Source organism: Gigantopelta aegis, chromosome 1 (assembly GCF_016097555.1).
Source record: "Gigantopelta aegis isolate Gae_Host chromosome 1, Gae_host_genome, whole genome shotgun sequence".
NCBI classification, from domain to species: Eukaryota; Metazoa; Mollusca; class Gastropoda; order Neomphalida; family Peltospiridae; genus Gigantopelta; species Gigantopelta aegis.
This window is the reverse complement of record NC_054699.1, coordinates 29,317,884-29,389,972: the sequence shown is the minus strand read 5'-3', so window position 1 is coordinate 29,389,972 and position 72,089 is coordinate 29,317,884. Positions and strand designations below refer to the sequence as shown.

The 72,089-nt window shown below is 40.1% G+C and overlaps 3 protein-coding genes across 3 annotated transcripts in view; 1 reads left to right on the top strand and 2 right to left on the bottom strand.

Moving 5' to 3' along the window:
• Window positions 1–1,280, bottom strand: part of LOC121373415 (transcription intermediary factor 1-alpha-like) — a 15,895-nt gene extending 14,615 nt beyond the window's left edge. The window contains exon 1 of the mRNA XM_041500063.1: window positions 863–1,280. The gene's annotated coding sequence lies outside the window, so the exon portion shown is untranslated. The remainder of the gene's footprint in view (window positions 1–862) is intronic.
• Window positions 1,281–31,703: 30,423 nt separating this feature from the next.
• On the top strand, window positions 31,704–32,391 carry LOC121375084. Its single transcript, XM_041502355.1, has 2 exons — window positions 31,704–32,057; window positions 32,294–32,391. The coding sequence occupies exons 1-2, from the start codon at window positions 31,796–31,798 to the stop codon at window positions 32,389–32,391; spliced, it is 360 nt and encodes a 119-aa protein (XP_041358289.1). The 5' UTR covers window positions 31,704–31,795.
• A 14,116-nt stretch (window positions 32,392–46,507) lies between these two features.
• On the bottom strand, window positions 46,508–60,595 carry LOC121375003 (E3 ubiquitin/ISG15 ligase TRIM25-like). Its single transcript, XM_041502236.1, has 3 exons — window positions 59,203–60,595; window positions 48,239–48,307; window positions 46,508–47,160 (listed from the first exon to the last, which is right to left on the bottom strand). The coding sequence occupies exons 1-3, from the start codon at window positions 60,593–60,595 to the stop codon at window positions 46,508–46,510; spliced, it is 2,115 nt and encodes a 704-aa protein (XP_041358170.1).
• Between the last annotated feature and the right edge of the window lie 11,494 nt (window positions 60,596–72,089).

The window sequence follows — 72,089 nt, the reverse complement described above, 5'->3', positions numbered from 1 at the left end:
TGTAATGCCACATGGATATTTGCCACATGTAGTGAAAATTGTAGATCCATAGCATAGGTCAAATATTATTAAAATAGGAATAAATTCAAAATTGTATGTAAAGAAATGCGATTCCAAAAGCTAAATTAAATTCCGTCTACTTTTGTTTATTTGAAACTGCGGTCAATGTGTCCAATGCGAGTGCGAATCATTTTTACATGCTCATATACCACTAGAGTTTCGAGCATGTCCGTCCCTGAGCCTACCTTTGGATAGCCAAGGGCTTGTCCCGGGACAAAAAAAAATTAAAGGGGACAATTTTGAAATTTACATTCAAAAATTAAATAGTGGGCCTTTAAAATTTTGATGCGCATCTCTAATTAATATAATTAATAAAGGAAATTCTACTCATTAAATTTGGTCACTAGATTAGATCGGGTGGTCAAAAAGAAATTAGATAAGATCGGTGGCCTGATTCGGGATTGGGGGGGGGGGGGGGGGATAGAGTTGAAAATGGGCAGAATTTTGAAAATAGCAATTAGTAAAAAAGTTAATAGAATTTTTTTTTTAAATAAAAAAAGTTACAAGCCAAAAATAAAAAGAATTGACTGCTCGGTCGAATATTTATATAATTTGGAGCATTTTAGAAGGACAGTCCAAAAATAAATAAGAGAAACAAGAGAGGATCGGACTATTTAATAATATTTTAAAAATACAGATCTTGTGAAGCCGGATCCGTCTGAACGAGAGAGAGAATCAGACTAGGGTATAGTCCAGTCGTCATGGGTTGGTATAGTGGTGCGGACGGGCCCGACTCCGGAGGATACGACATGGTATCACAATAAAACAAAGTAAAGTCTAGAAAAGAGTAGTAGGGGCCTACCCCGCTTCCTATTTCTTCTTAGAGTGGGGCGGTCACTCTTCCAGTGCTGCTAGCACAGGCTCGGACATGTAGAGACTAAACGCGAACAATCGTGGCGTTCTGCAGAATGGCCGTCATACGAGTCACGGAAAAAATAAGTCAACATAGTTAAACGAAGAAATGACGTGGAGGCAAGGAATCTCGCTAAAAAAGAATCCAACCTGGTGGTGCAAACTGTCGAAACGAGAAGCGTCCCAGCATTCAATCAGTTCCAATGACCGCATACATCCCAGTAGAAAACTTCACTTCGCTATCCATAGCATAGGTCAAATATTGGTAAAATAGCAACAAAAGAAAGAAATGTTTTATTTAACGACGCACTCAACACATTTTATTTACGGTTATATGGCGTCAGACATATGGTTAAGGACCACACAGATTTTGAGAAGAAACACTCTGTCGCCACTACATGGGCTACTCTTCCGATTAGCAGCAAGGGATCTTTTATTTGCGCTTCCCACAGGCAGGATAGCACAAACCATGGCCTTTGTTGAACCAGTTATGGATCACTGGTCGGTGCAAGTGGTTTACACCTACCCATTGAGCCTTGCGGAGCACTCACTCAGGGTTTGGATCGGTATCTGGATTAAAAATCCCATGCCTCGACTGGGATCCGAACCCAGTACACACCAGCCTGTAGACCGATGGCCTACCACGACGCCACCGAGGCCGGTAAATAGCAACAAATTCAAAATTGTATGTAAAGAAATGCGATGCCAAAAGCTAATTTAAATTTCGTCTACTTTTGTTTATTTGAAACTGCGGTGAATGTGTCCAGCGTATTAACTCGTAGACTGACCTCAAACGGTTTATTTCCAGGAGGAAATTTATTTTTCTCTTATTTTTTCCTTTCGTTCATTCTCCGTGAATACTGTCACAGACAAAGGTAGATACAATTTCATTTGGCTTTTGGCGTTGCATTTGTTTACTTACAATTTCGAATCTGTTGCTATTTTAACTATACTTTTTAGCTAATTGCATAATCAGACAGGTTGTCTTTTGTGTTCGTGGGGTAGGGATGGGGTGGGGTGGACGGTTGGGGTACCCGGTATACACGCGCGTCTCCCTCTCTCTCTCTCTCTCTCTCTCTCTCTCTCTCTCTCTCTCTCTCTCTCTCTCTCTCTCTCTCTCTCTCTCTGTGTGTGTGTGTCTGTGTGTGTGTGTTACTCCCGTTGCATTTGCTGGATATAAATACTAAAATGTTACATTAGGTGGAAACGAGTGTTTGACAGTACATATTCTTAATTACCGATTGAAATGCTTCTATGTTTGTAGAGTTAATAAGACGTCAAATGTTATAAGAGTAGGTGCAATAGGTTCGAAACCTGCCAGTTGACACTTGGTGTTTTTAAATATTTTGTGAAATGATATTTTATCATTAATTTAAATACTTTTTGAGTTGTTCTTTGTTTTACTGAGTCAATTCACTTAATTGTATTTGTTTTTTTCTACAGTTGTAGCACACATATTATGACACATAATATAGCACACACGCGCGCGCACACACACACACACACACGCACACACACGCACACACACAGGTATACAAAGACGACACACACACACGTGTACAAACACACAACACACAAATGTACGTAAGTATATATATATATATATATATATATATATATATATATATATATATATATAGAGAGAGAGAGAGAGAGAGAGAGAGAGAGAGAGAGAGAGAGAGAGAGAGAGAGATTTTACATATTAAAAAACATGAGTAGCGAATTCTACTTATCCTATACCACTTTTAAAATAACATTTTAATGCAATTTTTAGTAAATCATAGTACCAAAGTAGCCGCCATCGGTAATATGACATCATCACGATTAGCACAAATCTTTGAAAACGTTACGCTCAGGTACACAGGTCTTGTTGGCTTGTAAGCAAATGACCAATCCACTGCAACACATTACCTAGAGACTTTGCAAATTTGCATACCATTATTAACCGGGTAAATACACTAAATTTATCACATGGGTTTATGACATGGATATCATGTATATATATATATATATATATATATATATATATATATATATATATATATATATATATATCAAAAAACCCCACGTAATTCTTGTTTAATAAACAGGGACAACAATCGAACAATGTTAGTAAATATTAAAAAACACGTCTCTTTACCCATTATTTAAAATTCCCCGACATTTTATAATATAAACCACACGTGGAATAAACAAAAGACGTTAATTCCCATATATTCCACATTTGACAGTGTATGTGTGTGATTACATCTGCGTGTGTACGTGCATGCATGTGTACACGACGCCTTTAGTACTGGCCTCGTATGGAACTGTCACGCCCACATGTAACACACTGACTGATCCATCCAACATAAAAAAACGGGTGTTACAATTTTTTTTTTTTTTTTTATGTTATACTACCTGATGAAGAAGTGAGGAAAAACAACGGCATCTTCTTTCGTAATAACGAACACAAGTAAAATCTCACACCAACATCGTTATCATGGGACTTTCATAGTAAAAATAAGCGAAACCTTCACACCAACATTATTGTCATGTTTTGTGATAGTGATTACAAGTGAAATCTTCACACCAACATCGTTATCATGTTTTGTGATAGTCAATACAAGTAAAATCTTCACGCAGAAGCAAAGTCATCCGTCAGTGTCCTCTATCTCCTGAATGTTAAATAGTTCAGTTAGTTTTTCCTGGAAATACCAGTACCTTACATAGTATACAAACGTGTTTGTGTATCACCCGTTAATATCATTGCGCCATTACCCTACATATTCACACCAACATCGTTATCATGTTTCGTAATAGTGAATACAAGTAAAACTTCCACACGAACAACGTCACTATTCCTCTTGGCAATGAGTAGACATGAATTGTTCACAACAACATCTTCATTTGTTACTTGGTGCAAATAAGTAAAACCTTTACAACGACAACGTCGTCGTATTACTTGGTGAATATAGGTGAAACGTTTGCATCAACACCATCATCATCGTGTGTATTGGAGAATTCAAATAAATTGTCCACGCAGTAGCAAAGTCATCCGTCAATGTCCTCTAACTATCTCCTGAATGTGAAATAGTCCCGTTAGCTTTTCCCGGAATCACTGCGCCATAACCGTACATGGTGTGTCGAACATGTGTGTGCACCACCCGTTAATATTACTACGCAGTGATAAGTGTTTCGACAGCTTAGCCTAAAATAAATAATTACTTAATGTTTTTATTTTACTCAATATGTACTATATATGAGTTATATACTAATACAAATAATAGCTTAATGCCTTTTTACTCAATACGTACAATATATGAGCTATATACTAATGTCTTGTGGAACCTATGTATGTCATTAGCTGTTGTGCGTTACGACATACAAACATCATAGTGTATTGTGTGAGATGGATGGAATTTGAATTTCTTTTAAAATAGCCACAGCGTGAGAGACATGGAGTCTGCCAACCTTCTTTTGAAACGCCAGCAAGTTTACCTTTCAGTTGGGACCTTAACAATTACACCGGTGGTTCGGGATGGAGAATGGGCGTATACAATGTGTTTATCGCTCTATCAAATGTGGACAAATTATACGATTTATTTTTTTATCGCATATATGTGTTTATGAAACATCGTTTTATCATTGCTCTCAACATCTTTCTTGTTTATTGTTACTTGTATTAAGATAATTATCTTAAATATATTTGTGTGTTGTTACTGTTGTTGTAGCATACACATTATAACACACGACAACAAATATAAAAACTTAAAACTTAAGCGCTATTTTGGTCATGATGTTCGTAAATCTGTGTGCTGCCCCAAATCTATGGCATAGAAACCAGAACATGTCCCATTTACTGTTAAAAAGTAAATATTTGTTTTAAATAAATAAGGACAGTAATCCAACAATATTTAGTAAGTGGTATTCACAATACTGGAGGACATTTTGTTGTGTTTATTATTTCCAAAACAGGTGCGTGACAAAACTATGGTGCTGCAGGTCGTCCCAGACCAGAGTAGCTGGTCAGTTGTTTCTACACGAAACGTGACATAAGTATGGTGTACCAGACAGGAGTAGCCGGTCAGTTATTTCTACACGAAACGTGACATAAGTATGGTGCTGCAGGTATTCGCAGACGTGAGTAGCTGGTCAGTTGTTTCTACACAAAACGTGACATAAGTATGGTGTACCAGACAGGAGTAGCCGGTCAGTTGTTTCTACACGAAACGTGACATAAGTATGGTGTACCAGACAGGAGTAGCCGGTCAGTTGTTTCTACACGAAACGTGACATAAGTATGGTGTACCAGACAGGAGTAGCCACTCAGTTGTTTCTACAAGAAACGTGACATAAGTATGGTGTACCAGACAGGAATAGCTGGTCAGTTGTTTCTACACGACACGTGACATAAGTGTGGTGTACCAGACAGGAGTAGCTGGCCAGTTGTTTCTGCACGAAACGTGACATAAGTGTGGTGTACCAGACAGGAGTAGCTGGTCAGTTGTTTCTACATGAAACGTGACATAAGTATGGTGCTGCAGGTATTCACAGACAGTAGTAGCTGGTCAGTTGTTTCTACACGAATCGTGACATAAGTATGGTGTACCAGACAGGAATAGCCACTCAGTTGTTTCTACAAGAAAAGTGACATAAGTATGGTGTACCAGACAGGAATAGCTGGTCAGTTGTTTCTACACGACACGTGACATAAGTATGGTGTACCAGACAGGAGCAGATGGCCAGTTGTTTCTGCACGAAACGTGACATAAGTGTGGTGTACAAGACAGGAGTAGCTGGTCAGTTGTTTCTAAATGAAACGTGACATAAGTATGGTGCTGCAGGTATTCCCAGACAAGAGTAGCTGGTCAGTTGTGTCTACACGAAACGTGACATAAGTATGGTGTACCAGACAGGAGTAGCTGGTCAGTTGTTTCTACACGAAACGTGACATAAGTATGGTGTTGCAAGTCGTACGAGACAGGAGTAGCTGGTCAGTTGTTTCTACACGAAACGTGACATAAGTATGGTGTATCAGACAGGAGTAGCTGGTCAGTTGTTTCTACACGAAACGTGACATAAGTATGGTGTACCAGACAGGAGTAGCTGGTCAGTTGTTTCTACACGAAACGTGACATAAGTATGGTGTACCAGACAGGAGTAGCTGGTCAGTTGTTTCTATACGAAACGTGACATAAGTATAGTGTACCAGACAGGAGTAGCTGGTCAGTTGTTTCTACACGAAACGTGACATAAGTATGGTTTCTACACGAAACGTGACATAAGTATGGTGTATCAGACAGGATTAGGTGGTCATTTGTTTCTACATGAAACGTGACATAAGTATAGTGTACCAGACAGGAGTAGCTGGTCAGTTGTTTCTACATGGAACGTGACATAAGTATGGTGCTGCAGGTATTCCCAGACAGGAGTAGCTGGTGAGTTGTTTCTACACAAATCGTCACAAAAAATGGTGTACCAGACAGGAGTAGCCGGTCAATTGTTTCTACACGAAACGTGACATAAGTATGGTGCTGCAGGTATTCCCAGACAAGAGTAGCTGGTCAGTTGTTTCTACACGAAACGTGACATACGTATGGTGTACCAGACAGGAGTAGCTGGTCAGTTGTTTCTACACGAAACGTGACATAAGTATGGTGCTGCAGGTATTCCCAGACAAGAGTAGCTGGTCAGTTGTTTCTACACGAAACGTGACATAAGTATGGTGTGCCAGACAGGAGTAGCTGGTCAGTTGTTTCTACACGAAACGTGACATAAGTATGGTGTTGCAGGTCGCACGAGACAGAAGTAGCTGGTCAGTTGTTTCTATACGAAACGTTGCATAAGTATAGTGTACAAGACAGGAGTAGCCACTTAGTTGTTTCTACAAGAAACGTGACATAAGTATGGTGCACCAGACAGGAGTAGCTGGTCAGTTGTTTCTACACGACATGTGACATAAGTATGGTGTACCAGACAGGAGTAGCTGGTCAGTTGTTTCTACACGACATGTGACATAAGTGTGGTGTACCAGACAGGAGTAGCTGGTCAGTTGTTTCTGCACGAAACGTGACATAAGTGTGGTGTACCAGACAGGAGTAGCTGGTCAGTTGTTTCTACATGAAACGTGACATAAGTATGGTGCTGCAGGTATTCCCAGACAGGAGTAGCTGGTCAGTTGTTTCTACACGAATCGTGACAAAAGTATGGTGTACCAGACAGGAGTAGCCGGTCAGTTGTTTCTACACGAAACGTGACATAAGTATGGTGTTGCAGGTATTCCCAGACAAGAGTAGCTGGTCAGTTCTTTCTACACGAAACGTGACATAAGTATGGTGTACCAGACAGGAGTAGGCGGTCAGTTGTTTCTACACGAAACGTGACATAAGTATGGTGCTGCAGGTATTCCCAGACAAGAGTAGCTGGTCAGTTCTTTCTACACACAACGTGATATAAGTATGGTGTACCAGACAGGAGTAGCTGGTCATTTGTTTCTATACGAACCGTGACATAAGTATGATGTACCAGACAGGAGTAGCTGGTTAGTTGTTTCTACACGAAACGTGACATAAGTATAGTGTACCAGACAGGAGTAGCTTGTCAGTTGTTTCTACACGAAACGTGACATAAGTATAGTGTACCAGACAGGAGTAGCTGGTCATTTGTTTCTACACGAAACGTGACATAAGTATAGTGTACCAGACAGGAATAGCTTGTCAGTTGTTTCTACACGAAATGTGATATAATTATGGTGTATTAGACAGGAGTAGCTGGTCAGTTTTTTCTACACGACACGTGACATACGTATGGTGTACCAGATAGGAGTAGCTGGCCAGTTGTTTCTACACGAAATGTGACATAAGTGTGGTGTACCAAACAGGAGTAGCTGGTCAGTTGTTTCTACATGAAACGTGACATAAGTATGGTGCTGCAGGTATTCCCAGACAGGAGTATCTGGTCAGTTGTTTCTACAAGAATCGTGACTTAAGTATGGTGTACTAGACAGGAGTAGCCGGTCAGTTGTTTCTGCACGAAACGTGACAGAAGTATGGTGTATCAGACAGGAGTAGCCGCTCAGTTGTTTCTACACGAAACGTGACATAAGTATGGTTTACCAGACAGGAGTAGCTGGTCAGTTGTTTCTACACGAAACGTGAAATAAGTATGGTGTTGCAGGTCGTACGAGACCGGAGTAGCTTGTCAGTTGTTTCTACACGAAACGTGACAAAAGTATAGTGTACCAGAAAGGAGTAGCTGGTCAGTTGTTTCTACACGAAACGTGACATTAGTGTAGTGTATTTGACAGGAGTAGCTGGTCAGTTGTTTCTACACGAAACGTGACATAAGTATAGTGTATCAGACAGGAGTAGCCTCTCAGTTGTTTCTACAAGAAACGTGACATAAGTATGGTGTACCAGACAGGAGTAGCTGGTCAGTTGTTTCTATACGAAACGTGACATAAGTATAGTGTACCAGACAGGAGTAGCTAGTCAGTTGTTTCTATACAAAACGTGACATAAGTATAGTGTACCAGACAGGAGTAGCTGGTCAGTTGTTTCTACACGAAACGTGACATAAGTATGGTGTATCAGACAGGATTAGGTGGTCATTTGTTTCTACATGAAACGTGACATAAGTATAGTGTACCAGACAGGAGTAGCTGGTCAGTTGTTTCTACATGAAACGTGACATAAGTATGGTGCTGCAGGTATTCCCAGACAGGAGTAGCTGGTGAGTTGTTTCTACACAAATCGTGACAAAAAAATGGTGCACCAGACAGGAGTAGCCGGTCAGTTGTTTCTACACGAAACGTGACATAAGTATGGTGCTGCAGGTATTCCCAGACAAGAGTAGCTGGTCAGTTGTTTCTACACGAAACGTGACATACGTATGGTGTACCAGACAGGAGTAGCTGGTCAGTTGTTTCTACACGAAACGTGACATAAGTATGGTGCTGCAGGTATTCCCAGACAAGAGTAGCTGGTCAGTTGTTTCTACACGAAACGTGACATAAGTATGGTGTGCTAGACAGGAGTAGCTGGTCAGTTGTTTCTACACGAAACGTGACATAAGTGTGGTGTTGCAGGTCGTACGAGACAGGAGTAGCTGGTCAGTTGTTTCTATACGAAACGTTGCATAAGTATAGTGTACAAGACAGAGGTAGCCACTTAGTTGTTTCTACAAGAAACGTGACATAAGTATGGTGCACCAGACAGGAGTAGCTGGTCAGTTGTTTCTACACGACATGTGACATAATTATGGTGTACCAGACAGGAGTAGCTGGTCAGTTGTTTCTACACGACATGTGACATAAGTGTGGTGTACCAGACAGGAGTAGCTGGTCAGTTGTTTCTGCACGAAACGTGACATAAGTGTGGTGTACCAGACAGGAGTAGCTGGTCAGTTGTTTCTACATGAAACGTGACATAAGTATGGTGCTGCAGGTATTCCCAGACAGGAGTAGCTGGTCAGTTGTTTCTACACGAATCGTGACAAAAGAATGGTGTACCAGACAGGAGTAGCCGGTCAGTTGTTTCTATAAGAAACGTGACATAAGTATAGTGTACCAGACAGGAGTAGCTGGTCAGTTGTTTCTACACGAAACGTGACATAAGTATAGTGTACCAGACAGGAGTAGCTGGTCAGTTGTTTCTACATGAAACGTGACATAAGTATGGTGCTGCAGGTATTCCCAGACAGGAGTAGCTGGTCAGTTGTTTCTACACGAATCGTGACAAAAGAATGGTGTACCAGACAGGAGTAGCCGGTCAGTTGTTTCTATACGAAACGTGACATAAGTATAGTGTACCAGACAGGAGTAGCTGGTCAGTTGTTTCTACACGAAACGTGACATACGTATGGTGTACCAGTCAGGAGTAGCTGGTCAGTTGTTTCTACACGAAACGTGACATAAGTATGGTGTTGCAGGTCGTACGAGACAGGAGTAGCTGGTCAGTTGTTTCTATACGAAACGTTGCATAAGTATAGTGTACGAGACAGGAGTAGCCACTTAGTTGTTTCTACAAGAAACGTGACATAAGTATGGTGCACCAGACAGGAGTAGCTGGTCAGTTGTTTCTACACGACATGTGACATAAGTGTGGTGTACCAGACAGGAGTAGCTGGTCAGTTGTTTCTACACGAATCGTGACAAAAGTATGGTGTACCAGACAGGAGTAGCCGGTCAGTTGTTTCTACACGAAACGTGACATAAGTATGGTGCTGCAGGTATTCCCAGACGTGAGTAGCTGGTCAGTTGTTTCTACACAAAACGTGACATAAGTATGGTGTACCAGACAGGAGTAGCCGGTCAGTTGTTTCTACACGAAACGTGACATAAGTATGGTGTACCAGACAGGAGTAGCCGATCAGTTGTTTCTACACGAAACGTGACATAAGTATGGTGTACCAGACAGGAGTAGCCACTCAGTTGTTTCTACAAGAAACGTGACATAAGTATGGTGTACCAGACAGGAATAGCTGGTCAGTTGTTTCTACACGACACGTGACATAAGTATGGTGTACCAGACAGGAGTAGCTGGCCAGTTGTTTCTGCACGAAACGTGACATAAGTGTGGTGTACCAGACAGGAGTAGCTGGTCAGTTGTTTCTACATGAAACGTGACATAAGTATGGTGCTGCAGGTATTCACAGACAGTAGTAGCTGGTCAGTTGTTTCTACACGAATCGTGACATAAGTATGGTGTACCAGACAGGAATAGCCACTCAGTTGTTTCTACAAGAAAAGTGACATAAGTATGGTGTACCAGACAGGAATAGCTGGTCAGTTGTTTCTACACGACACGTGACATAAGTATGGTGTACCAGACAGGAGCAGATGGCCAGTTGTTTCTGCACGAAACGTGACATAAGTGTGGTGTACAAGACAGGAGTAGCTGGTCAGTTGTTTCTAAATGAAACGTGACATAAGTATGGTGCTGCAGGTATTCCCAGACAAGAGTAGCTGGTCAGTTGTGTCTACACGAAACGTGACATAAGTATGGTGTACCAGACAGGAGTAGCTGGTCAGTTGTTTCTACACGAAACGTGACATAAGTATGGTGTTGCAAGTCGTACGAGACAGGAGTAGCTGGTCAGTTGTTTCTATACGAACCGTGACATAAGTATGGTGTACCAGACAGGAGTAGCTGGTCAGTTGTTTCTACACGAAACGTGACATAAGTATAGTGTATCAGACAGGAGTAGCCTCTCAGTTGTTTCTACAAGAAACGTGACATAAGTATGGTGTACCAGACAGGAGTAGCTGGTCAGTTGTTTCTATACGAAACGTGACATAAGTATAGTGTACCAGACAGGAGTAGCTAGTCAGTTGTATCTATACGAAACGTGACATAAGTATAGTGTACCAGACAGGAGTAGCTGGTCAGTTGTTTCTACACGAAACGTGACATAAGTATGGTGTATCAGACAGGATTAGGTGGTCATTTGTTTCTACATGAAACGTGACATAAGTATAGTGTACCAGACAGGAGTAGCTGGTCAGTTGTTTCTACATGGAACGTGACATAAGTATGGTGCTGCAGGTATTCCCAGACAGGAGTAGCTGGTGAGTTGTTTCTACACAAATCGTGACAAAAAAATGGTGTACCAGACAGGAGTAGCCGGTCAATTGTTTCTACACGAAACGTGACATAAGTATGGTGCTGCAGGTATTCCCAGACAAGAGTAGCTGGTCAGTTGTTTCTACACGAAACGTGACATACGTATGGTGTACCAGACAGGAGTAGCTGGTCAGTTGTTTCTACACGAAACGTGACATAAGTATGGTGCTGCAGGTATTCCCAGACAAGAGTAGCTGGTCAGTTGTTTCTACACGAAACGTGACATAAGTATGGTGTGCCAGACAGGAGTAGCTGGTCAGTTGTTTCTACACGAAACGTGACATAAGTGTGGTGTTGCAGGTCGTACGAGACAGGAGTAGCTGGTCAGTTGTTTCTATACGAAACGTTGCATAAGTATAGTGTACAAGACAGGAGTAGCCACTTAGTTGTTTCTACAAGAAACGTGACATAAGTATGGTGCACCAGACAGGAGTAGCTGGTCAGTTGTTTCTACACGACATGTGACATAATTATGGTGTACCAGACAGGAGTAGCTGGTCAGTTGTTTCTACACGACATGTGACATAAGTGTGGTGTACCAGACAGGAGTAGCTGGTCAGTTGTTTCTGCACGAAACGTGACATAAGTGTGGTGTACCAGACAGGAGTAGCTGGTCAGTTGTTTCTACATGAAACGTGACATAAGTATGGTGCTGCAGGTATTCCCAGACAGGAGTAGCTGGTCAGTTGTTTCTACACGAATCGTGACAAAAGTATGGTGTACCAGACAGGAGTAGCCGGTCAGTTGTTTCTATACGAAACGTGACATAAGTATAGTGTACCAGACAGGAGTAGCTAGTCAGTTGTTTCTATATGAAACGTGACATAAGTATAGTGTACCAGACAGGAGTAGCTGGTCAGTTGTTTCTACACGAAACGTGACATAAGTATAGTGTACCAGACAGGAGTAGCTGGTCAGTTGTTTCTACATGAAACGTGACATAAGTATGGTGCTGCAGGTATTCCCAGACAGGAGTAGCTGGTGAGTTGTTTCTACACAAATCGTGACAAAAAAATGGTGTACCAGACAGGAGTAGCCGGTCAGTTGTTTCTACACGAAACGTGACATAAGTATGGTGCTGCAGGTATTCCCAGACAAGAGTAGCTGGTCAGTTGTTTCTACACGAAACGTGACATACGTATGGTGTACCAGTCAGGAGTAGCTGGTCAGTTGTTTCTACACGAAACGTGACATAAGTATGGTGTTGCAGGTCGTACGAGACAGGAGTAGCTGGTCAGTTGTTTCTATACGAAACGTTGTATAAGTATAGTGTACGAGACAGGAGTAGCCACTTAGTTGTTTCTACAAGAAACGTGACATAAGTATGGTGCACCAGACAGGAGTAGCTGGTCAGTTGTTTCTACACGACATGTGACATAAGTGTGGTGTACCAGACAGGAGTAGCTGGTCAGTTGTTTCTACACGAATCGTGACAAAAGTATGGTGTACCAGACAGGAGTAGCCGGTCAGTTGTTTCTACACGAAACGTGACATAAGTATGGTGCTGCAGGTATTCCCAGACGTGAGTAGCTGGTCAGTTGTTTCTACACAAAACGTGACATAAGTATTGTGTACCAGACAGGAGTAGCCGGTCAGTTGTTTCTACACGAAACGTGACATAAGTATGGTGTACCAGACAGGAGTAGCCGGTCAGTTGTTTCTACACGAAACGTGACATAAGTATGGTGTACCAGACAGGAGTAGCCACTCAGTTGTTTCTACAAGAAACGTGACATAAGTATGGTGTACCAGACAGGAATAGCTGGTCAGTTGTTTCTACACGACACGTGACATAAGTATGGTGTACCAGACAGGAGTAGCTGGCCAGTTGTTTCTGCACGAAACGTGACATAAGTGTGGTGTACCAGACAGGAGTAGCTGGTCAGTTGTTTCTACATGAAACGTGACATAAGTATGGTGCTGCAGGTATTCACAGACAGTAGTAGCTGGTCAGTTGTTTCTACACGAATCGTGACATAAGTATGGTGTACCAGACAGGAATAGCCACTCAGTTGTTTCTACAAGAAAAGTGACATAAGTATGGTGTACCAGACAGGAATAGCTGGTCAGTTGTTTCTACACGACACGTGACATAAGTATGGTGTACCAGACAGGAGCAGATGGCCAGTTGTTTCTGCACGAAACGTGACATAAGTGTGGTGTACAAGACAGGAGTAGCTGGTCAGTTGTTTCTAAATGAAACGTGACATAAGTATGGTGCTGCAGGTATTCCCAGACAAGAGTAGCTGGTCAGTTGTGTCTACACGAAACGTGACATAAGTATGGTGTACCAGACAGTAGTAGCTGGTCAGTTGTTTCTACACGAAACGTGACATAAGTATGGTGTTGCAAGTCGAACGAGACAGGAGTAGCTGGTCAGTTGTTTCTATACGAACCGTGACATAAGTATGGTGTACCAGACAGGAGTAGCTGGTCAATTGTTTCTACACGAAACGTGACATAAGTATAGTGTATCAGACAGGAGTAGCCTCTCAGTTGTTTCTACAAGAAACGTGACATAAGTATGGTGTACCAGACAGGAGTAGCTGGTCAGTTGTTTCTATACGAAACGTGACATAAGTATAGTGCACCAGACAGGAGTAGCTAGTCAGTTGTTTCTATACGAAACGTGACATAAGTATAGTGTACCAGACAGGAGTAGCTGGTCAGTTGTTTCTACACGAAACGTGACATAAGTATGGTGTATCAGACAGGATTAGGTGGTCATTTGTTTCTACATGAAACGTGACATAAGTATAGTGTACCAGACAGGAGTAGCTGGTCAGTTGTTTCTACATGGAACGTGACATAAGTATGGTGCTGCAGGTATTCCCAGACAGGAGTAGCTGGTGAGTTGTTTCTACACAAATCGTGACAAAAAAATGGTGTACCAGACAGGAGTAGCCGGTCAATTGTTTCTACACGAAACGTGACATAAGTATGGTGCTGCAGGTATTCCCAGACAAGAGTAGCTGGTCAGTTGTTTCTACACGAAACGTGACATACGTATGGTGTACCAGACAGGAGTAGCTGGTCAGTTGTTTCTACACGAAACGTGACATAAGTATGGTGCTGCAGGTATTCCCAGACAAGAGTAGCTGGTCAGTTGTTTCTACACGAAACGTGACATAAGTATGGTGTGCCAGACAGGAGTAGCTGGTCAGTTGTTTCTACACGAAACGTGACATAAGTATGGTGTTGCAGGTCGCACGAAACAGAAGTAGCTGGTCAGTTGTTTCTATACGAAACGTTGCATAAGGATAGTGTACAAGACAGGAGTAGCCACTTAGTTGTTTCTACAAGAAACGTGACATAAGTATGGTGCACCAGACAGGAGTAGCTGGTCAGTTGTTTCTACACGACATGTGACATAAGTATGGTGTACCAGACAGGAGTAGCTGGTCAGTTGTTTCTACACGACATGTGACATAAGTGTGGTGTACCAGACAGGAGTAGCCGGTCAGTTGTTTCTACACGAAACGTGACATAAGTATGGTGCTGCAGGTATTCCCAGACAAGAGTAGCTGGTCAGTTCTTTCTACACGAAACGTGATATAAGTATGGTGTACCAGACAGGAGTAGCTGGTCATTTGTTTCTATACGAACCGTGACATAAGTATGGTGTACCAGACAGGAGTAGCTGGTTAGTTGTTTCTACACGAAACGTGACATAAGTATAGTGTACCAGACAGGAGTAGCTTGTCAGTTGTTTCTACACGAAACGTGACATAAGTATAGTGTACCAGACAGGAGTAGCTGGTCATTTGTTTCTACACGAAACGTGACATAAGTATAGTGTACCAGACAGGAATAGCTTGTCAGTTGTTTCTACACGAAATGTGATATAATTATGGTGTATTAGACAGGAGTAGCTGGTCAGTTTTTTCTACACGACACGTGACATACGTATGGTGTACCAGATAGGAGTAGCTGGCCAGTTGTTTCTACACGAAATGTGACATAAGTGTGGTGTACCAAACAGGAGTAGCTGGTCAGTTGTTTCTACATGAAACGTGACATAAGTATGGTGCTGCAGGTATTCCCAGACAGGAGTATCTGGTCAGTTGTTTCTACAAGAATCGTGACTTAAGTATGGTGTACCAGACAGGAGTAGCCGGTCAGTTGTTTCTACACGAAACGTGACAGAAGTATGGTGTATCAGACAGGAGTAGCCGCTCAGTTGTTTCTACACGAAACGTGACATAAGTATGGTTTACCAGACAGGAGTAGCTGGTCAGTTGTTTCTACACGAAACGTGAAATAAGTATGGTGTTGCAGGTCGTACGAGACCGGAGTAGCTTGTCAGTTGTTTCTACACGAAACGTGACATAAGTATAGTGTACCAGACAGGAGTAGCCGGTCAGTTGTTTCTACACGAAACGTGACATTAGTATAGTGTATTTGACAGGAGTAGCTGGTCAGTTGTTTCTACACGAAACGTGACATAAGTATAGTGTATCAGACAGGAGTAGCCTCTCAGTTGTTTCTACAAGAAACGTGACATAAGTATGGTGTACCAGACAGGAGTAGCTGGTCAGTTGTTTCTATACGAAACGTGACATAAGTATAGTGTACCAGACAGGAGTAGCTAGTCAGTTGTTTCTATACGAAACGTGAGATAAGTATAGTGTACCAGACAGGAGTAGCTGGTCAGTTGTTTCTACACGAAACGTGACATAAGTATGGTGCACCAGACAGGAGTAGCTGGTCAGTTGTTTCTACACGACATGTGACATAATTATGGTGTACCAGACAGGAGTAACTGGTCAGTTGTTTCTACACGACATGTGACATAAGTGTGGTGTACCAGACAGGAGTAGCTGGTCAGTTGTTTCTGCACGAAACGTGACATAAGTGTGGTGTACCAGACAGGAGTTGCTGGTCAGTTGTTTCTACATGAAACGTGACATAAGTATGGTGCTGCAGGTATTCCCAGACAGGAGTAGCTGGTCAGTTGTTTCTACACGAATCGTGACAAAAGTATGGTGTACCAGACAGGAGTAGCCGGTCAGTTGTTTCTATACGAAACGTGACATAAGTATAGTGTACCAGACAGGAGTAGCTAGTCAGTTGTTTCTATATGAAACGTGACATAAGTATAGTGTACCAGACAGGAGTAGCTGGTCAGTTGTTTCTACAAGAAACGTGACATAAGTATAGTGTACCAGACAGGAGTAGCTGGTCAGTTGTTTCTACATGAAACGTGACATAAGTATGGTGCTGCAGGTATTCCCAGACAGGAGTAGCTGGTGAGTTGTTTCTACACAAATCGTGACAAAAAAATGGTGTACCAGACAGGAGTAGCCGGTCAGTTGTTTCTACACGAAACGTGACATAAGTATGGTGCTGCAGGTATTCCCAGACAAGAGTAGCTGGTCAGTTGTTTCTACACGAAACGTGACATACGTATGGTGTACCAGTCAGGAGTAGCTGGTCAGTTGTTTCTACACGAAACGTGACATAAGTATGGTGTTGCAGGTCGTACGAGACAGGAGTAGCTGGTCAGTTGTTTCTATACGAAACGTTGCATAAGTATAGTGTACGAGACAGGAGTAGCCACTTAGTTGTTTCTACAAGAAACGTGACATAAGTATGGTGCACCAGACAGGAGTAGCTGGTCAGTTGTTTCTACACGACATGTGACATAAGTGTGGTGTACCAGACAGGAGTAGCTGGTCAGTTGTTTCTACACGAATCGTGACAAAAGTATGGTGTACCAGACAGGAGTAGCCGGTCAGTTGTTTCTACACGAAACGTGACATAAGTATGGTGCTGCAGGTATTCCCAGACAAGAGTAGCTGGTCAGTTCTTTCTACACGAAACGTGACATAAGTATGGTGTACCAGACAGGAGTAGCTGGTCAGTTGTTTCTACACGAAACGTGACATAAGTATGGTGTTGCAGGTCGTACGAGACAGGAGTAGCTGGTCAGTTGTTTCTATACGAACCGTGACATAAGTATGGTGTACCAGACAGGAGTAGCTGGTTAGTTGTTTCTACACGAAACGTGACATAAGTATAGTGTATCAGACAGGAGTAGCCACTCAGTTGTTTCTACAAGAAACGTGACATAAGTATGGTGCACCAGAGAGGAGTAGCTGGTCAGTGTTTCTACACGAAACGTGACATAAGTATGGTGTACCAGACACGAGTAGCTGGTCAGTTGTTTCTACACGAAACGTGACAAAGTATAGTGTACCAGACAGGAGTAGCTTGTCAGTTGTTTCTACACGAAACGTGACATAAGTATGGTGTATCAGACAGGAGTAGCTGGTCATTTGTTTCTACACGAAACGTGACATAAGTATGGTGTACCAGACACGAGTAGCTGGTCAGTTGTTTCTACACGAAACGTGACATAAGTATGGTGTATCAGACAGGAGTAGCTGGTCATTTGTTTCTACACGAAACGTGACATAAGTATAGTGTACCAGACAGGAATAGCTTGTCAGTTGTTTCTACACGAAACGTGATATAATTATGGTGTATTAGACAGGAGTAGCTGGTCAGTTTTTTCTACACGACACGTGACATACGTATGGTGTACCAGATAGGAGTAGCTGTCCAGTTGTTTCTACACGAAACGTGACATAAGTGTGGTGTACCAAACAGGAGTAGCTGGTCAGTTGTTTCTACATGAAACGTGACATAAGTATGGTGCTGCAGGTATTCCCAGACAGGAGTATCTGGTCAGTTGTTTCTACAAGAATCGTGACTTAAGTATGGTGTACCAGACAGGAGTAGCCGGTCAGTTGTTTCTACACGAAACGTGACAGAAGTATGGTGTATCAGACAGGAGTAGCCGCTCAGTTGTTTCTACACGAAACGTCCTTGAAACGTGTAAAAGGCATATGTCACCAGTTTAACGTTATTATTATTATTATTATTATTATTATTATTATTATTCACTTTCACACGTTTAGGAAAGCACATTCCACGGCCTTTGACCAGATGTGGTGGTCTGGTTGGAACGAGGAAGTGTAAAGATAGCGTGTGTACAAGGCAAGAAATTGTACACACCTTTTCCGCCCCTTATTTTAAACCGACATCCCGTGAATATCGGGGTGTTCTACAACCATAGAGGTACACAGCTTTCAGGTACAGACCATCCTCCGTCTGTTACTGTTCCCGGTCGGACTGCTGGTGCTCATTGGTACCTACCAGTGCAGGCGGTCATCCTCCACCCATTTCGTGTCCTGGACAGAGGAGAGGCCTGAGGCCGACACCTGTGGCCAGGACAGGCGTGCGCTACAACAGCTTGTTCTGAAAGTGCACGTTAAACTCTCTGACCTGACCTGACCAGGTACAGACATGTACATTTCCCGGAATCTTACGAGGTCAAGTTTCACGAAATCCGCGGTTTGAATTATTACTCATCGATACAGGAAGAGCAGAGACGTAGCATGGTCTGTACTGGGGGGTGGGGGTGGTAAATAATGAACCTAGCGAACCGTGTCTACATTTCCCATGGAAACCTATATGAATAGACTGATATAGGTCGAGTGTAGGCGTGCGCTACAACAGCTTGCTCTGAATGTGCACGTTAAACCCTAGGATCACGACCATACTCGAGTGTCCTCTGGAGTTATACTATCATACAACGCTAGAGGACACGCGAGCTAAGTCTAATAATGCATTGTAAAACAAAGTGTTTTAGCCAAATGCCCCAGACCCCACCAACCAACGCCCCTGGGCACAAGTTTACCAGAACGCCACGTGGCGGTTAACGTCTGTTGGACCAAATTATTTCTCATTACCGATGGTGTTAACAATAATTTATTTCTAAGACACCTGATAGAAGTTGTGTATCAACACCCCAAAGCAGTCACTGCATAAAATACAACAAAAACAACAGCATGAAAAAAATAAAAAATAAATAAAAATAAAATAAAATAATTAGACCAAAAAATAAATTGAAAGCCCACAAAAACAAACAAAAACAGAAAAGCAATAAACAAACAAACAAATAACAAAAAACAAATACACACAAAGAAACCACCATTGAACCCTACATTTAATCTACCTGTAAAAACCAATAACGTGTCACGTGGAATTTGAGAGATTTAAAGAATGTTTTATTAATGCCATTTTATTTCTTCAGAACATCACACTGCCATTTTGTTTTTAAATTGTACCCTATACTGGTTTCTGGGCGGGACGTAGCCCAGTGGTAAAGCGCTCGCTTCATGCGCGGTCGGTTTTCAGATCGATCCTCGTTGGTGGATCCACTGGGCTATGTCTCGTTCCAGTCTGTGCATCACGACTGGTATATCAAACGCCAAGGTATGTGCTATCCTGTCTGGGATGATGCATATAAAAGATACCTTGCTTCTAATGAACAAATGCAGCGGGTTTCCTCTCTAAGACTATGATCGCAAAACTACCAAATGTCTGACATCCTATAGCCGATGATTAACGAATCAGTGTGCTCTATATTTTAACTATACTGGTTTCGATCTCTAGTGTATTCTGCGTAGCAATGATATAGTAAATAAAAGGACGTTAGAATCATATATTTCTAACAGCCGCAGTCAAAGGACATGGAATGTGCTGCCCTACCTGTGGTTAAGAGCATATAAATATATCTTACTACTAACGGAAACATTTAGCGGGTTTTCACTAAGATAATATGTCAGAATGATCAAACTTTTGACATTCAATAACAAGTTATTAAGATATTAAGGTGCTATAGCGGTGTCGCTAACTTTAACTGTTATGTCTGCAGTTGTTTTAGCAATATTAGCAACGTGAACATGGAAGTCTCCGATTTGGTACAATGCAACCTTCACAGTTATTAAACCTGCTAGAACAGGGCGACCTTTCAGAGATGTAGTAAACCTGTTAGAACGGACTAGGGTGACTCATCAGATATAATATATTTCTTTGTATAGATTAGTTCTTAGTGTTACTGGGTCAACCAAGCCAGTTACTGTTACAGTGTTTAAGAAATGAAATTTGGGGGTCTGCAATTAGGTTTTATTACCGAGAGAGAGACACACACACACACACACACACACAGAGAGAGAGAGAGAGAGAGAGAGAGAGAGAGAGAGAGAGAGAGAGAGAGAGAGAGAGAGAGAGAGAGAGAGAGAGGAAAAGCGAGTATTAAATGAAAATGAAAAACATATGGTCATGTTAGGGTGTATACTACCAAATCAAATCCCATAGACGACAATAGTAACATATGTGGCTAAAACTGCAGCGTATCAATAGACCTAAACGCCACGGATATAAATACTACCACCCCACCCCCTCCCACCCCCCACCCTTAAGGTGAATAAGAAAATTTCTTGATGGTGCAATAGTCCCGTTTGCTCTTCCTAGAAATAGCACTACCGTACTTGGTATATCAAACATGTTTGTGAAATACCCGATAATATTACTGCGCCAGTATCTTGCATGGTATATCAAACCTGTTTGTGCACCACCCGTTAATATCACTACGCGGTAATAAGGAAGTTTCGACAGAAAGGTTCTTAGCCTAATTATATAATAATTGCTTAATGTGTTTTAATGAATATGTACTATATATGAGCTATATAGTAATGTCCTGTAGAACCTACATGTATCTGTGTTGTTACAGGTGATTTATGTCACTAAAGTATTTGGATTTCTTTTAAGATCGCCAGTGCGTGACAGATCTATTTGCTTGCCGATATCCTTTCGAAACGCCAGCGAGTTTGCCGTTCAGTTAGGTCCGTAACTATTAGTCCGGAGGTAGGGTGTCTGTCTGTCCCACATATAGTTTTCCAGACTTTTCTTTGCAATGACTCAAGATATTGAGCTGAAATTTTGTGTATAGCTTTATGTCCCTTGAATTTAGGAGATACGGAAATCTGTCTGGTTATCTAGTGGACATGTATTGCATCAGCAGTACTCTCAGAATGTTTGATTGATGTGGGATTAGTCCGACCACTAAGTAGAGAGTTTGGTTGCCGTTATTAAAATTAATAACCCACTATTCTCACCCAAGGCTCGAAATACGTACATCTCAACCATACTATTTTACTATTTGGCGATCCGCAATTACCAACCCAGAAACATATTGCGTTATTTTCAAATCAAAAAGTAAAGTTTGTTTTATTTAACGACGCCACTAGAGCACAGTGATTTTTTATCTTATCATTGGCTATTGGACGTCAAACATATGGTCATTCTGACACTGTTTTTTTTAGAGGAAACCCGCTGTCGCCACATAGGCTACTCTTTTTCGACAGGCAGCAAGGGATCTTTTATTTGCGCTTCCCACAGGCAGGATAGCACAAACCATGGCCTTTGTTGAACCAGTTATGGATCACTGGTCGGTGCAAGTGGTTTACACCTACCCATTGAGCCTTGCGGAGCACTCACTCAGGGTTTGGAGTCGGTATCTGGATTAAAAATCCCATGCCTCGACTGGGATCCGAACCCAGTACCTACCAGCCTGTAGACCGATGGCCTAACCACGACGCCACCGAGGCCTGTTTTTCAAATCAGTTCAGGCCTTTATTTCTAGCAGTAAATTTTTTGAATCTTAATTGTTTGTTTCTCTTCACTTCTCTGTCAATCTGTTTCCTTTCTCCCCTCTTCTATGTTTCTCTCTGTAACTTTGTTTTCTGTTTCCCTTTAACTGGCAGTCAATTATCGTCTTCGCTGGTGTCGTTGTTAATCCATCGGACATAAGGCTGGTAGGTACAAGGTTCGCATCCCGGTACAGGCTCCCATACAGAGCGAGTTTATAAGAATCAGTGAGTAGGTGTAAGACCACTACTTCTCTCTCACTAACAACTAACAAGTAAACCACTCTCTATTGTACACACAGCCCAGATAGTTGAGGTGTGTGCCCAGAACAGCGAACTTGAACCTTAATTGGATATAAGCACAAAAATAAGTTGAAATCAAATGAAATGTAGTTAATTTTGTTTTATCACAACTGACTACTTTATGTTCCATTATCCAGTATTGTTATTATTACTTCTATTAGTTATGTGTATTCTGTTATTGTCCATCACCTTACTTTATTTGAATGCATCTGTGTTTAAAGTGTGAAGAAATGTCCTAATATAGGCGTAACCCTTTCGACCAATGTCACCGCCATAAAAAAGACGGAATAAATATTGTTTTAAAACAAGGTTTGAAACAGGCGTGAAGCAGGAGACACTTTCCACTCAAAATAGACCAGACGCTTTCTGCTAATGATGTTCAGATCAGCTTCTGCTTGCCATCTTAAAAGTGTTTTACAACTACACAATGCATACTACAGATTTGGTTTTTAATTTCTAGCTTCTGCTTTAAGATTAAAATTTGAGAACCAAAGATTGTTTCACACTCCACAAAACATGAATTGTGTGTCCCATCCTCCCCCTCTTCTACCAGCGGTCATTGGTTATTGTATATATGTATGAGTGTTTGCGTATATTTCTGTGCATATGCAGTATGATGATTGTTCCACACCATACATAGCTGTGTTAATACCATTGCATATTACATTGTGAATTTATTACATATATGTATTGTACTGTGTACATATATATATATATATATATATATATATATCTCCTGTAAAACCCATCTTGTCACTGTCAAATATTGTTATTTCGTATTCCCCATATGCCGTTGTGTAACGACCTGGGAGAAATAAAGTTCTGTTCTGTTCTGTTCTGTTGTGTCATGAGTCAATCAGGTTTTTCATAGACAGAAACAATTTATTTTGTTTATCGACACCATTAGAGCACATTCATTTAATCATCGGTTATTGGATGTCAAACATCTGGTAATTTTGAAATATACTCTTAGAGAGGAAACCCGTTACATTTTTCAGTTAGTAGCCAGGGATCCTTTATATGCACCATCCAACAGACAGGATAGCACATACCGCGGCCTTTGATATACCCGTTGTGGTGCACTGGCTATTTAGCGACAGAAGACATAGATGCCTTGTGCCGTTAATTTCAAACAGACAATAGACAATCCGTTGGAAGTTGTTACATGCAGTTTTATTATCGAAGCACGTGACCACACGGCTGATAGGGTGCGTACACACTCGGGCTTTACAAAGAACATACATTTCCACTAAACAGTGAATATTTTCCTATAACAACTTTGGAAACAAGTAACTAACATAAACAATATATCTCCTTGGCTACCAATTATAGACTTTTGAACACCCGCAACTATACCAGTATAGAATGGCCAGTATAAACCAGGGTCGTGCCCACTGGCGTAGCCGGGATTTGTTATATTGTGGGAAACCTACACTATTATGTTGTGTTGTTTGTTTGTTTGTGTTTGTTTACTTGTGTTTCTGTTTGGGTGGGTTGTTTTTGGTGGGTTTTTGTTTTTGTTATTGTTTTTTGTTTTTGTTTTCGGGGGGGGGGGGGGGTGTTTCGTTTTGTGGTGTGGGTTTTTTTTTGGGGGGGGGGGGGGGGGGTGAGGGGTTCGATGAGCAAAACAGTCTGAAAAGATGCGTCGCCAAGTCTTCTCCGACAGTCGTAATATTGTGGAAGACTCGCTTCATTTCCAGTTCCAGAAGAACATGCTATTTTAATAAATAAATAAGTGTTTATTTAGTATAATTTTGTTAAGTGGTTTATACTAGAGGTGGATAGCTTAAATCATGTTTGTTAGAAAACTAGACGCAGCCCATGTTTAGCACGTGGATGTTTAGATGGGGGTGGTGGGTTTATATTGGCTTTTCACCCCAAAATATGACCGCCGTGTATATAGCTAGCGTTCATTAGTCGAGGCTATATAGACAACCGCCGTATATATAGCCACTTCTGTGTCGAGTAACAAAGATGGCGCCTCCATTACTGTTGTATTTATGGAAGTCGTCTTTGTACTCAATATTTAGTATGTTGTGTGTAAGTAATCGACTGGATCTGAGCGCAGAAAAGATTCTTGCGAATTGCGGCATCGGGTAAGTACCAAGAAGGCAGTCGGCAGTTCATATCAAAAGAGGTGTGACGGTCAGAATAACCGGAAACTGTCACAAGGCCCTTGGATGTTTATATTATAGACACAAAAGAGATTGGCCGTTGTTGGCTGTCACCATTATGATGTATTTACCTATCATAGTTAAATAAATACATATACTTCATAATGAATAAAGTAAAAATGCATCTAAAAACATGTTCTCAAGTTTTAATCCCATACCAACTCAAATAAAAAAAATTGACAAAAAGAAATCCAGTGTAAATAAATAAAAATCTTTACTAATTGTCATTAAATTATACATGCCGTTTTTAATACAGGGGTGAAGACAATATGCTAGAATAGCCAAGGTATGCAACTTGCATTGTCTCTGAAGTAAAAATAAAAAGATGCAGTACAAAGAGAATAAAGGTAGAACTGCGCGTGCTGTAATATACATGTATAAACTAGTCTGGGGTAGCAATCCTCTTTGTGGCGATGTAAGAGGGATGAAATAAACGTTGTGGCAATGCAAGAGATGGTGAAATCTCCAGTAAAGGCAGTCCTATAGACAAAGCCCGAACACGCGTGCCTTTAAATTGGATATTGTAAATGTTACAGTAGTAGGCTACTAATAAAGTAAATATCGAAAGAAAAACAAATATGTAACAAAACAAACAAGAAGAAAAACTTTTACCAAAATATACGATGTATTTAGTTATCATATTACAAAGCATAAAACACGTACTTATTGTTTATTACAGTAATAGTTATGCCATCATGTAAGTCTTGGTGTCACTTTAGATCTGGGCCCGTGCTTATAAAACTTAAAGTCTAGACTTTAGTAAAGTCCAGACTTTAACGTAATGTTATTTGAATGGCGTTGCCATGACGTTAAAGTCTGGACTTTATTAAAGTCTAGACTTTAAGGTTTATAAGCACGGGGCCAGGTCTGTTCTTATTTCATGTAAATCGCTTAAACTTAAAACAATACCTACAACGACAATTAAGTAACTGACCTTTGGAATAAGTCCTATAGTAATGGACAATTTCATTGTTAATTGTATATGTACGCATGCGCTCACGCTACTATGAGTTAAAACTACGAGATAGATTTTGATTTTGTCCCAGAATAATATACGGTAATTAAATATGATTATTTTTTACCATAACATTGAATAACAACTGTCAAATAGTAGCTCTACTAGATAATTATGGCGTATTCCCATAAGCTGACGACTTCCAGATTTTAAAAATACATGCAATGTCTTCAATACGTTTTGAGCTCTATTTATAGAAAGACCCGGCCCAAAACTATAGAAGCTGAGTCTGGCGCTGTCAAAATATAGAACATGTTCTCTGTCTTCAGTTGCTGTAGTTCGCGCAAACACAGACGTGGTGTGTTTTGTCACATTCGATTCAGCCCCAGTGTCTTTCTTTTTCAGCTGGTACCATACTCGTCAGACCCTAAAAATCGATGGTCGCCCAACGGACTACCTTTGTAAAATTCTTAGTCGCCCTGAGCCAATAAAGGTCGCCACGGGCGACCGGGCGACTGCTAATTTTCAACCCTGCTTTCTTCCTTTTCCCGTTAACCGTAAATGTCTTCCCAATGCTAGAACACAAGAAATCTCTTTAACGTTGTCGGCAGTGGAAATGCATTTGATCCCACACAACTTAAAGGTCTCCAAGTTTCGCATCATCATTTAACTATAACAATCACCGTCCTCAATCACTTTAATAAAATAGATGTTTTTTTTTTGTGTTTCGGGCACACTCGAACATGCCGGGTACCCATAAAATAGATGTTTAACGACACCCCAGCACGCAAAATAAAGTCATTTTAAAGTTGTAGACCCTAGTTTCAACCCGTGAAAATGGATACTAAATTTAGCTTACATGACAGACCTATAAAACATTTGGTTACGTTACAATACACTACAACCAGAGTCTGTGACGGGGAAATACCCTAGAAAAATAGACAAGAGCTCGTCTCCATAACCGTTACTTCTCGGAGATATATGTATATTTTTACAAAAAACATGAAAAATGCATTTCGTGGTATTAGATACACCAGTATGACCAGAAACATCTGGGATGTATGGAAATGAATGGATGTTCGGGGCCCCGTTCCTCGAATCGATCTTAGCGCTAAGATCAATTTAAATGCATACGGTGATCTTAGCTCTAAGATGGCTTCACAGAACGATGCCCTAGGCCCCGTTTTATAAAACGATCTTAGTGTTACGATTACCTTAAGTGCGTAGCTACCCTAGGCACTTAAATGTATCTTAGCCCTAAAATTGTTTCGTAAAATGGGGACCAGAACAATAAAATCTGATTAATGTCTGTTTTTGTTTTGTTTTTTGCTTTTTTTAAACCGGATTTAATAGTTAAAAATACGCCGTAGTGTTTAAAACCTGGGGACTGTCACTTTAAATATCTTCCCTACACGTCCGTCATTTGCAGCAAACATCAAATTAGCGAATGTTAACAATACATTATGGTGTCAATGCAAATTAACATTGCAGGCGCCACAGCAAGACAGGAAAGCACGAATTATGCCACAAATTAAACAGTTTAATATCTACATACAAATGGTTATGATATCAATTTACGCGATTGTCACAATTTTACTATGTGAGTTGTTATTTACGTACATAAAGCTGTGGCTATATAAAGCCTTCAGGGGGTGGACAAAGCTGTAGCTATATAAAACCTTCAGAAGGCGGACATATTTAGAATCTGAAGAGGAAGGTTTGTTGTTGGACAGTCGACGATCTAGAGCCGTGTGAGTTTTATTTCTACAGTTCTTATATTTGATCAGGTGAAATGTAAAAAAAGAAGAAGAAAGTTTAACGACACCACTAGATTTATTAATAATCGGCTATTGGATGTCAAACATTTGGTAATTTTGACATATAGCCTTAGAGAGGAAACCCTTTACATTTTCCATTAGTAGAAAGGGATATTTTATATGCATGGCATTTGATATACCAGTCGTGATGCACTGGTTGGAATGAGAAATAAGCTAAAGGCCCACCGACGGGAATCGATCCCAGACCGACCGTGCATCAGGCGAGCGAGCGTTTTACCACTGGGGTGTACATTTAAGCGAGGTCATAAGGGGCTAAGTCCCCATCTGATTTATTTATTTATTTATTATTTTGTTTTATTTAATTTATTTTTTAAAACGTTGCGTTACGTTACATAGCCCAGAAGCAAAGCGCTCGCTTGATGCGCTGTCGGTTTGAAATCGATCCCCGTCGACGGTCCCATTTGGGCTATTTCTCGTTTCACTATTTGTATATCAAATACGATGGTTTGTGCTGTCCTGTCTCTAGGATAGTGCATATAAAAAAAATATTTTCTACAAATGGAAAATTACTTACCAAATATTTGACATCCAATAACCGATGATTAATACATCAACGTGCTCTAGAGGTGTCTGGTGTCGCTAAAAAAAAAAAAACTTGAATTTTGTCTTTGTAAATGTGAGGAGTTTTGTTTATCAACTTTACCCATCTACATTGGATTAATATGACGGTTAAGCTCGGTTATACAGTCCTAGACTCTTCCCTCGAGAATGCCGACATAGTTTCAACTTTCTGTCTTTGGGATGCTATTTAACAAACATGTCAACAGGGGCAAACTTAGGTAGGTTCGCGGATAGGTTTTGTATTTTAATTTTTAAAATACGACATTTCAGCCTTTTAAGCATAGCAATAAGGAAAAGTGTGTGTGTGTGGGGGGGGGGGGGGGGGGGGGTATTTTTATAGGTGGCCGGGACGTAGCCCAGTGGTAAAGCGTTTGTCTGATTCACGGTCGGTCTCGAATCGATTCCCACCAGGGGCCCATTGGGTTATATCTCATTACAGCCATTCCTCCACAACTCATGTACCAAAGGCCGTGGTATGTACTATCCTGCCTGTGGGATGCTGCACATAAAATAAGCTACTAATCTGGGAAAGAGTAGCCCATTGTGTAGCGGTAGCGGGGTTCCTCTCTCATTATCTGTGTGACACTTATATTAGCCATAGTATGTCCAACGCCATATAACCCTTATTATAAATGCGCCGAGTGCCTTGTTAAATAAACCATTCTTCCTTTCCTTTAGATACCTATTTACAGCAATGTCTATAGCTACTAGTTTACTAATGGTGATGTGTCTGCTAATGTTCGGGTGCGTGTGTCTAGTAGACGACTAGTGCAAGACAACCTCTCTGAACTACTACTGGCGCTGTGGCAGGGAACAGGGATGTCGGGATTCGAACACCAATCTCAGGAAGTACAGATGCAACAAGAGATGCTGGGACGCCACGACCACGTGCGTACGAAGTTGTGACAAGCATGACGTCAACAACAAATTCCAAGGTGACGTGTAGTGACTCGGCCATGATATGCGCTTGACAAACATCATTGTGACGTCATCTCTGACAATCTTCTTGGTGTCTAAGATACGCTAGCTGAGTTTTATCTATGGGCGATGATTTGTCAAGATCTGTTGCAAGGATCAATACAAACAAAAGTCACATCAGTAATGTTTTTGTTTTTTCTTATATTAAACCCAGCTAGACTCAATTTAATTAAAATTAGCTCCACTATTACATGTGGATCTAAAGACAACCAGTTGGAGCTAATGTCCACCAATCAAAACCTTACTTGCAGAATCCTGCCAGTGATTTAAAAATAATTTGGAAACATTCCGAATTATCCTAAGGGTATACGACATGTTTCGTGTGAATTACGAATGCCTTAAAACATGTTTTATTTTATAAAATAAATAATTTGTAATGTAAAACTGAACACTGATTTAGTTTTTTTTTATAATTTTATAAATAAATAAATAATTGTTAATGTAAAATTGAAGACTGATAACCCACCCCGTACGTATTGGTATGGTTCGCTGTACTGCGGCCACTAAAATAGACTCACCCGATATTTTTAGAATTTGTATGCTCCCAAATAACGTTATAAAAGGCGAAGTGTGATTGGTCAATATTTAAATTATTATTTACAGACGAAATGTTACCTGGACATTGGGGACTACGCAGTGTTGTTAGTTTTAAATCACTGGCAGGATTCTGCAAGTAAGGTTTTGATTGGTGGACATGAGCTCCAACTGGCTGTCTTTAGATCCACATGTAATAGTGGAGCTAATTTTAATTAGATTGAGCTAGACTAAGTTATGTAAAAGATTGTGTCGGTGTTAGGTAGGGTTTTTATTGATGTTTTTGTTTTGTTTTTTGTTTTTTATAATTAAAAAAGAAATGTATTGAAAAAAGTTCGGCCCTCTTTTTCTTGGTAGCATCCAATTCATGGAACAAAATTTTCCTCCTAGTATAGGTAGAACACTGTTTCAAGAAGAAACCCGTACAACGTATTTAGAAGTGTATGTGCCATTAAATTAAATCACTTGAATATTATGTGTGTGATGATAACGTGTGCACATTGCAAAACAACTTTACACAGCTGTTCTACCCATGACTATACCGACAACAGGCGCGTGTGCAGGGATTTTAGCAGAGATATGGTGGAAGTCTAGACTGTGGCGACCAAGGAAGGTGGGGGTGGGGTGGGGTTTCGGATCGCACTCTGCCAGGAAATGATTGGGGGGGGGGAGAAAATTTGCTTGAGTAGCGTTGGGGGGAATCGACCTCCGAAATCCTCAGCCGCGTATGCAGAAATTTTAGCGGGGGTTGGCGGATCTGGACTGTAGCGATCGAAGTTTATGGGGATGTCAAGTCACACTCTACGAAGAAATATATCGAGAAGGAAAGAAAATATGTTTGAGCAAGGGGTGAGGGGGATCGACCTCAGAAACCCTCAGGCACGTATGCAGAACTTTTAGCGGGGTTGGGGGATCTAGACTGTGGCGATCAAAGTTTATGGTGGGGTCGAGTCATGGTCCTCCAGATAATATATTGAAAAATAAAGAAAGTTTGCTTAAGCAGGAAGGGGTTTCGACCTCCGGAACTTTCCACCTGCACACGCGCCTGAACAAACTCTGAATGTGGGATCATTTAATAATCGTATTGCTACACAGTTATACAGACACAGTCACTGGTATAGATTCCCAGGACTCTTTCTGGGTCAAGAGGTTTCTCCGAATCTGTTATGTGTCTCGACCTAGACATGCTAGCATACAGCGATACGGGTAGACGTTTCCCAGAATTCATTATTTTCTATCTAACGCTTATAGGGACTGTCCCGAGTTTGCAGCCGTTGTAAGATCTTTCTGACAAACAGCGTTTATTTTAGGCAATTAAAATTACGTATATATGTTTTGTACGTACGAAATTATTGGGAAGTAAAATCCGGTTTGGGCTACTACAAACATTAGGACAACAAACATATCGGGTCGAATTTACAAAGCCTGTTTATGTCTTACACGCGTGTAACTACACACATTTACAATGCTTAAACATCTGTATATGTCTTACACGCGTGTAACTATACACATTTACAATGCTTAAACACCTGGGCCCATATGCATGACGACCGTATAAATATAAACGCGTTTAAATCTCTAAACGCGTATAGTTATTTGCGTGTAACTTTACCTGCATTTTAGTATGCACAAATCATGACTATGGTCGCCGATAGCTAACCGCGTATAAAATTGGAAAATTGGAAATGTCGGAGTTCGATGATTATGTCGATGTCATCTGTAAGGGTTTTATGTGTTGCCTCTCGATTAAAAAAACGGTGAAATAATTGGTGGCCTTCTAAATTATATCAAATATTTATTCAGAACCATGTGTAACTCGGGGTGGGGTGGAACGGGGTGGGGTTGGGTGATACGATGGTTTGGCCATTCAGGGGGTACTCTACACAGCTAAACAGGTTAGGTATTATATGATTTTACATATTATAATCATGCTATTCATAGTCAGTACGTACCTTTTCCACCATTAAGTAGTTACATTGTACCCACTCATACCGCTCACTCCATATTAAACAGTTTAGTCTAACCCACATGTTTACAAATGTTTGGATAAAATTAATGATGTATAAACGTGTATTGTTTTTTTAATTAAATAATAGCTTACATAAGTTTAAAATTAATTCATTACTAGGCCTATATTGTAACAAAATGTAGGGCTTTCTATTTATACAAATGTACAAACAATACCTTACGATACATAGCTTTTTCTTTCATTGTCTCAATACTCTCGGAACACTCATGCGCTATTCATGCACGTGCAGTGAGGGGATGAGGGATGGGCTTAAATGTAACTGTCGTCCCTTACTAGTAGTACCATTCAGTGCTTGTATGCTGTTCAGTAATGGAAAATCAAGCCAAGAGACATAGGAAAGCGAATTTTACAGACACTGAAATAAGAGTGCTATTAGAAGAAATAAGTGTTGATCATAAAACATTGTTTATGGCCAACAACCAAACTGTCACAAACAGGTTAAAGGGGGATATTTGGAAAAGAATAACTGCAAAAATCAGTGCATGCGGCGTGGCAGAACGTACACCACAAGAGGCGAAAGAAAAATGGAGATCGTTGAAAGGGGCCGTCCTAAACAAGCAGAAAAGACAGACGAAAACGGGAGGTGGACCACCAGATAAACCAGTGCCATACGAGGACATCATCGTGACCATAATTGGAGAAAATTCAAACCTCTACACTGGAATAGAAGGTAACCCTAGTTTAATTTACATTATTTTCTTGTATTGTGCAAGAAAACAAAAACAACTATTTTCTAACACATTTAAAAAGTAAAACCAAACTCACATTAATATTTTATTTTTAACAAAACACCATTTCATTTTATAATTTCTTTTAAATTTTATGGCAATGAATTTTATTCAATCAATACGTAATAATGATTATTACAAAAATAAATAATATTAGGTATAATTTATTTCTTTTCAGTGCAAGGAACAGACACTTATGAAAACCCACAAACACAAGCAGTATACGAGTGTGGTTTCCTCGGAACCCACGCCACATTGCTCAAAGGAATACCCTGAGGATTTGACATCCGTCCAAACTATCTCTGGTCTAACACCTTCATCTCTCACTTTAACACCGCTTTTAAATGTAGACACAACACTATGTCAGGACGATGATAATATAGCAGTTGCTATTGTAAATGAAAGTAAAACATTTGAAGCAAAACAATCAGCTTCACCATCACTTGACAAAATATTAATAACGAAATCAAAGGCCCAAAATAGAAAAATAAAAAGAAAGTCCTTGGTGGAGAAAGGGCTAGATGATCATGAGAATGATCTCTTTGAGGAATATCTCAAAAGTGAGATAGAAAAAAACAAGGCCATGACCATTTTTTTCAATAACAAAAACAAAAAGATTTTGTTAGAAATTAAAAAACTTGAAAAAATTGAAAAGGAAGACGAGTTACATAATTAAATTTTGTAATGAAAACTGCAATAAATTCATTTAATAATAGGGATATTTGTATGAATACCCTGAATGAACTAGTTTTGTAGTTCCTTATTACACCTACATTATTAATGAACAACATGCTATGAACAAGTATGGTTTTTACGTTTTACTTAGGCAAAGTTATTGTTTACGTTTATTTTGTAATTGTAATACGTAATAAAGAAAGCAAATATTTATGTTGTTTCGTGGTCACTTTATTAAGCACAAGGAAGCAAAGTAATATTCAATTAATAATGTAATGTTTATTTAACACGATGGACTTTCAGTGAAAATAATTGTTGACTAATCTCTCTCTGGCAGTTTTTCCAGCAGCAAGCCTGGCACGTTCTATCATTGGGTTGTTTACAGGTAGGACTTCCTCCATGTGGGCATCTGAAGCTTGTTCATAGTCAGGTTCATCGTCACTGTCACTGTCTGTGTCTGGGACATCTAAGTTGAGCCTTCTGGCACGGTTACTTAGCATAACACATACTGCAATAGCTTTACATGCCTTGGCAGGAGTCAAACGAAGTCCGCGAAGACAGTGCCATCTCCTCTTCAAAACTCCTATGGCCCGTTCGATAGCTGTACGTGTTGAACTATGACTGAAGTTGTAGTTTCTCTCTTGACGTGTAGTGGGATTAGAAATCGGAGTTAACAACCAGTCACGTAACACATAGCCACTGTCTCCTAAGATGATTCCTCTCATAGGCTGCCTTTTGTTCTCACAATCTTCGAATAAAGATGACTCTCGTAGTATTCTTGAATCATGTACACTTCCAGGCCATTTCGCAATACAGTTGATGAATATGAGGTCTGCGTCACACATCAGCTTTAAAACAAATATTAACTGTTTATGCATTTGAAATAATTTACAAATGCATACAAAAGATATTTCAATCATAAATCAACATAAACACTTTATAATCCAGCCAGCACATTACCATATACTTATCAACATATACCCACCCATGCACCTTACCGAAAGCTAATCCTTAAATACCTACCTACATACCTACCTACATACATACACACATACATACATACATACATACATGCACATGCACATACCTACCGACCTACACACATACCTACATACCTATATACATACATACATATTCATGAAATATATATTTATAATACATAAATCATCTTACCTGAACATTGATGGAATGGTAGCCTTTCCTGTTAACAAATCCATGTTCATTCTGCGTATGTGCTTGTATTTGAACTTAAGTCCCATCGATGCATCCAACCACATTTGGAAATCCACTCATGTCATAAAATTTAGTTTTTATGGCATCTTGTTTTTTTCCATTGGGTAATCGAACATGGTTTGGTACCTGACGTAGCAAGACGTCGGTGACTCTTGTCACAGTTCGGCTTACGGTTGACTGGTCAACTCCTATAAGCTCCCCACAAACGTCTTGGAAACTGCCACTGGCAAAGTATCTAAGTGTAATTAGCACTTGCAGAAGAGGGGTCAGTGAACCCATCCGTTTAGATAATAGAATATCGACGCTGATGTCATCTGTGATTGCTAGAATTTCCTGTCTTCTAAATATAAACTTGGCAAATATGACATCATCGTCAAAAACATCAAACGGATGAGTTCGGTCCCTAAATATTCTGTTTCTCCTCAGTAATCGGCGTTCTCGATAACGCTGAAGAATGACAGCAGCCATGTTGTTTTCTGACTTATACGCGGTTAAGATACTTAAACGCACAAAAAATTGTGTGTAACTTCATCCGCGTTTAAGACCTCCGGTTAGTCCTAACCGTGCTTCATGCATAGGAAATTTCAGTTTTTATACGCTGGTTAGAAATTAAACGCGGTTAAAATAGTTATACGGTCGTCATGCATACGGCCCCTGTTTATGTCTTACACGCGTGTAACTACACACATTTACAATGCTTAAACACCTGTTTATGTCTTACACGCGTTTAACTACATACATTCACAACGCTTAAACACCTGTTTATGTCTTACACGCGTGTAACTATACACATTTACAATGCTTAAACACCTGTTTGTGTCTTACACGCGTGTAACTATACACATTTACAATGCTTAAACACCTGTTTGTGTCTTACACGCGTGTAACTATACACATTTACAATGCTTAAACACCTGTTTGTGTCTTGCACGCGTGTAACTATACACATTTACAATGCTTAAACACCTGTTTATATTTTACAAGGCTTAAACGCCTGTTTGTGTCTTACACGCGTGTAACTACACACATTTACAAGGCTTAAACGCCTGTTTGTGTCTTACACGCGTGTAACTACACACATTTACAAGGCTTAAACGCCTGTTTATGTCTTACACGCGTGTAACTACACATTTACAATGCTTAAACGCCTGTTTGTGTTTTACACGCGTGTAACTACACACATTTAGAAGGCTTAAACACCTGTTCATGTCTTACACGCGCATAACTACACACATTTACAAGGCTTAAACGCCTGTTCATGTCTTACACGCGCGTAACTACACACATTTACAAGGCTTAAACGCCTGTTCATGTCTTACACGCGCGTAACTACACACATTTACAAGGCTTAAACGCCTGTTCATGTCTTACACGCGCGTAACTATACACATTTACAAGGCTTAAACGCCTGTTCATGTCTTACACGCGCGTAACTACACACATTTACAAGGCTTAAACGCCTGTTCATGTCTTACACGCGCGTAACTATACACATTTACAAGGCTTAAACGCCTGTTTATGTCTTACACGCGTGTAACTACACACATTTACAATGCTTAAACACCTGTTCGTGTCTTACACGCGTGTAACTACACACATTTACAATGTTTAAACACCTGTTCGTGTCTTACACGCGTGTAACTACACACATTTACAATGCTTAAACACCTGTTCGTGTCTTACACGCGTGTAACTATACACATTTACAATGCTTAAACACCTGTCTATATTTTACAAGGCTTAAACGCCTGTTTGTGTCTTACACGCGTGTAACTACACACATTTACAAGGCTTAAACGCCTGTTTATGTCTTACATGCGTGTAACTACACATTTACAATGCTTAAACACCTGTTTGTGTCTTACACGCGTGTAACTATACACATTTACAATGCTTAAACACCTGTTCGTGTCTTACACGCGTGTAACTATACACATTTACAATGCTTAAACACCTGTTCGTGTCTTACACGCGTGTAACCACACACATTTACAATGCTTAAACACCTGTTCGTGTCTTACACGCGTGTAACTATACACATTTACAATGCTTAAACACCTGTTTGTGTCTTACACGCGTGTAACTATACACATTTACAATGCTTAAACACCTGTTTATGTCTTACACGCGTGTAACTATACACATTTACAATGCTTAAACACCTGTTTATATCTTACACGCGTGTAACTACACACATTTACAATGCTTAAACACCTGTTTATGTCTTACACGCGTTTAACTACACACATTTACAATGCTTAAACACCCGTTTATGTCTTACACGCGTGTAACTACACACATTTACAAGGCTTAAACACCTGTGTATGTCTTACACGCGTGTAGCTACATACATTTACAATGCTTAAACACCTGTTTATGTCTTACACGCGTGTAACTACATACATTCACAAGGCTTAAACACCTGTTTATGTCTTACACGCATGTCACTACACACATTTACAATGCTTAAACACATGTTTATGTCTTACACGCGTGCAACTACATTTATTTACAATGCTTAAACACCTGTTTATGTCTTACACGCTTGCAACTACATACATTTACAATGCTTAAACACCCGCATTTGAGAAAAACACGATTCGTAATTTCGGTCCATTGTTTATACAGGTCCGAAGGGCGTAACGTAGCCCAGTGGTAAAACACTCGCTTGAGGTCACCACAACTGGTATATCAAAGGCCGTGGTATGTACGTTTAAGGTTCTGCTGAGTCAAACCAGATCTCACTACCGATAATGTTAACTTGTTCGAACAAATCTGATACTGAAGTGTATCAGCACACCCTGTATTAAATAGCATTGCACTTTTCAAATAATCTACTTGTAAAAAATGGCGTGTCGCGTAGCATTCAAGTTGCAGGACGCCGATTGGTTAATAAAGTTAAAGTTTATTTTGTTTAACGACACCAATACAGCACATTGATTTATTAAACATCGGCTATTGGATGTCAAACATATGGTCATTTTGACACAGTCATAGAGAGAAAACCCGCTACATTTTTTTCATTAGTAGCAAGGGGTCTTTTATATGCACCATCCCACATGCATGATAGCACATACCGCGGCCTTTGATATACCAGTCGTGGTGCACTGACTTGAACGAGAAATAGCCCAATGGGCCCACCAACGGGGATCCATCCCAAACCATCCGCACATCAAGTGAGTACTTTTCCACTGGGTTACGTCCCACCGTCCGATTGGTTAAAGGGATATTCCCGAGTTTGCTGCAATGTAAAATGTCTCCGACTAATAAAATATTTCTACGGTTACACTTACATGTTAAATATATTTTCTTGTTTAGAATGTCAGTGTCTGTATATTCAATGTGTTTCTGGTCGTCTTAATATTTGTAAGAAGCCCAAACTGGATTTTGTCTTCAAATAATTTCGTACGTACGAAAAAAAAAAAGTTTAGGAAATAAATGAAATTTAACCTGGTACAAATATTAGAACAATTAGAAACACGTTTAATATACAGTCACTAATATTTTATGCAGAAAAATATATTTCATATTTAAGTAAAGGAAGGAGGAGGCGACCCAAGGCTACTCGGGGGGGGGGGGGGGGGGGGGGGGCAAACCCGGCGGCTCAACTGTCAGGGGCGGTCCCATCTGCTCCCAAGAAGAAGGCGAGACCGACAGGGGTGACCAAAGCCGGGTGGTTAAACCGCCGGGGGCGGTCTCTTCTGCGTCGTCGCCCTCATCAGCGACTCGACAGGAGCGGTCCAGGTGGGGACCAAAGCTGTCAGCTCCACTGACAGTGGTGGTCCCTTCTGTCCCAGCACCCTCGCAGATGGAGACCGGCCATATGATCATTATTGATCCACCAGCCAGTCCACCAGCGCCTCCAGGTGTTGCTGTTGCCACGGCCACGGCCACCGATCACTCCCCTTGGACGATCGTGTGTGACAAGCTTCCGGCGAAATACCGTGGAGCTATCCAGGGCAACTTTAGCGAGAAGTGACAGATCAACGGGCCGTGGAGCAATTCATTGTGGCGCCAACTTCCATCTCGCAAAGGGAAGTACCAGATCCAAGGAGCCAAGCACTCGACCAAGTTTGTATGTGACGGCGGAGCGGGACGGGCTGTTCCGACAGGGACTTCTTAATCCGATCATGAACAACGCATCACTACACCGCGTTCTCAAGATGGTCTTACAAGGAGATTACCAGGAAGTTATGAAGTCCTGCTACTGGAATCTATAAAAATACTTCCCGAACTTCAACTTCGAACAGCCCATCAACTCGTCATGAGTCCCGCTGCGCAACTTTAACCTAGGACAGCAACCTTCTGTTTTGGGCTTAGTTGGACTTAAAACTTTTTAGCCGCAGTTCGAATTTTTTATGTTTATTTTTTTTGTAAACAATCCAACGCAGTTTATTTTGGTAGCCCGTCTAAATTGCTCAAATCACCTTAAAACCTTTTCGGTTTATTGTTTGGACTTAAATGCTTGTAGCTCATTTTGGTTTTCGGTCTTTGGCCTAACTACTAAATTCGTATTCCAAATTCCGCCCACCTCCAACTTACCCTCCCCCTGGCCCGGACCATATAGATCGGACTTTAAACTTTTAGACCTCCGTACAAAATTTTATGTCGAAATTACTTCTTTTTTTATAATATTATTAAATAGTCCGATCCTCTCTTCTTTCTCTTATTTATTTTTGGACTGTCCTTCTAAAATGCTCCAAATTATATAAATATTCGGCCGAGCAGTCAATTCATTTTATTTTTGGCATGTAATTTTTTTTTAAATCCTTCTAATATCTTTTACTGATTGCTAATTTCAAAATTCTGTCCATTTTCACTATCCAGAGACAGGCCCCGGGACGGACATGCTCGAAACTAGTGGTATATGAGCATGAAACAATTATTCGCACTCGCACTCAAAGAACAACACTTGTACGTCACAGAAAGAAATGTTTTATTTAACAACGCACTCAACACATTTTATTTACGGTTATATGGCGTCAGACATATTGTTACGGACCACACATATTTTGAGAGGAAACCCGCTACCGCCACTACATGGGCTACTCTTTCCAATTAGCAGCAAGGGATCTTTTATTTGCGCTTCCCACAGGCAGGATAGCACAAACCATGGCCTTTGTTGAACCAGTTATGGATCACTGGTCGGTGCAAGTGGTTTACACCTACCCATTGAGCCTTGCGGAGCACTCACTCAGGGTTTGGAGTCGGTATCTGGATTAAAAATCCCATGCCTCGACTGGGATCCGAACCCAGTACCTACCAGCCTGTAGACCGATGACGTAATCACGTCGCCACCGAGGCCGGTCCTCTCATTGACGACAAACACGAGTCACCGGAAGGGTTCACCCTGTATTTACAAAGGGAACATGGATTGAACTTCCACACACACGCAGCAAAGATAAAACGAAATAAGCGACCCTGTAAAGACAATAGACAATCATAAATATCGCAGGCTTAAATAGTTAAGGTACACACAAAACACTCAATCAATATTCAATCATATACATAATTTATAATTCAAATATGGTTGAATTATACCAAGGAATATAAATAACATGTACAACATGACATGTTATTAAACACCTGAGTAATTATACAGGCAATCCATTACCAACGTCACTTCCCTTAACGTACTTGCTGTCAAAATAAAATACACGTGTACTTCTACATGGAAATAAAATGCGTAACGCTTAATTGGAAAGGCATTCGTTATATTTATATTTAATAATTAACCGATCTGTCAAATATGGAAATACTTATTTACTACACCAGTATTTTAATACTTATTAATATAATCCAATACTTCAATATATCAATCTCCAGTGATGGAATACACCACAAACAATACAATAATCTTTTATACGACACACATACGATTCAACTGCACTGGTCAGGCGCTCATGAAACGTACGTGCGACATAGAAAGCACGTGCGTTATATAGCAAATACCACACACAATTCGAATAAATACATTACATTGCACTACACTACACACCTTTGCTATGGGCAAAATGGTCAGTAACTGTAATATTAGTTGTTACATAGTTCCAGCCTAGAAACAAATAAAATGACATAAGTTATCATGTCAATACAATTATCCCAATATGGCTATCATGATAACATTATACGTTAACTATACATTTTTAATACACAATTAACTAAGAAAATAACTTATACATATATATATATATATATATATATTACTTTAAAATATGAGTTTTATAATATATAGAAACATTATATAACTGTAGCTAGTTTGTATATTAATTACTAAGCTTACTATTAAACAACTTTAATTCTTTAATTATAACATATGCTTACTAGCTTTTAATAAAAACTCTTTAATGTATATAAAAATACGTACTAAAGTACTGTCGGAAATAGAATAAAAATTATTTTCGTCGATTATTTCTTACATATTAAACAGATAAGTAAATATTTTGTAAATATCTGTTCAATGATAGTCTACGTAATTTAGCATTTACTTGTTTGGGCTCTCATTGATGTACAAGGTGGTGTTTTCTCTTGGAATTAAAAAGAAAAATGTCAGTGAACAGGTGATTTGTGCTCTTTATTGTAACAGACTATAACACATTTTGGTCAACGTGTCAATTGCATTGCTTTTACCATATGTGAGGAACCGTTTCTGATGACGGTTTATCACTATACCTCTCTAAAACAAAATATAAGTAACTTTTGAGGAAAACTGTCAAGAACCATTCTGAGATTGTGATCTATTATACCGGTATTAAAGGCCTATTTCAAAGTTGCATAATGACAGCTATTGCAAATCATGTTTTTATTACATTTCGATTTAACATTTAAAGACTACACGTTTAACTATATGCCCATAAATGATTATAGGAAATACTTTTATCTACTAGTTTTTATTGGAGAATCTTTATCACAAACAGATGCTCACATATAACTTCTGATATAGCACCTTTAAGTGGTTGCAAGATTGTGTAAATTTCTAATGTACTTATATTGAATTTATATTCACTAAATATGCTGGTCATAATTAATAATTTATGTTGCAATTCAAAATAATCAGTTAACTTGCAGTTTTAAATTAAAAGTTTGTTTAAGGGTAAATGAAACTGACACATCGATCAAAATGTGTCATAGTCTGTTCCAATAAAGGTCACAATCTCCTGTTTACTGACATCTTTATTTTAATTTCAAGAGTAAACACCACCTTGTACATCAATGAGAGATCAAACAAGTAAATGCTAAATTAGGTAGAGTATCATTAAATAGTATTTACAAAATATTTACTTGTCAGTTTAAAGCCGCACACCCTAGTTCCATCCAGCGAAAATAAATTATAATTTGGTTAATCTACAAACCTGTAACACACTTAGATCACGTTTTTATCAAATGGAGTGAAAAAGCAGGTTTTATATCGATAAATACCATGGGAATCCCCATGTCCCAATTGCTTGAAATAATTTTGAAAGTTAGTATTCTGATGTCACCGGTAGATGTCGCTCGAAGCACAACAATGCCTACGTCACGACAAATTTCACAGACTTGGGGTGCGTTCGTTTCACCTCTGCTGGACATGTTCCAACTGTTCTGTCCTGGTTGTATCCCCTCTCCAGATATCGTAAGACTTAGCAAAATTATTGGTTTTAAGTGTTTGTAACGTTTTGTATTGAGACACTTACTTGTCTGAACTTGTTACTGAAAATGTTCACGAACTGTGAAGAAAAATCTCACAAATGAACAACAACAAATCGGATGTTGATTGCGCGAACCGTGCACGTGAAAACAAACCGAACCAAAATGATAACGGTCACGTGATATACCAACGTCTGTGACATTGAAATGGAAATATCCCCTCTAAAAATAGATTGGACCTCGCTTGCTTAACGGTTTTTTCTCGACAACACGTCTTGTGAAAAAATGCAAAAAAATGCATTTCGTGGTTTTACAAACATCAGGATTACCAAAAAGCACTTCAGGTGAATGGAAATGTGTATTCTAAATAATAAAATGTAAGTAAAGTGCAATTTTATTTGTGAAAAATGGGGTTTAATAGCGAAAAACAACGCCGTAATGGTTAACAAATAAACGTAACTAGGGTGTGTCCCTTTAATATAAAATAAATAATTGACGAAAATCATTTTTATTCTATGTCCGACAGTACTATAGTTATAAATACTATTTTATATTATAATAACATTAAAACATGCTTGTTAGTCATACCTTATGTGTACAGTGGAAATGATACAGGATACGAACATTCCACTGAGAGACAGCTGTGAAGCTAGACGTGTCGACGTGCGCTCTGAACTCCCCCCCCCCCCCCCCCCCCCCCCAACCACCACCTGGGGGTCTTATGGCAAGCTTTGGAATGTTGTTGGAGTTCCGCGATGCGTATACAGGGTCGCGGGCGACCGTGACTTTGGTGTACGGGGACGTGGACTCCAATAAGAAGAGGAGAGGAAGAGGAGGATGGAGGAAGGAACACGCTGCAGGGACGGCTGGGGGGGGGGCAAAGCTGGCAGCTCAACCGCCAGTGGCAGTTCCGTCTTTGTCGCCGCTCCCCGCGTCACCAGCGAAGAGGAAGAAGACGCCACCGGCTGAATCGACCGCGGAAGTGACGAGCGACCTGTTGGACATCGCCTCGCCGTAGTCGCCAACCTCTCCCCTAACGGCCTTAACGAGGCCACTCGCGTGGACATATAGATCGGACTTTAAACTTTTAGACCTTCGTTCAAAATTTTATGTCCAAATTACCTTCTTTTTTTTAATATATTATTAAATAGTCTGATCCTCTCTTCTTTCTCTTATTTATGTTTGGACTGTCCTTCAAAAATGCTCCAAATTATATAAATATTCGGCCGAGCAGTCAACTCACCCCCCCCCCCCCCCCCCCCCCCCCCCCCACGTTAAACTAATTATCTATTTATCTAATTTCTTTTTGACCGCCCAATCTAATCTAGCGACCAAATTTAATAAGTAGATTTTTATAATTAATTATATTAATTAGAGATGCGCATCAAAATTTTAAAGGCCCACTATTTAATTTTTGGATGTAAATTTCAAAATTGTCCCCTTAATTTTTCTGTTCTGGAGGAAGTCACTGGCTATCCAGAGACAGGCCCCGGGACGGACATGCTCGAAACTCTAGTGGTATATGATAATGTAAAAATTATTTGCACTCGCACACAGGATACAAAGTAAACATAGAAAGTCGTGGAGCGGAGCAGTGAAACGAAAGTCTTGAACAAAATTACAGTAGTGTCTGTCACGTGATCGTAAAACAGTGACCACTACACAATAAACTATACCAATTGGTCTAAACACCCGCACGGACAATTCGGCCCAACCGTTGACGGGAAACATCACTTGGGCGTTGCCCGTATAGTGTATTTTATACGGGAAAACCTAGTAAATGAATACAATAAATTAATTAAAGGTAAAACAAACAGTTATGTACAGAATAAAACACATTAGTGAAAGGTGTACGTTGTAATATTTACATGGACCTCACACATTTCACTCACTGTTACAAATGTGCATTGTAGAAGAACAGCATGTAATAATTAAATTTATTCTTAATGTGAAAGCATAAACAACTTACTTCTTCAGACAAAAAAGACGATTTTGCTTAGCTGAGCCGAAATTCAAGGTTTGGTACGATATCATATAATTAGGAGGAATATCATAATTCAGTATCCGTAGCATTTTCAACTTTTTCCTACGTTATAAGAAAGTTTGTGAACATCATATATGTTTATATCCAGCGTTCGAGTGTTCCAAAGTCGTATAATACATTTTCAGTGATATACAAATAGCATGCATATATTTTATAATCGTTATGATGGCGCTATGGTGCTAGGCAATGTCTTCTTGTTGGTAAAACGTTAGTTAGCGTAGCCATTAAATTCAAATTAAAATAATATTAATGTTTTACAAAGGAAAATATTGAAAACAATATCCGACACGTTTTAATTTGTTCGTTATATTTATACTACGCAAGATTTAACATTTGTAACACATGGCTTAACAAAAATAATTCAGTAGGACGTAGATGTAGCAATTTAATGACATGCTAAAGCAAAACAGAACACAATAGTAACTGGATACAATAAATGATTTTATTTTGAATATGAAAGCACAAGTAACTTTAATTTTCAGATATTTCAGACATAAACTTTTCAGACGATTTTCTTTGTTTGTGGCAGGATTCAACTTTTAGTACGGTATAAAATCATAAAATTGGGGTAAAGGTAATAATTTGTTATCCGTGGGATGTTTTATGACGTTATGACAATGTTTGTGAAAATCATAATGTTCAGTCTATGTCGCCTTTCTGTATTGTGTTTGTCTAAACAGCGTTCATACATACATTTATACACGTTATCGTCAGACACACGAGCAGGAATGTATTCAGTAGTGGGGTCTAGACTATAGCGAGAGAGATTCCAATGGGGTCGTGACCCGATAACCCTGATAATATATATTTATACAAATTACTATTTGTGTGTATGTCTGTGTGGAGAGGTGCGGGTTCAACACCAGAAACCTCCCTGAGCTCGCGCCTAATCATGGCATTACAGCGCGAGTTAATTTGATATTAACACGTTTTTTCATAAGTTTAGTCAAATAATCTAGCACGCTGTCCTGGGCTACCTGGACTGTCTGGACTGTCTGCCCAGGACAAATGTAAATGTTTAGTTGTCAAGTGTTCAGTGACCTTGCACCTCCCCCATTAACTCACCATCACTCTGTTTAGTATTCGCTATTGAGCTCAGGTTTGTATTGTCTTACGTTTTACAACACATTCACATATACACACAAACACAATGGGCCGAATTTACACAGCCTGATTTAGACTTACAGACGTGAAACTACATACATATACAATGCTTAAACAACTGTTTTAGACTTACAGGCGTGAAACTACATACATATACAATGCTTAAACACCTGTTTTAGACTTACAGGCGTGAAACTACATACATATACAATGCTTAAACACCTGTTTTAGACTTACAGGCGTGTAACTACATACATATACAATGCTTAAACACCTGTTTTAGACTTACAGGCGTGTTACTACATACATATACAATGCTTAAACACCTGTCTTAGATTTACAGACGTGTGACTACATGTACATACATTTATTACTTTTAAACACCTGTCTTAGACTTACAGACGTGTGACTACATGTACATACATTTATTACTTTTAAACACCTGTCTTAGACTTACAGACGTGTGACTACATGTACATACATTTATTACATTTAAACACCTGTCTTAGACTTACAGACGTGTGACTACATGTACATACATTTATTACTTTAAACACCTGTCTTAGACTTACAGGCGTGTAACTACATGTACATACATTTATTACTTTTAAACACCTGTCTTAGACGTACAGACGTGTAACTACATGTACATACATTTATTACTTTTAAACACCTGTCTTAGACTTACAGACGTGTAACTACATGTACATACATTTATAACTTTAAACACCAGTGTTTAAGGAAAACAGGCTTCGTAAGATCCCTAATAAAATGTATCGCGTTTTCTTAAAAAAAACTGAGTGTGAGAGTTGCCAAATGTTTGTCATCAAACAGCAGATGATTAATTAATCAATGTGCTCTAGTGGTGTCGTTAAACAAAACAAAACTTTGTACTTAAAATATGTACTGAGTAATATAATACATTTACATACAACGAATAATAGAACATGATAAATGTAACAAATAAGTAATCTAGATATAAATTAAACCAGACTATTTCTTAATAGCGCATACAATGAATAAGGAAAATAAGTTTATCATAAACACGTAACCTAAAGGAGTCGGAAGAGGCCAGCAACTGGGAGTGGAGGTTCAGCTAATTCATCTTTTAACTGGAGAGATTGCATAAAAATTAGAGTTTGGACATCACTATCATTCTGGTCCCCGGCCTCCGACGCCAAAGTTATTATTATTATTTTTTTCCAAATTAAATATGTTCCAATACGATTCAGGCATCTACCAGACTTAAGCTCGATGACCTAACTACTAGACTACTGAGACCGGTTCGCTAGATAAACGAGCGACCTCGATTAAACATCGAGACATGATGTTCTTATGACTGACTATGTGTCGGAATGATTAAATGTTTGACATCCAATAGCCGATGATTAATTAATCAATGTGCTCTAGTGGCGTCGTTAAACAAAATTTTAGAGTTTGAACTCGACTATCATTTTGGTCCCCAGTCTCCGGCGCTACAAGTTAATTCTTCTTTTTTCAAATTAAATTTTTTCCAATACGATTCGGGAATCTATAAGCCCGATGACTTAACCACTAGACCACTGAGACCGGTTCGCTAGATAAACGAGCTACATCGATTAAACGCCGACACATGATGTTCATATTTGGACGACTGACTACGTGTCAAAATGTCGTTAAACAAAACAAACTTTAACTTTAACCATGTGGATGGCTTGCTCCCATTATTACTTATTTAATTAAACTCGAGAGTAGGACCAACAATTCGCGGTTTACCGAGAGATCTGGGCCAGATGATACTGTCATCTTAACATCGAAATATTGAGGATCGTTAACACCAAACATGGGCATCAGCGGCCGTGACACGTCGATGTTTGGGATTGAGTGTAAAACTGTGTTGTCGTCAACACGGATAACGTGGAGAGTGGCGTTGTCTGAGTCTACTAACAGCCCGAGTGTGACAGTGAGTCGTGTGTTGTGTTTAAACCCTGTCACAGGACAGTCACACAGCTCCTCTCCATGTGACACAACAACTAAACAGAGACTGTTGTGAGAGCTACAGCTGGCCACACCGACACCCCAAGCATGTTTGTTCATGAAAATCCCCAGTGCATCGTCACATTGTCCGTCTATACAAACACCGACTAATGCTGCGGCGTTGTGTAATTCTGCCGATCCTAGTACCTTACAGTCCACTTCCGTCTCCCAGTAAGAGATTCCTCGTCGTGGAATGCACGTTATGGCAGTCACTCCAGGGAAATGCTGCAGGCCGGAAGTCTGGTCAGAAGTTGATGTTGCTGAACTTTTGTTGACCAGAATTCCAGATTCGTTAATACTACATGTCTTCCTGTTCATCTTCTTCCGGTCAAGCTCTACAGTTGGTACTGTGAGAAGAAAAGTAAAACAGACGAATAAATAATATGTATGTATGTTTTCTTATCTTTATGCTCAACAGGTTAAACGGTTAACAATGCCCTACGGATTACGCAACATGTTTCATGTAAATATTTGTGTACAATTCCTAGAACTGTCATTAGTTATGTTTCATTAGACACATTTCATGTAGAACACACACACACACACACACACACACATACACACACACACACACACACACACACACACACAGAGTCAGACATGCATCCATCCATACATCCATACATATATACACACACACACATGGAGGGTGGGGAGCAGATACTATAGGGGAGCAAACACAATTTCCACGAACTACAACATGGAAACTATTTTTAGGTGGGGGGAGCCTCCCACCGCCTCCTTGACTAACTCGTTCACACCACGGGTCTGATGTTCTCTCTCTCTCTCTCTCTCTCTCTCTCTCTCTCTCTCTCTCTCTCTCTCTCTCTCTCTCTCTCTCTCTCTCTCTCGTTAGATTAAAGTTGATATTGTGCGTTTAAAGGAGACATTTTCAGATGTTTAGTTTTAGATCAAGCGAACCTTTATCACTGTGCTCTGGATTTTACTACACCTCTACCTCACCCCCCCCCCCCTCACCCCACCCACACGCACACACATACACACATACTGTAGTAATTTTAGGCTATGTATATCCCTGGTGACTTGCTTTTTCTCAGTCATTCGCTCTATAGTTATCTCTCTTTCTCTCTATTTCTGTCTCTCGCTCCTTGCAACAACTTTGTCTTACTAAGTAAATATTCTTTTCTTAATCATTATATACTCTTGTAGCTGAAAACGTGCTCTCCATCAGAGCATCAGGTAGGACCTAAAACCATTTAATGTCCAGGGGACCTTCCGTCTGAACAGTCATTCCACTTGTTGAGGCCGAGTTTCATGGTTACACCAACTGTCAAAGAGCCGGTAATATGGACATGCGGTACCAAGGAATTTGGATAAATCAAACAGACTGAAAGTATGAGATGTTTGCTGAAATTCGCACATTGATTTAACCATATAATACAGAAACACGTGGTCGTTACTTACAAATAACTTCTCTGTATTGTCCTGACTGATCGTCAGCACCGAAGAGGATTTTTTTCAACACATCCTCATCTGAAATAAAAAAAAACCCAACTACATGTATGATGTTTAACGGCACCACTAGACAACATCCATCAATGAATGATAGGCTATTGGATGTCATATAGTTCATAGTTCTGACACGTTTGCATTATCAGAAAGGGATCTGTTCAAAGTATGTTTCCGTAGACAGGACAACACATACCAAACACTTTGATATATTAGTCATTGAAAACCGGGACGGGAAACTTCATTCCAAATATATGTTAATAAAATCTGCTGATATATATATACAAGGGACACTAGTTTACTTAATTCGGTACAAAGAACAAGAATAATAAAAAAAAAAAAAAAAAAAAAAAAAAATAATAATAATAATAATAATAATAATTAATATAATATTACTTCAAATTATATGACAAATAATTAAAACATATTAATATAATATGATTATATCCCCTACTGCACGTACATAATTATATTATTTTCGATAATGACCACGTCCCCACTGTCCATACGTTTATGAACAAACTCAGTAAGCAGGTAACGTCTAAATAAAAAAGAAAGAAAGAAAGAAATGTTTTATTTAACGACGGTGGCGTCGTGGCAGGCCATCGGTCTACAGGCTGGTACGTACTGGGTTCGGATCCCAGTCGAGGTATGGAATTTTTAATCCAGATACCGACTCCAAACCCTGAGTGAGTGCTCCGCAAGGCTCAATGGGTAGATGTAAACCACTTGCACCGACCAGTGATCCATAACTGGTTCAACAAAGGCCATGGTTTGTGCTATCCTGCCTATGGGAAGCGCAAATAAAAGATCCCTTGCTGCCAATCGGAAGAGTAGCCCATGTAATGGCGACAGCGGGTTTCCTCTCAAAATCTGTGTGGTCCTTAACCATATGTCTGACGCCATATAACCGTAAATAAAATGTGTTGAGTGCGTCGTTAAATAAAACACTTCTTTCTTCTTTCTTTTATTTAACGACGCACTCAACACATTTTATTTACGGTTATATAGCGTCAGACATACGGTTAAGAACCACACATATTTTGAGAGGAAACCCGCTGTCGCCACTACATGGGCTACTCTTTCCAATTAGCAGCAAGGGATCTTTTATTTGAGCTTCCCACAGGCAGGATAGCACAAACCATGGCCTTTGTTGAACCAGTTATGGATCACTGGTCAGTGCAAGTGGTTTACACCTACCCATTGAGCCTTGCGGAGCACTCACTCAGGGTTTGGAGTCGGTATCTGGATTAAAAATCCCATGCCTCGACTGGATCCGAACCCAGTACCTACCAGCCTGTAGACCGATGGCTTAACCACGACGTCACCGAGGCCGGTTCGTCTAAATAAATACCAAAACGAATATTAGAAATACCTCACATATGGAGAAAGGAAGACATCGACAAAAGAGAACTGGTGGGATTTTAGGAGGTGACTGGGAGGGGAGCAAATACCTGTAAAATACCCGCGCTCGCTCAAGAACTGAGAAAGACATGCCAACTATGACATGTTGGGACGGGAACACAGACAAGCTAGTACCAAAGTATAGGACATGTTGGGACGTGAACATAGACAAGTTAGTACCAAAGTATAGGACATGTTGGGACATGAACAAAGAAAAGCTAGTACGAAAGTATAGGACATGTTAGGACGTGAAAACAGACAAGCTAGTACCAAAGTTTACGACATGTTGTGACGTGAACACAGACAAGCTAGTACCAAAGTATAGGACATATTGGGGCGTGGCCACGGACAAGGTAGTACCAAAGTATAGGACATGTTGGGACGAGAACACAGACACGCTAGTAACAAAGTATAGGACATGTTGGGACATGAACACAGACAAGCTAGTACCAAAGTTTACGACATGTTGCGACGTGAACACAGACAAGCTAGTACCAAAGTATAGGACAAGTTTGTCACATAACACAGTCAAACTAGCACCAAATTATAGGACATATTGGGACGTGAACACACAGAAGCTAGTACAAAAGTATAGGACATGTTGGGACGTGAAAACAGACAAGCTAGTACCAAAGTTTACGACATGTTGGGACGTGAACATAGACAAGCTAGTACCAAAGTATAGAACATATTGGGGCGTGGCCATGGACAAGGCAGTACCAAACTATAGGACATGTTGGGACGTGAACACAGACACGCTAGTAACAAAGTATAGGACATGTTGGGACATGAACACAGACAAGCTAGTACGAAAGTATAGGACATGTTAGGACGTGAAAACAGACAAGCTAGTACCAAAGTTTACGACATGTTGCGACGTGAACACAGACAAGCTGGTACCAAAGTATAGGACAAGTTTGTCACATAACACAGTCAAACTAGCACCAAATTATAGGACATGTTGGCACCTGGACACACAGAAGCTAGTACGAAAGTATACGACATGTTAGGACGTGAAAACAGACAAGCTAGTACCAAAGTATAGGACATGTTGTGACGTGAACACAGACAAGCTAGTACCAAAGTATAAGACAAGTTTGTCACGTAACACAGTCAAACTAGCACCAAAGTATAGGACACGTTGGGACGGGAACACAGACAATCTAGTACCAAAGTATAGGACATGTTGGGACGTGAACACACAGAAGCTAGTACGAAAGTATAGGAGATGTTAGGACGTGAAAACAGACAAGCTAGTACCAAAGTTTACGAGATGTTGCGACGTGAACACAGACAAGCTACTACCAAAGTATAGGACATGTTGTGACGTGAACACAGACAAGCTAGTACCAAAGTATAGGACATGTTGTGACGTGAACACAGAGAAGCTAGTACCAAAGTATAGGACAAGTTTGTCACGTAACACAGTCAAACTAGCACCAAATTATAGGTCATGTTGGGACGTGAACACAGAGAAGCTAATACCAAAGTATAGGACATATTGGGGCGTGGCCACGGACAAGGTAGTACCAAAGTATAGGACATGTTGGGACGTGAACACAGACACGCTAGTAACAAAGTATAGGACATGTTGGGACATGAACACAGACAAGCTAGTACCAAAGTTTACGACATGTTGCGACGTGAACACAGACAAGCTAGTACCAAAGTATAGGACAAGTTTGTCACATAACACAGTCAAACTAGCACCAAATTATACGACATGTTGGCACGTGAACACACAGAAGCTAGTACAAAAGTATAGGAGATGTTAGGACGTGAAAACAGACAAGCTAGTACAAAAGTTTACGACATGTTGCGACGTGAACACAGATAAGCTATTACCAAAGTATAGGACATGTTGTGACGTGAACACAGACAAGCTAGTACCAAAATATGGGACATGTTGTGACGTGAACACAGAGAAGCTAGTACCAAAGTATAGCACAAGTTTATAGGTCATGTTGGGACGTGAACACAGAGAAGCTAATACCAAAGTATAGGACATGTTGGTACATGAACACAAACAAGCAGGTACTAAAGTTTAGGACATGTTGGGAGGTGAAAACAGACAAGCTAGTACCAAAGTTTACGACATGTTGCGACGTGAACACAGACAAGCTAGTACCAAAGTATAGGACAAGTTTGTCATATAACACAGTCAAACTAGCACCAAATTATAGGACATATTGGGACGTGAACACACAGAAGCTAGTACAAAAGTATAGGACATGTTGGGACGTGAAAACAGACAAGCTAGTTCCAAAGTTTACGACATGTTGGGACGTCAACATAGACAAGCTAGTACCAAAGTATAGAACATATTGGGGCGTGGCCACGGACAAGGTAGTACCAAACTATAGGACATGTTGGGACGTGAACATAGACTAGCTAGTACGAAAGTATAGGACATGTTAGGACGTGAAAACAGACAAGCTAGTACCAAAGTTTACGACATGTTCCGACGTGAACACAGACAAGCTAGTACCAAAGTATAGGACAAGTTTGTCACATAACACAGTCAGACTAGCACCAAATTATAGGACATGTTGTGACGTGAACACAGAGAAGCTAGTACCAAAGTATAGGAAATGTTGTGACGTGAACACAGACAAGCTAGTACCAAAATATAGGACTTGTTGTGACGTGAACACAGACAAGCTAGTACCAAAGTATAAGACAAGTTTGTCACGTAACACAGTCAAACTAGCACCAAAGTATAGGACATGTTGGGACGGGAACACAGAAAGTCTAGTACCAAAGTATAGGACATGTTGGGACATGAACACAGACAAGCTAGTACCAAAGTATAGGACATGTTGTGACGTGAACACAGACAAGCTAGTACCAAAGTATAAGACAAGTTTGTCACGTAACACAGTCAAACTAGCACCAAAGTATAGGACATGTTGGGACGGGAACACAGACAATCTAGTACCAAAGTATAGGACATGTTGGGACGTGAACACACAGAAGCTAGTACGAAAGTATAGGAGATGTTAGGACGTGAAAACAGACAAGCTAGTACCAAAGTTTACGACATGTTGCGACGTGAACACAGACAAGCTACTACCAAAGTATAGGACATGTTGTGACGTGAACACAGAGAAGCTAGTACCAAAGTATAGGACATGTTGTGACGTGAACACAGAGAAGCTAGTACCAAAGTATAGGACAAGTTTGTCACGTAACAGTCAAACTAGCACCAAATTATAGGTCATGTTGGGACGTGAACACAGAGAAGCTAATACCAAAGTATAGGACATATTGGGGCGTGGCTACGGACAAGGTAGTACCAAAGTATAGGACATGTTGGGACGTGAACACAGACACGCTAGTAACAAAGTATAGGACATGTTGGGACATGAACACAGACAAGCTAGTACCAAAGTTTACGACATGTTGCGACGTGAACACAGACAAGCTAGTACCAAAGTATAGGACAAGTTTGTCACATAACACAGTCAAACTAGCACCAAATTATACGACATGTTGGCACGTGAACACACAGAAGCTAGTACAAAAGTATAGGAGATGTTAGGACGTGAAAACAGACAAGCTAGTACAAAAGTTTACGACATGTTGCGACGTGAACACAGATAAGCTATTACCAAAGTATAGGACATGTTGTGACGTGAACACAGACAAGCTAGTACCAAAATATGGGACATGTTGTGACGTGAACACAGAGAAGCTAGTACCAAAGTATAGCACAAGTTTATAGGTCATGTTGGGACGTGAACACAGAGAAGCTAATACCAAAGTATAGGACATGTTGGTACATGAACACAAACAAGCAGGTACTAAAGTTTAGGACATGTTGGGACGTGAAAACAGACAAGCTAGTACCAAAGTTTACGACATGTTGCGACGTGAACACAGACAAGCTAGTACCAAAGTATAGGACAAGTTTGTCACATAACACAGTCAAACTAGCACCAAATTATAGGACATATTGGGACGTGAACACACAGAAGCTAGTACAAAAGTATAGGACATGTTGGGACGTGAAAACAGACAAGCTAGTTCCAAAGTTTACGACATGTTGGGACGTGAACATAGACAAGCTAGTACCAAAGTATAGAACATATTGGGGCGTGGCCACTGACAAGGTAGTACCAAACTATAGGACATGTTGGGACGTGAACATAGACTAGCTAGTACGAAAGTATAGGACATGTTAGGACGTGAAAACAGACAAGCTAGTACCAAAGTTTACGACATGTTCCGACGTTAACACAGACAAGCTAGTACCAAAGTATAGGACAAGTTTGTCACATAACACAGTCAAACTAGCACCAAATTATAGGACATGTTGTGACGTGAACACAGACAAGGTAGTACCAAAGTATAGGACATGTTGTGACGTGAACACAGAGAAGCTAGTACCAAAGTATAGGACAAGTTTGTCACGTAACACAGTCAAACTAGCACCAAATTATAGGTCATGTTGGGACGTGAACACAGAGAAGCTAATACCAAAGTATAGGACATGTATGGGACATGAACACAAACAAGCAGGTACTAAAGTTTAGGACATGTTGGGACGTGAACACAGACACGCTAGTACCGAAGTATAGGACATATCGGGGCGTGGCCACGGACACGCTAGTAACAAAGTATAGGACATGTTGAGACGAGAACACAGACAAGGTAGTACCAAAGCATAGGGCATGTTGGGATGTGAACACAGTGAAGCTAGTACCAAATTATAGGACATGTTGGCACGTGGACACACAGAAGCTAGTACGAAAGTATAGGACATGTTAGGACGTGAAAACAGACAAGCTAGTCCCAAAGTTTACGACATGTTGGGACGTGAACACAGACAAGCTACTACCAAAGTATAGGACATGTTGTGACGTGAACACAGACAAGCTAGTACCAAAATATAGGACATGTTGTGACGTGAACACAGACAAGCTAGTACCAAAGTATAAGACAAGTTTGTCACGTAACACAGTCAAACTAGCACCAAAGTATAGGACATGTTGGGACGGGAACACAGAAAGTATAGTACCAAAGTATAGGACATGTTGGGACATGAACACAGACAAGCTAGTACCAAAGTATAGGACATGTTGTGACGTGAACACAGACAAGCTAGTACCAAAGTATAAGACAAGTTTGTCACGTAACACAGTCAATCTAGTACCAAAGTATAGGACATGTTGGGACGTGAACACACAGAAGCTAGTACGAAAGTATAGGAAATGTTAGGACGTGAAAACAGACAAGCTAGTACCAAAGTTTACGACATGTTGCGACGTGAACACAGACAAGCTACTACCAAAGTATAGGACATGTTGTGACGTGAACACAGACAAGCTAGTACCAAAGTATAGGACATGTTGTGACGTGAACACAGAGAAGCTAGTACCAAAGTATAGGACAAGTTTGTCACGTAACACAGTCAAACTAGCACCAAATTATAGGTCATGTTGGGACGTGAACACAGGGAAGCTAATACCAAAGTATAGGACATATTGGGGCGTGGCCACGGACAAGGTAGTACCAAAGTATAGGACATGTTGGGACGTGAACACAGACACGCTAGTAACAAAGTATAGGACATGTTGGGACATGAACACAGACAAGCTAGTACCAAAGTTTACGACATGTTGCGACGTGAACACAGACAAGCTAGTACCAAAGTATAGGACAAGTTTGTCACATAACACAGTCAAACTAGCACCAAATTATACGACATGTTGGCACGTGAACACACAGAAGCTAGTACAAAAGTATAGGAGATGTTAGGACGTGAAAACAGACAAGCTAGTACAAAAGTTTACGACATGTTGCGACGTGAACACAGATAAGCTATTACCAAAGTATAGGACATGTTGTGACGTGAACACAGACAAGCTAGTACCAAAATATGGGACATGTTGTGACGTGAACACAGAGAAGCTAGTACCAAAGTATAGCACAAGTTTATAGGTCATGTTGGGACGTGAACACAGAGAAGCTAATACCAAAGTATAGGACATGTTGGTACATGAACACAAACAAGCAGGTACTAAAGTTTAGGACATGTTGGGACGTGAAAACAGACAAGCTAGTACCAAAGTTTACGACATGTTGCGACGTGAACACAGACAAGCTAGTACCAAAGTATAGGACAAGTTTGTCACATAACACAGTCAAACTAGCACCAAATTATAGGACATATTGGGACGTGAACACACAGAAGCTAGTACAAAAGTATAGGACATGTTGGGACGTGAAAACAGACAAGCTATTTCCAAAGTATAGAACATATTGGGGCGTGGCCGCGGACAAGGTAGTACCAAACTATAGGACATGTTGGGACGTGAACATAGACTAGCTAGTACGAAAGTATAGGACATGTTAGGACGTGAAAACAGACAAGCTAGTACCAAAGTTTACGACATGTTCCGACGTGAACACAGACAAGCTAGTACCAAAGTATAGGACAAGTTTGTCACATAACACAGTCAAACTAGCACCAAATTATAGGACATGTTGTGACGTGAACACAGACAAGGTAGTACCAAAGTATAGGACAAGTTTGTCACGTAACACAGTCAAACTAGCACCAAATTATAGGTCATGTTGGGACGTGAACACAGAGAAGCTAATACCAAAGTATAGGACATGTTGGGACATGAACACAAACAAGCAGGTACTAAAGTTTAGGACATGTTGGGACGTGAACACAGACACGCTAGTACCGAAGTATAGGACATATCGGGGCGTGGCCACGGACACGCTAGTAACAAAGTATAGGACATGTTGAGACGAGAACACAGACAAGGTAGTACCAAAGCATAGGGCATGTTGGGATGTGAACACAGTGAAGCTAGTACCAAATTATAGGACATGTTGGCACGTGGACACACAGAAGCTAGTACGAAAGTATAGGACATGTTAGGACGTGAAAACAGACAAGCTAGTCCCAAAGTTTACGACATGTTGGGACGTGAACACAGACAAGCTACTACCAAAGTATAGGACATGTTGTGACGTGAACACAGACAAGCTAGTACCAAAATATAGGACATGTTGTGACGTGAACACAGACAAGCTAGTACCAAAGTATAAGACAAGTTTGTCACGTAACACAGTCAAACTAGCACCAAAGTATAGGACATGTTGGGACGGGAACACAGAAAGTCTAGTACCAAAGTATAGGACATGTTGGGACATGAACACAGACAAGCTAGAACCAAAGTATAGGACATGTTGGGACGGGAACACAGACAATCTAGTACAAAAGTATAAGACATGTTGGGACGTGAACACGGACAAGCTAGTACCACAGTATAGGACATGTTGGGACGTGAACACAGAGAAGCTAGTACCAAAGTATAGGACATGTTGGCACGTGAACACAGGGAATCTAGTACCAAAGTATAGGAAATATCAGGACGTGAACACGGACAAGTAGCTCCAAATTGCAGGGCATTTTGGAACATGAACACAGTCAAGCTAGTACAAAAGTATAGGACATTTTGGGACATGAACACAGACAAGCTAGTACCAAAGTATAGGACATGTTGGGACGTGAACACAGACAAGCTTGTACCAAAGTATAGGACATGTTGGGACATGAACACAGACAAGCTAGTACCAAAGTATAGGACATGTTGGGACGTGAACACAGACAAGCTAGTACCAAAGTATAGGACATGTTGGGACGTGAACATAGACAAGCTAGTACCAAAGTATAGGACATGTTGGGACGTGAACACAGACAAACTAGTACCAAAGTATAGGACATGTTGGGACATGAACACAGACAAGCTAGTACCAAAGTATAGGACATTTTGGGACATGAATACAGACAACCTAGTACCAAAGTAAAGGACATGTTGGGACGTGAACACAGACAAGCTTGTACCAAAGTACAGGACATGTTGCGACATGAACACAGCCTAATAAACCAATGCGATGGCAAGACAGTTTATGACCAAAACTGTTGGGATATTCACCGATACACCGAGTAAGTGTGGGTATAACTGACTTATACCCCACTTAAGGTCGAGTGAATTATTTCATTAGTTCTATGGCTAAGAAAATCAATAACTAGAAAGTAGTAAATAATGAAACGAATATAACGTGGACTAGACGTCGTGAGCCTCACATTTTGCTCTGGAGCAGTGAAACGGTCTATTTCAGTTGTTCGTGTTGCAGGTGCAAATGCAGTTTGATGTAGCTCTACCAGTGTGTGTTGGGGCTGTACTGGTATTGGAATACATTAAAAGTCAGAGACGTAGTTTATATTTCTCGGGATGGGTATAGTATGGAAAATTAAGTACTAAAATATTATTTGCGAGAAAAAGTTTATATTTAGATTTTCTAAAAAGAAAAAAGAAAAAAAAGAAGCTTTTATCATATGAAATAATATTTATTGATTTTTTTTGCTTTAAAGTTTGGGGAATTTACTGGATAGGGGTAGTTGACACCCCTACCACACTAACTACAGCTCCGCACATTGCATAATTTTAACAGAGGTGTCGTGCTGTAAATATCTCAAGGGAACTATTGTGAATAAGTGCGCATGTGTAATTAGATGGCTCTTTCTATTGGTTGAAATATTACGAAAACATAATTTGAACTTTGGTATATGCAAATGATGTCAGCCAGCAAACTGATTTTTGTAAATGGATTACGAAAACATAGTTTGAACTTTGTTATATGCAAATGATAAGTGTTACCAAGCAAAAACATTTTTCTCTTATTTTGTAATGGCGAATTATTGTGAAAGACGGTCGTGGGTGTGAAAATAAGCCAGCAAGAAAAAAACAAGAAAAGGAAATTGAAGACCAGAATGGAGATTTTTTGTTTTGTTTTAGCTAAATGGACTTCATTGTCTGTGTATTTTAATTTGGAACATCAAGAAGATTTTAAGTTAAGCTACTGATTCCCGCAAACACGTCTCAGAACAATGGTGTTGCATAATGCAGGTTATGACAGCTGGACGTGTACTACAAGGGGAACATTCGACTATATTGCCCCAATATGGATACCTAAAGACTTAAGTCAAGTGTTAGAAGGATATAAAATACAATGCGTTGCAACCGAATATCGCAAGTGTAAACCTGACGGAAAGTGTTAGTAACTGTCGCGCAGTCGTGCTCTTCTCCAAATGTGAACACGTTCTCATCAAATATAAGAGAAACAACGGAACTACCTTCCGGATTTCAGTGTAAGTTATGACAATAAAAGTTCATTGTATTATTCATAATGTTTGCTTGTATGTTTGTTTGTTTTTGTTATTAAATACAGGTGTAGTTAAATGAAAAGAGTAAGTGTATCGTGATACATCTACACTTTTCCTCCAAAATATGTAGGAAAAATGTAGGTTATCGGTGAATACACCTACACTTTTAACAAAAGAAACCATGACAACGAGACCGGAAGTGGGGTATAATTTTCAATACATATAATATCCATAAGTACCAACACATTTGTAATTATAATGCAAGTGCACATATTTTAATTTAGTTTTTAAACAAATATTCTGTCTAGACTATGAAGTAACTTACCCTTGTCTCTGCTGTGAAATACAATTCCATCATTAGTCAACTGATGTCCACGGAGACTGATGAAACACCTGTGAGGTCCAGTACACGTTGGTGTGTATGTAAAACATCCCACACCTAATGAACTAGTGTTAGCCTTCAGTTTTACTTCATGCTTCTTTCTGATGAGTGATTGAATTGTAGCTTGTAACATTTTGTGTTGATCCTCCAGTTCAGTTGCCTTTGGTAGCAATGTAACGTTTATCACATTGGAATTTTTGAATGTCTTGGCATCCGTTACCTCAATATATGGTTTTATCTGCGATATATCAACCACCATTGCAGGTTTCTGCACGATTTTACAAACCTGATCAAAGGTATCCAGATCTACGTACCCCTCTTCCATCTTCATATCCAACAGTTGAGGTATTTCTAGCAGCCTCCTGGTTTCCTTCTCCAGATCCTCAGACATTTCTATGAACTGAACAGGTCTTGCGTAGGACAACGCTTGTTGGCAGTAAAGAGAATGTTGGGTTTTTCTGTCATTCGACAGCGTTAGCATCTCCAATTTCTCATTTCTGTCAGCCTGTTGTCTGGCCACGTTAGAAATGACTTGTTCTTTTAATTGTTGTCTTTTCTCAGACAGCATTGTGATGCATTTTTCATATGAAACATCAATATCTTGCAAGCGTCGTTGTTTCATAACACTTAGTGCTTCATTCTGTTTAACAAGTTTGTATTTGTAACCTTCCGATATGTCCTTCGACTTTTCTAAATCGCCCAAAACTACTCTGACTTGATATTTCTTTGCTTGGTAGACATCTTTGAGGTCTAGTATCTCATGATCCCTATGGGGAATAAGAGCACACGAAGAACAAACGGCAGTGAAACATGTTTTGCAGAAAAGATCCAAATTGATGTATTCGTGCTTTTTGCAAATATCTTTCTTTTGGAAAACGACTTGTTGTAGCATGTTGATATCTTCCGAAATAAGAACTGTGTGATGATGCTTTAACTTTGCAAATTTTTGGTGCCATGTTGTGCATAATTGACACATAAATGCCTCACATTCCACGCAACGCACTGTTGCTATCGAGCTTTTCGGGCACTCATTGCACATAATTTTATCCAGCTTGTTTTTCATGTTAACATATTCAGTTAAATTCCTCAACACCTTGTTTTGTGGAAATGTTCCTGGTATGTTCCTTTGGACAGGCCAAACCTGTCGACAGTTGGGACATCTTACTCCAGCTGGTGACCTCTCCCAAATCGACTCCAGACAGCGACAGCAGAAACTGTGGAAGCACGGTAAGATACGTGGAGCTTTGTTCTTGTCATCAAAATACTCCCAACAAATCTCACACGTAACGAACTCGTCACGAATTTCCAGAATTTGAACAACACCGCTTTCAGCCATTATCCAGTTAATAGGTTAAACACTTTAATACTAAAACTGATTATTATCCCACATATACATACAGTGATCTATCCGGTAGCGACTTCGGGCTAACACCAGCAATGCCTGGTTCTTTGTTTTTACCTGAAATAAAAATAAAATTCAATTAACGTAATCGTTGGGGTTTTTTCGTTATGAAAAGCACATTAGTTTACCGCTGACTTAATATCCCCCAACTATCCTTAATATAAACAACAAGTGGAATAGACAAAACAAAACGTAGAAACAGTATTTTCTTACATTTAATTGTGTACATGTTTGTCTTTGTGTCTACGTGCGTGCGTGCATGCGTGCGCGTAAACAAAGCTATTATGACCGACCTCATATTATCATGTCACTGCGACACCCACATTTAACACAGCGACTGATCCATCCAATACCGATCTATGTGATATTACAAAAACAAGTAGAATCGTTAGGAAATACTTACGTGTTATTACGTGACATTTAAAAAGTGTTGAATGTAAGTAAAACGTTTAAAGCGACAACTTCAACGTGTTACTTGCTAAATATAAGTAAACTATGTACACCCTGAAACCACCAGCCACCACTAACCTCTATCTATCTCGTGATTGAGAAATAGTCCCGTTTTCTTCGAAATACGCCTACCTTATATGGTTTACCAACCTGTTTGTGCACCATATGTTAACAACACTGCACCAAGGTAAGTAAGGCCACTCGGAAAAGAGCTTATAATAGAATAAATAATTGTTTTGTCATTCTTGTCAAAATGTTATGCTACACACGAGCTGTCTGTGAACGACGATGCACGTTCTACATGTTATTAGACGTAGTAATCTGTATTATGACACCTAAAACATGACACTGTACGAGCTAAATGTAATTTAGTCTCCTGTTGAAATCGCTGTGGATATTTACCCCCGACTATTTCCCCCCAGGACAAATCCCCCCTGGTATATTCCCCCCAGTAACCCCCCCCCCCCCTACCCCGTTTTGATATATGACATTTTAAAATGTTTATCTATTGTTTGCTTGTGTTTTGTTTCTCCTGTAAATGTATTATAATTGTAATCTTGTTTGAAATTGCAATTTGTTAATTGCTAATCCTCTTAATTTGATTAGCAAGTAAGGACTACATTAAAGAAACAATCAAGGATACTAGATGGTTATATCAACCTAAGCAATTAGTGTGAAGTCTGAAGCTGTACAATAACCTGAATACTGACATTAGAAATATTATGTTCTAGATACACACACCATGGAGAGTGTTAACTCCACCAGAGGTAAAGCTAAACTAATTGATGAGGGTTATATTTATGTAAAACAGAACTATCTTGTAGGCGGTGTTATTTCTTACAGAATACAACGAATACAATACAGCGAATACAACAACCAGCCAGTGTTGGACTACTTGCGAGGCACTGCACACAACCAGCCAGTGTTGGACTACTTACGAGGCATTGCACACAACCAGCCAGTGTTGGACTACTTACGAGGCATTGCACACAACCAGCCAGTGTTGGACTACTTACGAGGCACTGCACACAACCAGCCAGTGTTGGACTACTTGCAAGGCATTGCACACAACCAGCCAGTGTTGGACTACTTGCGAGGCATTGCACACAACCAGCCAGTGTTGGACTACTTACGAGGCATTGCACACAACCTGAAAATCAGTTCAGACCTTTATTTCTAGCAGTAAACGTTTTGAAACTGATTAATTGTTTGTTTCTCTCTTCACTTCTCTGTCAGTCTGTTTCCTGTCTTCCCTCTTCCACGTTTCTCGCTGTAACTTTGTTTTCTGTTTCCCTTTAACTACCCGTCATCCGTGGTGTCGTTATTAAGCCATCGGACATAGGGGCGAAACGTAGCCCAGTGGTATAGCGCTCGCTTGATGCGCGGTCGGTATGGAATCGACCCCCGTCAGTGGGCCCATTGGACTATTTCTCGCTCCAGCCAGTGTACCACGACTGGTGCATCAAAGGCCATGGTATGTGTTATCCTGTCTATGGGATGGTGCATATAAAATATCCCTTGCTGTTAATCGAAAAGAGTAGTCCATGAAGTGGCGACAGTGGGTTTCCTCTCTCAATATCTGTGTGGTCCTTAACCATATGTCCGACACCATATAACCTTAAATAAAATGTGTTGAGTGCATCGTTAAATAAACCATTTCCATCAGACATAAGGATGGAAGGTTCGCAACCCGGTACAGGCTGCCACACAGAGCGAGTTTATAAGACTCGATGGGTAGGTGTAAGATTTGATTAAAATTTGAGAACCAAGGATTGCTTCACACTCCTCAAAAAATTAATTTCGAGTCCCCCCCCCCCCCCCCCCCATCCTTCTACCAGCGGTCATTGGTTATTGCCATGAGTCAACCAGGTTTTTCAGCGACAGAAACAATTTATTTTGTTTATCAACACCACTAGAGCACATTGATTTAATCATCGGTTATTGGATGCCAAACATTTGGTAATTTTGAAATATACTCTTAGAGAGGAAACCCGTTACCTGTTTCAATTAGTAGCAAGGAATCGTTTTATATGCACCATCCAACAGACAGGATAGCGCATAGTACGGCCTTTGATGCACCAGTCGTGGCGGGCAGGATCTCCAGTAGCTGAGGATGGACTCCCTCGAGGTAAGGAGCCCGCGCTGCACCTGCCTGGTGAGTCGTCAAAGGGCGAGCATTCAACACGTCATTATTGTCCAAAATGTAGTCATAATAGCTGTGTATTCATTGCATCGTGGTCTATTAGAGTGCGCCCAGCAGCCCAATACCTCTGACTTCTTCACTCGAGGTTTCTGTTAGGGTAACGTTATCTCACCCTTAGTCCATATCAGTCCAGTCTCTACCCATCGACCAATCCTTCATTTCATTTTAACTTATTTTCGTGCTTATATCCAATTGCGGTTCAGGCACGCTATCCTGGGCACATACATACCTTATCTAGCCGGGCTGTCTGTCCAGGACAGTGGGCTAGTTGTTAGTGAGAGAGAGAAGAGGATGTAGTGGTCTTACACCTTTATTTGTTGTGTTTAACGACACCCCTAGAGCACATTGATTTATTAATCATCGGCTGTTGGAAGCCAATGGTCTTACACCTATCCACTGAGTCGTTAAAACTCGCTCTGGGTGGGAGCCGGAACCGAGCTGCGAACCCAATACCTACCAGCCTTATGTCCGATGGCTTAGCCACGACACCACCAAGACAGGTATCGACCAATCCAGTTTGGGCATCCCTAACAAGAGCCGTAACTCCTTCTGACATAGCTCTCTGGGTCATTGAGACATGCAAGCCCCCTCGCCACGTCAAGCGAACGAAAAGAAGCAGAAGAAAAACCTAGGATTTTATATCGGGGGCCGCCGGCATGTTATGGGGCGACAGAAAAATATATAATCGTGGTCGGCGGAAAAGAGAGGTATGATTGTTGGGGTGGGGCATTCTAGAAAACTAAGAACATTTAACATTAAATATTGTAAAACAAAATACAGCTTCTTTCATTTTAAGGAGTCGACTTTGTAGCATGTTCAGCGGCCTCGATGGCGTCGTGGTTATTAAGTCATCTGACATTGGGCTGCTAGGTACTGGGTTCGCAGCCCGGTACCGGCTCCTACCCAGAACGATCTTTAACGACTCAATGGGTAGGTGTAAGACCACTACACCATCTTCTTTCTCACTAACCAATAACCACTAACAACTAACCCACTGTCTTGGATTGACAGTCCAGATAGCTGAGGCGTGTGCCCAGGACAGCGTGCTTGAACCTTAATTGGATGTAAGCACGAAAATAAGTTGAAATGGAAAACAAAATGTGGCATATTCGTAAACATAATGATTTAAACAACAACTTCGAGCATTTGATCAGTTTTCATAAATACACGAAAACCTCACCATGTAAAAACATTTGTGTATGTGTATCACGGGTCATATTTTACTAAACCAATTGTTAGAAGTTAAAACATTTAAAATAATATGATTATGGTAGCCTCACTCCCATGGCTAGTAATACTGAGTGTTGGGCTAGTAATTAACTACCATAACTAGTCTGACGGCTAGTGGAAGAAACCCTTGTCAAATGCTGCATTCACATATTTTGTAAATATGAATATCCTTCCCCCATTTCCGTCCCCAATCTAAGGATGTTTAAGCTCTATCTCCCCCTTTAGGTGACATATCTGATTATTACTATTAGTACAATTGTATTTATTTAAAGTAGGGCTAGTGAATTTTTAACCATGGCTAGTACATTTTTAAAATCACTGATCCACTGGCTAGTGGATTTTTTTTAAAATTCGACAAGCCCTGATGATATTTAAAAACTTGCTAATATAGCATGAAGGTAACAATGAATTCTCCAGAATTTACTGGCTGTAAATTTGTTTTGTTGAGTATTATTTCCTGATATTTTTTACTATACGTTATATATTTGAGGTTAGGCTCAGCTATGTTAATAGAATAGAACACGACAATCTTGGGATATATATATATATATATATATATATATATATATATATATATATATATATATATATATATATATATATATATATATATATATATATATATATTGCAGTACACGTAACGTCAGAAATTCTGAGTGGAACCTGTCATGCGAAAGGTATCTACATGTCAAAAAATTTTAATGCAGAAATTGAGAGGTAAACCGTATATGTATGTCTATGTGTATGTATGTATGTATGTAAGTTGCTGGGACTCGAACCTGTGGCACCGATTCGCCCGCAAATTGCAAGACTAACCACGATACGCTCTGAGCTATCGAAGCTTCTATAAAAAAGGAAGTTTCTTTAACTCAACCATATGCATGGGCCCTACAATCTACGCGGTCGATCCCGCTTACGTGCATGAAACAGTGGGCAGACCTGGCACTGGCTAGTATGTATTGATGTATGAATATCTATATATTGTATGTATGTCGAGGTTGACTATTACATACATAGATATTAACGCACTGGCGCAGGGGATAATTAAATCCTTTCTGCCCTCAAAAATTATCCCATGCCGTTGCTGGGACTCGAACCTGTGGCACCGATTCGCCCGCAAATTGCAAGACTAACCACGATACGCTCTGAGCTATCGAAGCTTCCATAAAAAGGAAGTTTCTTTTACTCAACCATATGCATGGGGCCTACAATCTACGCGGTCGATCCCGCTTACGTGCATGAAACAGTGGGCAGACCTGGCACTGGCTAGTATGTATTGATGTATGAATATCTATATATTGTATGTATGTCGAGGTTGACTATTACATACATAGATATTAACGCACTGGCGCAGGGGATAATTAAATCCTTTCTGGCCTCAAAAATTGTCCCATGCCGTTGCTGGGACTCGAACCTGTGGCACCGATTCGCCCGCAAATTGCAAGACTAACCACGATACGCTCTGAGCTATCGAAGCTTCCATAAAAAGGAAGTTTCTTTAACTCGACCATATACATGGGGCCTACAATCTACGCGGTCGATCCCGCTTACGTGCATGAAACAGTGGGCAGACCTGGCACTGGCTAGTATGTATTGATGTATGAATATCTATATATTGTATGCATGTCGAGGTTGACTATTACATACATAGATATTAACGCACTGGCGCAGGGGATAATTAAATCCTTTCTGGCCTCAAAAATTGTCCCATGCCGTTGCTGGGACTCGAACCTGTGGCATCGATTCGCCCGCAAATTGCAAGACTAACCACGATACGCTCTGAGCTATCGAAGCTTCCATAAAAAGGAAGTTTCTTTAACTCAGCCATATGCATGGGGCCTACAATCTACGCGGTCGATCCCGCTTACGTGGGTGAAACAGTGGGCAGACCTGACACTGGCTAGTATGTATTGATTTATGAATATCTATATATTGTATGTATGTCGAGGTTGACTATTACATACATAGATATTAACGCACTGGTGCAGGAGATAATTAAATCCTTTCTGGCCTCAAAAATTGTCCCATGCCGTAGCTGGGACTCGAATCTGTAGCACCGATTCGCCCGCAAATTGCAAGGCTAACCACGATACGCTCTGAGCTATCGAAGCTTCCATAAAAAGGAAGTTCTTTAACTCAACCATATGCATGGGGCCTACAATCTACGCGGTCGATCCAGCTTACGTGCATGGAACAGTGGGCAGACCTGGCACTGGCTAGTATGTATTGATGTATGAATATCTATATATTGTATGTATGTCGAGGTTGACTATTACATACATAGATATTAATGTACTGGCGCAGGGGATAATTGAATCCTTTCTGGCCTCACAAATTGTCCCATGCCGTTGCTGGGACTCGAACCTGTGGCACCGATTCGCCCGCAAATTGCAAGGCTAACCACGTATGTATGTATGTATGTATGTATGTAAGTATGTAAGTATGTATGCATGTATGCATGTATGCATGCATATATGTATGTAAGTATGTATGTATGTATGTATGTATGTATGTATGTATTGGTGTATGAATATCTATATATTGTAAGTATGTTGAGGTTGATTGTTACATACATAAATGTAGAAGAGGTTGTGCCAGGGAAATGTGATAGAGGTTGTGCAGGGGATATGCAGAGGAGGTTGTGCCAAGTAAGTGTGATAGAGGAGGTTGTGCCGGGGAAGTGTCATAGAGGTTGTGCAAGGGAGATGTAGACGAGTTTGTTGTTCAGTTGGGGCCTTAACTATTATTGTGGGCGGGGGTGGGAGATTGTGTGATTGAATTTGTTTTAATTATATGTATCGGATACCTACTGAATATAGAATTATTTCAACAGTATAGGGACTTAAAAGTTAATATTTCGCACCCATTACTATATGGATATTTGCTACCAACATTCAAAATGTTAGACCCACTGGTCAAATTGTATTTAAAAAGCAACAGGAAGGAAGGAAATGGTTTATTTTACGACTCACTCAGCACATTTTATTGACGGTTATATGGCGTCGGACATACGGTTATTAACCACACAGATATTAAGGGAGGAAACCCGCTGTCGCCACTTCCTGGAATACTCTTTTCGATTAGCAGCAAGGGATCTTTTGTATGCACTATCCCATACAGAGGATAGCACATACCACGACCTTTGGTGTACCAGTCGGGGTGCACTGGCTGGAGCAAGAAAGAGCCCAATGGGCCCACTGACGGAGACCGATCTCAAACCGACCGCGCATCAAGCTAGCGCTTTACCACTGTTCTACGTATCGCCCCAAATAGCAACAGATTCACAATTGTAAGTAAAAAAAACAAAAATGCCACGCTAAAAGCAAATTGGCCACTAACAAAACGATAATCCTAATACATATGGAATTGTCTAACAGGTATAGTGACTGTAATTTCAATGTTTAATGCCACATGGATATTTGCCACATGTAGTGAAATTTGTAGATCCATAGCATAGGTCAAATATTGGTAAAATAGCAACAAATTCAAAATTGTATGCAGGGTTGAGGTACCTCTCTCTCTCTCTCTCTCTCTCTCTCTCTCTCTCTCTCTCTCTCTCTCTCTCTCTCTCTCTCTCTCTCTCTCTCTCTCTCTATATATATATATATATATATATATATATATATATATATATGAGTGTGTGTGTGTGTGTGCGTGCGTGTGTGTTTGTGCGTGTGTGTGTGTGTTAATCCCGTTGCAATTGCCTGATATAAATACTAAAATGTTACATTAGTTGGAACCGAATGTTTGACAGTACACATTCTTAATTAATATATATATATATATATATATATATATATAGAGAGAGAGAGAGAGAGAGAGAGAGAGAGAGAGAGAGAGAGAGAGAGAGAGAGAGAGAGAGAGAGAGAGAGAGACGCGCTTGCATACCAAGTACCTCAACCCTGCATACAATTTTGAATTTGCGCGCGCACACACAGAAAAAAAAACCCCAACCCCACCAGTTCAACGTTATTATTATTATTATTATTATTATTATTATTATTATTATCATTATTCACTTTCCCACAGACAGGAAAGCACATACCACGGCCTTTGACCAATTGTAGTGGACTGGCTGGAACGAAGAAGTGTAAAGATAGCGTGTGTACAAGAAATTGCACACACCTGTTCCGCCCCTGATTGTACACACCTGTTCCGGCCCTGACTGTACACCTACAGCCCGTGAATATCGGAGTGTTCTACAACCATATAAGTACACAGCTTTGAGGTACAGACATATACATTTCCAAAAATCTTACGAGGTCAAGTTTCACGACATAAAATAAAAATTAACCTAGTACAAATATTAGAACGATCAGAAACACGTTTAATATACAGCCACTAACATTCTAAACAAAATAATATATTTAATATTTAAGGTTAATCGTAAAAACATTTTATTAGTTGATAACATTTTTAAAATTACAGCAAACTCAGGAATGTCCCTTTAACGAATCAATGTGCTCCAGAGGTGTCGTTAAACAAAACAAATTTTAACGATACTGGTTTCAATCTCTAGTGTATTCTGCGTAACAACGGTATGTTAAATAAAAGGACGTTAGAATCATATTTTACTACCAGCCGCAGTCAAAGTCCATGGAATGTGCTGTCCTACCTGTGGTTAAGAGCATATACATATATCTTACTACTAACGGAGACATTTAGCGGGTTTCCAGTACGATAATACGTCAGAATGACTAAACGTTTGACATTCAATAACAAGTGATTAAGATATCAAGGTGCTCTAGTGGTGTCGCTAACTTTAACTATTATATCTGCAGCTGTTTTAGCAATATTAGCAACTTGAACATGGAAGTCTCCGATTTGGTACAGTGCAACCTATACAGTAATTAGACCTTCTAGAACAGGGCGACCTTTCAGAGATGTAGTAAACCTGTTAGAACGGACAAGGGTGACTTATCAGATATAATATATTTCTTTGTATAGATTAGTTATTAGTGTTACTGGGTCAACCGTTACAGTATTTAAGAAATGAAATATGGGGGACTGCAATTATGTTTTATTACCGAGAGATGGGGGGGGGGGGGGGGGGAGGTATTTAGGGAGGAAAAGCGAGTATTAAACGAAAATTAACCACATAGAATATTCTTCTCTGTGTGTATGTCTGTGGGTGGTCATGTTAGTGGTGTTTCTTTTTCTGTGTGTGTGGTGGTGATGTTGTTTGTGGTGGTGGTGGTGGTGGTGGTGTGTATGTGTGTGTGTGTGTGTGTCAGTCTCCTCTCTCTCTCCGTCAGTCTCTCTCTCTCTCTCTCTCTCTCTCTTCTCTCTCTCTCTCTCTCTCTCTCTCTCTCTCTCTCTCTCTCTCTCTCTCTCTCTCTCTCTCTCTCTCTCTCTCTCTGTGTGTGTGTGTGTCTCTCTCTCATTCTGTGTGTGTGTGTGTGTGTGTGTGTATGTGCGTGTGTGTGTAATAGTGGTGGTGGTGGTGGTGGTGGTGTGTGTGTGTGTGTGTGCATGTGCGTGTTTGTGTGTGTGTGTGTGTGTGTGTGTGTGTGTGTGTGTGTGTGTGTCTGTGTGTGTATGTGTTTCTATGTGTGTGTATTTTTTCCCAACAAGGTGACGTTCGTTGAAAGAACTAAATGTACTACCTCTATATTAACGTAGTATTATTACAACAGTGAAAACGAGACCGACCTCGGTCTCGCAGTGGTTAAATCATCGCACTACTTGCTGGTAGGTACAGGGTTCGCAGCCCTGTGCCGGCTCCAACCCAGACCGAGTTCTTAAGATCTCAATGGATAGGTGTAAGGCTTCTTCTCTTTCACTAACCCACTCTCCTGGACATACAGCCCAGATAACTGAGATGTGTGTCCAGGAGAGCATGCTTAATCCTTAACTGGATATAAGCACGAACATATAAGTTGAAAAAAGAAGTGACAACGAACTGTTTCGTTGCTCGTACATCCACAAAGACGTCAGCTGGAATAATGGTATCTCGTCGGTTATTTGATTATGGTTAGGGAGATATTGATATTACATGATATGAGTGACCGTTTGATAACAACGAGTTGTTTTAAATCCTATCTAACGAGAGCAACGGATTGTAAGATAAATAAGGTCTGACGGACACGAGGTTTAAAATAAATTTAAATGTATTTTCCAACTAACATTTGTTTACGGCACTTGCACTTGCAATTAATTTATGCATGATAGAGCAACCAATTTCAGTTTCACGTACTACAACAATCAAATTCGATCGTGCTTATTTCATTGACTGGCATGGATGTGGTGACTCAGTCATCACATTTTACCAAACATCTAAACAACATCATACAAATATAAAACAAAAATGAATGTCATTTATGAGTTTATTAATAGATAATTAAGGTGTATATTTACAAACATTTTCAGCAGCTTACAATGACTTTGTAAATAAATAAAAATAAACAACGAGATCTTACGGCAAGTTTATAACATGTAACGAACTGGTACGATGTAATTTAATATTAAGTTATAAATATATCTAATACACTGGCAGACAGATATGAAATGTAATCATACGATACAGAAATGTAATCATACGATACAGAAATGATTCCATTCAATATCACATATTCTTATTCGTCTGTTTTCTCAAATCTAGACTTTAAGTGGCATTTAACGAACACAGATGTTGTATTCTATTTCATGCATATCTTCAAAAACCTTTAAACCATTGTTTCAACCAAACCGTATGTACAGCGCCTGCGCTTGCAGATAACTTATGCGCAACAGAGCAATTAGTTTCAGGTTAACTTATATTGTCACAAATCAATTGATTTCGATAGTGCTTATTTCAATGGGTGTATGGCTCCAGGGCATCACCTAGGAGCAGTCAGTCGAATGTGTGTTATTGCCAAGTGATATCACAAATAAGGTATGATGTCCTCACCAATGTAAGATTTTTTTATTTTTTTTTATCTCGCATGGTGTGATATATTATAATAGCATCTAAAGTATGTAACCCCCCAAAATGTGTTTTAATACAAATCATATGTCTAAAAAAAAAAAAAAAAACAAAACAAACAAGAACAATATAAAGTGGATTGTATTAATAAATAAATAATGTGTATATTTACAATTATTTATTTTCAGCAGCTTCCAATCTAGTAATTAGACATACAACATGTATATTTAATAGTGCATGATTTTATTTAATATGTATTTGCTTAAATCTATATTTTAAATAGCTGTACCACTGAGCTACGCCTCGCTCCTAGAGGTGTCATGTTTACGTCACATGGTAACAGTCTCGCTACGTCGTTCACCTCTCAGATGAAGTGGGTGACAGGCCCGTAGGAACCGCGGGGTGGGGTGGTGTGGGGGGACTGTACACTCCCATTCGAGGACAAATATGTATTAGGGTATCGCTAATGTGCCTCCCCCTCCCCCCACAAGAGACTGTGTCCACCCTACCCCCGTCTCCCACTCCAGATATCAATCTCACGGACCAAGGCGTGGGTGGTAACTCCGCGATAGAGGGCTCGCCATATTATTAGTACACAGCTACATGTATACAGGTACAGATATAGATTTCGCGGAATTTCG

Excerpts from the sequence above, each read along its gene's own strand:
- LOC121375084 (XM_041502355.1), top strand. The coding sequence starts at position 31,796 with ATGGCCAACAACCAAACTGTCACAAACAGGTTAAAGGGGGATATTTGG. Across the intron at positions 32,058-32,293 it reads CCTCTACACTGGAATAGAAG|TGCAAGGAACAGACACTTAT; the intron begins GTAACCCTAGTT and ends ATTTCTTTTCAG.
- LOC121375003 (XM_041502236.1), bottom strand. The coding sequence starts at position 60,595 with ATGGCTGAAAGCGGTGTTGTTCAAATTCTGGAAATTCGTGACGAGTTC. Across the intron at positions 48,308-59,202 it reads ATTTCACAGCAGAGACAAGG|ATGAGGATGTGTTGAAAAAA; the intron begins GTAAGTTACTTC and ends TTTTTATTTCAG. Across the intron at positions 47,161-48,238 it reads ACAATACAGAGAAGTTATTT|TACCAACTGTAGAGCTTGAC; the intron begins GTAAGTAACGAC and ends TTCTTCTCACAG.